General features: G+C 50.1%; 2 protein-coding genes across 18 annotated transcripts; both read left to right on the top strand.

Moving 5' to 3' along the window:
* Positions 1–14,257: 14,257 nt before the first annotated feature.
* Positions 14,258–46,092, top strand: LOC123284071 (ral guanine nucleotide dissociation stimulator-like). Of its 14 annotated transcripts, none has more exons than XM_070520265.1 (14): positions 14,258–14,418; positions 18,538–18,609; positions 18,703–18,938; positions 37,136–37,284; positions 37,588–37,778; positions 38,751–39,038; positions 39,429–39,481; positions 39,590–40,420; positions 41,402–41,641; positions 42,380–42,490; positions 43,348–43,541; positions 44,150–44,257; positions 44,922–45,112; positions 45,255–46,092. In XM_070520265.1, exons 9-14 carry the CDS (start codon positions 41,624–41,626, stop codon positions 45,710–45,712), a joined length of 1,080 nt encoding a protein of 359 aa, XP_070376366.1. In that variant the 5' UTR covers positions 14,258–14,418; positions 18,538–18,609; positions 18,703–18,938; positions 37,136–37,284; positions 37,588–37,778; positions 38,751–39,038; positions 39,429–39,481; positions 39,590–40,420; positions 41,402–41,623; the 3' UTR covers positions 45,713–46,092. The 14 variants fall into 14 exon arrangements, with proteins under 14 accessions (XP_070376366.1, XP_070376373.1, XP_070376374.1 ...); XM_070520267.1 differs by lacking the exon at positions 14,258–14,418 and adding an exon at positions 14,461–17,037; XM_070520266.1 differs by lacking the exon at positions 14,258–14,418 and adding an exon at positions 19,353–19,576 and having other exon boundaries at positions 14,461–18,609.
* LOC139046584 (ral guanine nucleotide dissociation stimulator-like) lies at positions 45,715–50,962 on the top strand. Of its 4 annotated transcripts, XM_070520282.1 has the most exons (11): positions 45,715–45,779; positions 46,318–46,533; positions 46,852–46,955; positions 47,482–47,551; positions 47,929–48,027; positions 48,331–48,405; positions 48,842–48,916; positions 49,502–49,534; positions 49,908–50,029; positions 50,235–50,326; positions 50,661–50,962. In XM_070520282.1, exons 1-11 carry the CDS (start codon positions 45,771–45,773, stop codon positions 50,720–50,722), a joined length of 957 nt encoding a protein of 318 aa, XP_070376383.1. In that variant the 5' UTR covers positions 45,715–45,770; the 3' UTR covers positions 50,723–50,962. The 4 variants fall into 4 exon arrangements, with proteins under 4 accessions (XP_070376383.1, XP_070376382.1, XP_070376385.1 ...); XM_070520281.1 differs by lacking the exon at positions 45,715–45,779 and having other exon boundaries at positions 46,254–46,533; XM_070520284.1 differs by lacking the exons at positions 45,715–45,779; positions 47,929–48,027 and having other exon boundaries at positions 46,254–46,533.
* The last annotated feature ends 19,747 nt before the right edge of the window (positions 50,963–70,709 follow it).

Raw genomic sequence — 70,709 nt, 5'->3', positions numbered from 1 at the left:
TTGGATATTATAAACATATGTGCTTTGCTAAGGATCTGTTGTGCAGATAGTGTCTCCCATTGGCCAGCTGGTGTTCATAGCTCCTTTAGAGCTTGAACCAGTTGTGAAATTGTCATCTGCCCAACTCTGAGTGACTGACTCCTCTGTCCCACATGTTTCCATCAACCCAAAGGATCATGTTCAAAAATAAATAATTCAGAAACATATTAACCCACACAAATCCCTGATGGCCGGATTTTGCTCAAACACTCATACAACAGATACCCATTCCTCAAGATCGGAAGTGATGCCACATCACCGTGTTCTCAGCTTAATTTCTCTTCTCCTATCCTGCCATTCCTGCAATCTGTGGTCTATGATCTCAGTAATTCCCTTGGAGCCGTCCAAAATTTCTTACTGCTCATCATATGTGTCTTGTAAAATTTCAACCCCAGAAGATCCTGATTATCAGCCAGGCCTTAGCTGCTGCCAATCTTATGATCTTATGACAAAACAGGATTTTTTTGGTACCAGTGTAAATGCAAAATCAGCTGCATCAACTGGGAAGCATCCCTGATGCCTGGAAATTCTAATTTCTTTTATGGATTGGCATATTTACTCCTTGATTTTCCACAAAGCCTGTTTTCAATGTTCCCCACATTTCTTTTTCCTTCGTACATATTCAGGGTCCCTTAACTTGCCTGATATTTCACAGAGAAATTGCTGTCTCTTCTCCTTCCCTTTTGACATGAACCAGTAAGAAAAGTCATCTACCTTATGTGTTTCTGTGGCCTCACCTGCAAACACCTCCTCAGAAAACCCCATGCTCCATCTGCCCTCACCATTCTATGGGTTGTTCCCTTGTAAGGCCACACTGACTCCTTTCTTACTAGACCAATAGGGGCTTTTCATCATTCATCTGACATGATTGTTCAGTGGGAAACTTTGATAAGCTTGGAGTCCTTAGATACGTGAATCTTATGTTACCTCTGTGAGCATTATAGTATCTCAACACAGATACTGCAGATGAGAAAATATACAACTGACAAATGAAGACTGTGCTCTGAATGGATTTGTAGATCCCGATTAAAACGAAAAAGAATGTGAACTATTTCATTGTTAATTTTTATATAGATTGCATGGACAAATGGTAATAGCTTGGTTATAATGGGTTTAAATATACTATTAAAATTAGTTTCACCTGTTTATTTTTACTTTTTTAAATGTGGCTACTAAAAAAAATTAAATTCCATAAGACAGATTGAGAAATTCTACTGTTGTACAACACTGTTCAAGCCACGAGAATAAAGCCCAGAGAACGTGGTTAGGGACAATTTTTCCAAGGAAAGGAGTCGATCTGAATGCATGGCAAATGCAGAAAACAGTCTCATACACACATGCACACACAAACACACATACACACACATAGAAAACAAGACCAACATCATCATAGAGTTGCACTACTCTTCTCAAGTGGCAAGAGGTTGCAGTCCTACATTGTCCTAAGTGGACGAACCTCAGGAAAGCAGCCAGGAGTCAAGGGAGTTTACCAATCAGGAAGATCTAAAACCAGAGAGTAAAGGTCAGGATCTTTCGAGAGGTTCCCAGCGGTGGATTCTGTTAGTGATGCAATACATTAGGGAGAACTTTGTAAGAAGCGTTGTTACAGAACTCACCTTTCCTTTCCTATGTAAAAATATACAAGTTGTGTAAAGAATAATAGCTCCTGCCAACCAATGAAAAGATGGTAGAGCACGAATATCGCCCTTGTAAATCACTCCTGGATTAGTGAGCCAGTCAGGGAACAGATGAACGTGTATTGAGCTGGACCTCATTAGGCTGATTCTGACTTGAAGACCATCCTATGGATCGTCTTGTGCCAGGACCTCTGAAACATGCTGCCTCTGCCACTCTTTTGCCACCAAGGTCCACCAACCAGACAAGTCCTTGCTGAAAAATACCCTGGCTGGGCCCCTTCTGAGCACACCTGGAGGACTCTCCCCAAATCCCACTCCTTCATGGCGCTCTTCCACCTGCCACCGGCCAGGGAGACATTCCCTCCAAGGCTCACACTGTGTGTGCCCAGCTCTGGGGATGGCACTTCTCCCTCAAGTGAAGAAAAGGATCAGAGTGCAGAGCCTGTGGGCTGCAGCCATTAGGACAAGGCCTGGGGTTTGCTGCCAGAGAGAAGAGAACCTGTAGTGGGTGTGGGTCCCAGGGTTGAAGAAGCCCCCATGAGTCCTGGATAGAATCCCAGAAGATGATGCAGGACAGAGGAGGGATGCTTGGGTGTGATTGTGCTTGGGAATGTCCGTAGGGAGGCGGATGTGCCATTGGCAATGCCTTCAACAGTGTTGTTCATTCATCGATACGTGCTGTCTCAGGGAGTGCTGTCTACATCCTTCCAGCCCCTAGTCTCCTGTCTGGAGCAAACAGACAGCATCAGAAGAACATTTGCATTTCATTTATAATGGATAGGCACAGTGCTTGTAATGTGCTGGATGTTGCAAGCGTTTTGAATCATTACTCCTTTAATACTCTCCGTATCCTCACAAATTAGGTACGCTTATCATTCTTGCCGACAACAGATGAAGAAAGTGAGGCACCGATGAGGTGAGTAACTTGCCCACTATCAATATCTAGGAAGTGATTGAGCTGGAATTTGAACATAAGTTGTGGCTCCATATTCTCTGCTCTTAAGCATGTTCTTTGCTCCCTATGACTTCACACCATGAAGACGTTGGCTCAGTGTATCCATTTTCTTGTTACACCCAGTAGCCCCACTCTTGGATCTCTGTCTGAAAAAGATGCTATTTGCATCAAAACTCTTGCACATAAACAACCAAAATGACTTCTCCCCATATCCCATGTCCTGGAAAATACATGGAGAACATTTCAAAACATTTCTTGCCCAGGCTGGGAGTGCTTCTGGGAAATCCCACTGTTCCTGTAAGAAGCCAAGGGCAGGCTGGGAGCTGAGTCTCAGGGGAAAGGTGAACTCAGGAGTTCCCATGGGGTTGCAAAATGGATGGGAGGCCTCAGCAGGAACTGACTTCAGGATCTGGTGGTGTTTCAAGCTGGGTGCTAATTTTCTGGCTTTGGGTGTAGGGGCTGGTGCCGCGTTCCAGGGAGATGGGAGTCTCCCTGTGTTCTTGGGGAAACCAGACCCTGGAAAGCGAGGGAATGAGGGTTTCCTTTCACAGTGGACTTGGGAGGGGAAACATTCAGCCCAGAAGAGACAGTCACGTTCCTGAGGAAACTGGAAGAAGCTGCCTCTGCGTCTGCCAAGCAGAAAGCCCTCCTTCATGGACTCCCTTTATCCAGATGAGACCAAGAAGGAGGACATGATGATATGCCCTTGCAGGTGGGAGATCTGTGACGATGGAGCCCGTGCCTGGGAGGCTCTGAAAGGCCTCACAGAGGTGACATTTGCTGTGAGCAGAGTGACAGATGAGAGGCACGCCGGCCTGTGTCTGGGAACAGTTTGAGTGTCAGGGAGAAGGCACCGCTGGTGCAGAGACTCACAGGAAGAAGTGAGTGTGACCAGAGAAGGGCAGAAGGGTGGGGGTGTGGCAAGAAGGAGCCGGAGAAGAGAGCGGAGGGCAGATGGGGGCACGGCAGGGCCAGGTGGTGGGAACTGGTAGGCTGTGCTTTTTGCCATCGCTCTCTGATGACATTGCTCCAAGAGCTTGCACCCAAAAAGTACAAATCCTTAACATCTCACAAATTCTGTGTGCCAGGAAGGGGGCACGGCTCGGCTGGGTGCTTCTGTCTCAAGGTCTCTCTGAAGCAGGGCCTGTGTCTCTATTGGGGAGGGTTTGGTCCCAAGTTCAGTCACATGCGTGTTGATGGGTTTTGTTTGGACTGAAAATCTGAGATCCTGAATGTCTGTTGGCCGATCATTCCCTCCATTCTCTCCTATGGAGCCTCTTCATAGGGCAACTGAAAACATGCACACTTGCTCCCCCAGTTCCAGAGAATTAAGAGGCAGAGAGAGAGACAGAAAGATGGAAACAGGAGGAGGGAAAGAGGGAGGGGGCTGGAGAAAATGAGTAAGAAGGAAGGGCCAGGCTTTTTGTTCTTAACCCTGGGTTGCGTGCCATCCCATCACCTTGGCTGCATTCTGTTCAGAAGCCAGTTCCTGACCACTGTGTGTTCCACAAGGATGTGCACAGCAGAAGACAGTGAGCACCGGGAGCCATGGTGGAGGCTGCCCACTACATAGGCCGACACGAGGCACTTGGGTCTGATTCTAAGTCAAACAGGAGACCATGCAAGGTTTCATGCCAGTGAATGGAAATATCTGAGTTTCCCCTAATTTCCACCTCTTAAAGGTGCAGAGCTGGAACCCAGGCCTGTTTTGAGGGCTACTCCACACTACATCCCACCCCTTCTTGTCATTCATTCATCTCTAAGTGTGTGCATCAGACACATGGTAACCAGACCACAGGTGTTGTCGCTATTGTCTGTTCTACACCTGAGGATGTCCCCAGGGAGATATTTCTGGCATTGTCCCCATCGTGCAGGTTGGGTGATTGAGGAGCCCCTGGGAGGCACGATGGCGTTTCCAGGACACAGAGCTTGTAGGAAAAAAGAGGTCGGAACTCAGCTGCATGTCCTCAAGCTTGAACCCTGCTTTCATCACAAGGTCCTGTGTTGGGATCTGTGCTGGCTATTTGTGTACAGTTCTGGAGGTGACATGGGCAAGGAGGGTGAGCAGCCAAGATCCCAGAGGGGTTTTCGGTGGGTGTGATTGAAGAAGGGGCCAAGGTAAGGGAACCCGGAGGTAATGACCTCACTTCCTTGGAGACAGACACCAACAGAACTTAGCACACTGGTCTCCAGGCACCCACATTCTAGACATAGTGTCCTACGGAGCTCACTTGAGTGGAGACGTTCAAGAGAACAGCATGTTTTCCTGTTGTCTCCCGAGTTGTGGAGGCTGTGGCTTCAGGAAAGCCAAGAAAAAGAGACTTTTCAGTCACTATAGACACTGGCTTGGCCCTCACCTGCACCGCCTCTGTCCATTTGTCAGGAGGAGCCCTCAGGTAACACAGGGCAGGCCAACAGGGTTAGGCCACAGCTGGGTGCCACCCGCACACCCCTTTGAGCCTCCTTGTGTGTCGGGGGGGAATGGAGTGAGGGATGGCGGGGCAGAGCGGGGACCCACCCTGGGCAGGAGCCGTTTGCTCGGTGTTGGAAGCCTGACAGTGCGTCGTGTTCCCAGCCTAGGTGGTGGCTAACATGATGGGAGAGTGGGTGCTGGGGACCAAACTCCTCTACCCATAGGTTAGTCCCGAGCCATCCAGGTGTCATCTCATTCCCTCCTTGGCTGGAGGTCTATGCAGACGCTGCTGGGTACCTGATCTGTGCTGGGGTTTCCTCCCATGGCCAAGCCGAGGCAGGTCCCTGAAACCTCCCGGCCCGGCTCTTGGGCACTGTCTTTGCAGAGCAGCACACAGGGGTGGTCGAAGAGCTGACGGATGGCTTCGGGTACTCCATCTCCCTGGACAGGGACCAGCTGCACCGCACCATCATCAATAACCAGGGATGCTCTGAGGTGAGAGTGGGCATGGAGGGGTCTTCCCACCCAGGCCCCTGAGATGACCAGGGCAGGCCCAGAATCCAACATCAAACTGCCCATCTCCTGGGAGCCTAACAGGGCTGTCCACCCTGAGTGTCCCACAGTCCCAAAGGAATCTGGACTTCTGCTCCTCCCCACCAGCTGCATAGGAGGATAGGAGGGCACTCTTTGCATTTTCCTAGGAAGATTAGAGAAAACGTTGTCACTTCCCACTAGGCCCTGAGTATCTTTGAATTTTGCCTTTTTTGGAACATGCAACCTCGATAACGAGGGTCTCCAAGCTCCCTTTAATGTAAGAGAAATAACCATCAGCGTGTTTTGGAAGTCAAAGGGATTCTCAGAGTGTGTCACTGCCTTGTACACTGTTTCCAGACATGGGAGGGGTGGGGTGGCTGCATAACGTTTCCCTCCAGGTCGGGGCCCACTGAAGCCTCAGGCAGTTAGAGGGGCTGGCCCTCAGCCCTCACTTTGGGTGGTTCTCGGTTCTGACCCACAGGACCTAGAGAAGCCACTTGGCATGCCTAAGCCTCTGCTCTCCTCTGTGGAGAGGGGGTGTCTGTTGAGGATTCACTGGGCTGGTGCTCTTCACAGAGGGAGGTCTGTTGTCCCTCAGGGAGCAAATGGCCTCGAGGGAGCTCAGTCTGGAATCCTTCACACGCCCAAAGTCAGATTGTACTTTGAAAGCCCAGAACCTTGCTGAGTGTGGGAGCTCATGTGTCTCCTGTTGCAGACGTGTGGGAGGGGCTAGGAGTTCCTGGGTCAGCTGCAGACCTTGATAATCCTGGTGGTTTGAAGTGGTGGTCCTGACCCTCTGTCTTCCTCATCCCACACAGAGTGAAGATGAGTCCACTCTGTCTGTAACTGAGGCCTGCAGGATGCGGGCCCTCCAGGCAGGCATGATGCAGAGGCTCTCAGAGTCTGTGCTGCCAGCCTTCCCCAGCAGAGTCCTCTGCAGTGTCATCACCTCCCTCTGCAGCTACTCAGGCTCCAGCACAGCCCACCAGGTGCTGGACCAGCTGTTTCCCAGGTGACTGCCCACCTCCTCCTCAGCACAGTGGTGACTCTGCCCACTGCCAGCTGTGTGTCTTGTCTTGGGAATGTCACCACATCTCTCTGAGCCTGAGTTGGCTCCTCTGAAACGTGGGGTGGGAGAGGATGAACTTGCTAGGCTTCTCCCAGGGATGAATGGGCTCAGCCCTCCAGGTGCTGCCCTGGTGCCCGGCTCTGCAGAGAGGGTGGTGGGCCGTGCTGTGGTTGCTGGTGGTGATTATTTCTCTGTCCCCCATGGAAAGTAGTCTTCCTCTCCCTTCACTGGCTTGTGGCTTTTTGAGTTTGGAAAAGCACCTGGAGAGCACCCTGTCAAGGAGTTTGAGATGCCATCCGGCTGGTCCTGGTGCTTGTCCTTGGTGTAGCCACTTAGGGATCTCTAGGGTCACAGAGGGGCCACAGGCCCACTCAGACACCTGGGGTGGTTCTGGTTGGAGTTCATTTAACAATGTCTATGAAGGACGTACTGTGTGCAGGGCATCTGGACACACTAAGTGTCACTCAATAAATGAAGCAGACAGCCTCCCTGGGCCTCCTCTCTAATCTGAGAGTCAGTCACGCTTGACATCATTCCTTGGTCCCATCTACCCTCCATCCCGGGCGATGCCCTCATCCCCTTTGGGACACATGGAGGCAGCTTGGCCCATTGTGTGCAGGATGCTGGAAGACAGCACCACCTCCCAAAGTGAGTGGTCTTTGGGTGCAGACGGAGGGCCTCCTGTCTCTAGCAAACAGGGTGCGGGGAGAGGATGGAGGCTGTGGCTGTGTCAGGCCTGGGAGAACCCTGCGTCTCACCCATCTTGTGATTCCCATGGGAGGGCTGAGTTCTGGTGGCTTCCACTCCAGCAGGACTGGACTCAAAGAGAGCTATGCATGGGTCCCAGGCCCCCTGAGAACCGGAAGGGAGGCTGGGCTGAGTTGCCTCCTAGAGACCCAATCCCAGCAGAGTCCCAGCTCCTTCTGCCTCCCTTTCTCCACATCCACCCCTTGTGAGCGCCACCACCAGGTCCATAGTAGGAGGTGCGTGAGGAAGCTGCTCACAGATCTGCTGGCGTCTTCATTCCAGTGGTCCATTTGCATGGAGGGCTGGGGTGGGCTGTGTCCAGACCCTTGGGGAGGAGAGTGTCGCTGGGAACAAGAGACTCTCACAGACTCTGTGTTCGGCCTGCTGGATGAGCAGGCCTGCCACTGCCAGGACAGCCAGCGGGGGCTCAGGGCTGGGATGGGGCCCTCCTCTGGAGGGGGAGGGGATGGCACAGGGGCCCAGATGCCAACAAGAGTGCCTTGGGCGGGCAGTGTTTAAGGAAAGGCCGGGCCACTGACTCTCTGGCCCATCTGCCTCCCTGCAGTGCTATCTATTTCCTGCTGGGAACCTGGCTGGGCCAAGGGCAGGATTGCAGGGAGCCCCTACAGTTTCCATGCTGGACCCTGCAGCTGGCCACTCTGCACATCAGCTTTGGTGGCTCCCATGTGGAGGGCCATGCCTACCTTCTGCCAGGCCACCTGGAGCACCTGAAGGCCATTGAGGCCAAACAGAAAGGTGAGGGGACTGGAGTCTGAGAAGACTGTCTGTGTTGAGGTTCATGGTCTAGAGCTCCCTTAAAGGCAGTGGAGTCCTTCCTGTCTTTGGAAAAGCACAGAAACTGTCAGGTGTGTGGGTGAAACTTTCTCCTTATCCTACTGCAGAGCCAGCTCCAAAGCTCCTGCCACATCCAGAGCCAGAGCCAGAGCCAGAACCAGCCCCTGGGCTAGAGCCATCTCCGGCTCCAGCCCCACCACCCGTTGCAGAGCTGGAGCCAGCGTCACCTGCATCGGACCCTACAGGGCTGGAGGAAGGGGCACCATTAGCTTCAGCCCCAGTGCCAGCTCCTGAACTAGAGCCCACTGGACCCTGGGCTGTGACCACTGAAAACCAGCTGCGGGAGGAGAAGCTGAACATCTTGGACTTCCCTCCCCGGCTGGTGGCAGAGCAGCTGACAAGGATGGAGGCGGTGAGCAGCTGGGCTTGCAGGGCAGGGGGGCCCTGCCTTCCTGTGCCATGAGCTGCCCCACACCTGCCATTCCCTGATCCAAAATCTGATGATCTGGGTCCACATTCCTGCTCCCCTGTTACCAACACTGCAACTTGGGCACTTTCTTAACCCCAAGCACTCGCTGTCCCCACGTGCACAGCAGAGCCGGACACTAAGGGCACCTGCTGCACGGGGTGGCTGTGCCGATGAATGAGGTGGAACAGAGAGGAAGTTGGGCAGGGTCTGGCCCTTTGGTGCAGGAGGGAGCTCACGGAAGTGCTGCCAGGTCCTTGGGCCGATCACGCGTGTGCCCAGGCGGCCTTCAAATCCTCAGCACACATCAGGCATGTGATGTGTACTGACTCCATCGGAGACAATCACATAAAGCCGATGCTTCTCCCTGCCTCGGGGGAATGTGCATGGGAATGGGGAGTGGGACCCGAAGGGGACTGCTATGGGTGGAAGATGTCCCTTGGGGTGGGCCGGTGAGGGCTGTTTTCCGGAGCTTGGAGGAAGTGAGATGGGGCTGGGAGCAAATGCCCTCCCTTCTGCACAGCACTGTGTCCCAGTCATCTTGTGCTGACACCTTCAGTGGACACAGACAAAACCCAGGGAATCCCACACACCTCAGAGATCACATCCTCTGCTTCCTGAGCTCCCGCTCTGTCCTCAACCTGCCTGGGACTGTGGGGGACCATGGATGCCGAGCTGGGGTGAGGCAGTGCTGGCAACACTCTGAATCTTCCTCAGGAGCTGTTCAAGAATTTGGTGCCTGCCCACTGCCTGGGCTCCATCTGGTCCCAGCGAGACAGCAGGGACCACAAGTACCTGGCACCCACCATCCATGACACTGTGGCACACACGAACACCTTGGCCAACAGTGTCATCGCTACGTGCCTCGGGGCCCTGGGCATGACAGCGCAGGACAGGGCCAGGGTGGTGGAGCTGTGGATTCATGTGGCCGAGGTAAGTCATGGGAGGCCCATGGAGGCCCTGTCTGGAATCATGGGAATTGCCTCTTGTTTCTCAGCTGTCGATATTGAAGTCTGTGGTCTGAATCCCTGCACTGGTCCTAGACACTCCTGCCAGGGCCACACTGACCTTGACTTGAGGTCCTGGTGGTGGCAAGCTCACTTCCTTCCTGTGCTCCTTCCTTGTGTTCAGCTAAAAATCCTTGTGCCTGGCAGTGTTACTCCTCAGGTCCCAGGTGTGCCCTCCCTGGGTTTCCTGGGCATCTGTCTCATCCAGGACAGGAGAAGTCCATGAGGGGACAGAATCCAGAGCTGGAGAGCTCCAGCCCCCATCACAGCTCAATCTCTTCCCTTCCCCAGGGGTGCCTAGGCCTCAGAAATTACTCATCGTTCCACATGATCCTTTCTGCTCTGCAGAGCCCTGCCATTAAGCGTCTCAAACACACCTGGGGACAAGTATCCATGTGGGTAGGCTGCCCTCCATCCAAGCACCACGAGGGGGAGGTGGACCTGGCAGCCGGCATTGGGCCGCCATGGCCCCCGCAGTCAGCTGAGACCACCTGGGAGACAGTGAATACCTGGGACACGGACTGATCCAGTTCCTGGGTCTCTGAGCCTCTCAGGGCCCTTAGGCCAGTGGTTCTGCCCAGGAACTCATTTCCTTCAATATCAGATCCTGACTTGAGCCCAGTTGGAGATTCTCAAGTGTTTCCTTTGCAGCAACAGAAATCTCCATCCAACTGAAACCAAGAGTGTTCAAAACAGATCTGTGTGGTAGATATGGGAATGGAGGCCCCAGGTGACAACAGGAGAGGCCCCTCCCCAGTCCCATGGGGACCTCGGGGCTCAGAGCAACCCAGTGAAATCCCTCATCCAGGCCCCAGGCTGTTTGGGTCTTCTGGGATCTAAAACAAATGGGATTTGCCCTTCAACCATCCCATAGTCTTTCTTTCTTTCTTTCCCCACTCCCCCAGGGAGAGATCCTACACCTTTAAGAAGTGGTGCAGGGGAGAGCAGCACGTGAGCATGAGACTGCTCCTGAAGGTAACCTGGGGCTGGAGATCTGGGAGGAGGGGTGAGCGAGGGGGCTGGGAACATCCTGAGGGCATCCTAGGAACTGAGGCTATGGTAAGGCCATCCTGGGGTTCAGCGACCCCTGTCGGTGGGGCAGGAAGGAGATGCCGCACAGCCACCACCAACACCCTCTGCCCTCTCCCTCCATGTCTCAGTTTGGCTATTGTTGGGACACACTCTGGGAGTGCAGAGGTCAGGACCGTGGTCAGTGGTGGGGCAGGGCGAGGGGTGAAGGCAGCGGGGACAGGGACTCTGGCTGGGACAGAGAGTGGCCTCTCCTCAGTGGGTCCTTGAGCAAGTCTCTGCCCCTCTGTCGGCCTCGGTCTTCTCCTCTGGGAAATGGAGGGAGATGACGTGGTGCAGGCCTCACGGTGGGGTGATACCGTCCAAGGGATGACAGGAATGGGAGGAGATTTGTGCTGGCTCCTCCTCGAGAGCTGAGGGGAGAGCAGTGATGACAGTCAGATGACAGGAAGTCCTAGGAGAGCTCTGGAGGCAGGTGGAGTTCTCCTCACTCTTTCCTGATGAGGAAAGAGGCTCAGGGAGGCCTGGGCAGGCCCAAGGTCACAGAAGAGTGAGTCCTGGAGCCAGGACTGGTCTAGAATCAGAGCACTGTGGAGGTGGAAACAGCATAGGCAGCAGGGGACTGGAACCTGATGGCCAGGGTCTGAGGTCAGGGGCCTTGGGGGACATGTGGAAGGCAGAAGGACCTCTCTGACCCTGTCCTCAGCACTGACAGGAGGCGACCTCCGTGTTGGCCACTGCACAGAGGGCCCGCCATGGAGCCCAGGAGAGGCGGCGGCAGCAGGTGAGGGTGCCTGTGGTGGAGGTGCCCAGGAGTCAGAGGAGAGGTGGCTCCCCCTCCCAGCTGGAGGCCTGCCTCAGGAGAGGGGCCTTCCTCCTCCAGGGCGTCTCCTATAGCCACAGATCCTGAAGTGCCTGCATTGGCAGTGAGCAGGGGGAGGCCTGGAAGGGCTGGCAGCAGGACAGATTTGGGGTGGGGAGGGGCAGGGGCCACACCCCCTGGCGTTGACCAACAGCCAGCCCTGGGACATGACTGGTGGGGTTTGGTGCTCCTGGAGGGGAGGGCAGGAGGGGATTGTGGATGTTGGGGTGTCCCGAGGATCCTAGGCTGCTGTGTATGGGAGTGTGGGGTGGGCAGGAGGCTCAGGTGAGGGGTTTCAGAGGAGGGTTCATGGGGGTACCTGAGATTGGGAGCTCATCACCATGCCCATCCCGATGGCGGCACAGGGTGTCGTCCCCTCCCTGGTGACATTCTTCAGTTCCCTTGAGCTGCTGGACGCTACGATGGAGGATTATGTGGCGGTGAGTGAGCGCGGAGGTGGGTCCAGGGGTTCAGGCTCCTGAGGGTGGGGAGGAGAGAGTCCTGCCCTGAGCCCTGAGCTCTCTGCATTTGGCAAAGGTCCTCTCAGCAGTGCCTCCAGCCTCCTGTGGCAGCCGAGGCATCAGGCCCAACACAGTGATGAGTGATGCAGGCTCCGCGTAAGTCACCGTCCATGTTCCCTGGGCTGTTGAGGCCCTGAGCTGCAGGAGGTTGTGTCTGAGCTGGACTCAGTCCCTCCCTCTAGCCCTGCTGATGTGGAGAGAGAAGTTGGGCCCCTCTGAGTCAGGAAGCACATCACTTTCTGAGCTTTTCCTTCCTACCTGAGGTCTCCGTCTCCCTGTGTGTCATCAGAGAGGGTTGGGTCACGAGGTCGCTGGCGTTAGCTCCTCTGTGCCCCCCATCACAAAGCCCTGTTTCGTGCACACTTCCTGACTCCCTGGGATGTACCTGTCACCCCACTGCAGAGGTCCCCAACTCTCCAACAGTACCCCCCACAGTTCACCTGTTCCTCACACAGTCCCTGCCCCATAGAGGTGGACACACTCTCCTACCTGCAGAGGATCAAAGCACCCAGTCCATGCAGGCTGACAAGTAGCCTGAGGGCTTGCTCTTGTGTAGGGCAGTTCCCTAGGGCAGGCTGCCTGCCCTGGCTGATCTGGATTATTTCTGTGCTCTAGTTGGTTTGGCCGACCCCCGGGCTGTCGGGCAGGGGAAGAACTTCAATGCTGTCTGCCAGCACCTGTCAGCATGCCTGTACTAGGTCACAACAATGGCCACCACCAATGTCTGTCTCTGGAGACGTCTCGCCTCTCACAGAGACACACCCAGAGCCTACCAGGTGAGTCTCTTTTCACCAAAGGACTGCGCAGCTTTCTTTTTGGTGATTTTAGGTTTCTCTCTGATATGGCTGAATTTGTGCCTGGGCCCTTTAAGACCCGGTGTTTTCCTGCTTTCATCTGATAGCTTTTCTGGGGGTATTGCCCCATTGCAGTTAATAGGCAGCCAAGCCAAATAGTAGGGCACTCATCTCAGTTGTGCTGAGTCTGAAGCATGCTTATGGCAGTAACAGGCCCCTGCTCAGGTCCCCATTTCTCCAGGGAGGGCTGTGTACCTTAGGGTGGCTCCTGCCCTACTGGCTGTGAAGGTCTGTGGTTTGTGAAGGTGGCTTTTTCTCTCCAGAAGGAATTTCTGCCTCTTCCGCCTCAGTCAGGACTGTCCCTTATTGTGGGGGTTCTTTTCATCCAGTTTCCAGTTTTCTCTCCAGGGTAATTTTTCCAAGAACAGTTGTAACCCAGTTCTGTTTGTGGGAGGAGGTGAGTTCAGAGTCTGCCTATGCTGCCATCTTGATGAGATCCCTACTGCCTCATCTTGATTTACAAGCAAAACCTGGAAAACCTCCCCAAACAAGTGTTTTTTGGTTTCTGTAGGAATAATACAGAAAATATTGGGGCCAGCCCAGTGGGGCTGCCAGTGAAGCTCACATGTTCTGCTTCTGCTGTCCAGGGTTTGCCAGTTTCAATCCCGGGTGCAGACCTACGCACTGCTTGTCAAGCCATTCTGTGGCAGGTGTCCCACACATAAAGTAGAGGAAGTTGGGCACAGATGTTAGCTCAGGGCCACTCTTCCTCAGCAAAAAGAGGAAGTTTGGTGGCAGAGGTTAGCTCAGGGCTAATCTTCCTCAAAAAAAAAATATGAAAAAGAAAATATTAATGTTACCTTTGGTGCTGAAACTCAATTTTGTGGAGTAACATTCAACCTCAATGTGAATTTCGCCATGTTTCTTTGGCTTTTATGGCACTGAGAGCTGAAGCATCAGATCAGAAGGTAGGACTTAGAGGCTGTGGACTACGTTTCCCAAAGGGCAGGAGGCAGGGAGACTGGCCTCTTACTTTTCCTGTAAAGAGACTCCATTTCCCATCACGCAGCGGGTGGGAGGAGCATGGCTCCTGATTTTCCTTGGCTGGCAGTTGACCAGTACAGTCTCCACCTCCTGCTGGTTGATCCCGTTTGCCACGCCTCCCAGCTCGCCCTGCCTGCCCACGTGCAGTGCAGTGGCACGTGGCTGCCCCAGCTCCTCTGGCGCCCCAACTCCCTGCTGCCAACGCCTCCACTCTCACCAGCCTCCCCACTCGCCCCGCCCTTCCAATCGCCGCTCCCCTTCAGGTCGCCCCACCACCCGCTCGCCCCACCCTCCCACTCACCCCGCCCTTCCCCTCCAGCTCGCCCCGCACTTCCCTGGCTCCGCCTCCTCACTCACTCGCCCACCCGCTTGCCCCCCAAGTCCTGCTCTTCCTGAGCCAATGGGGAGGCCGCAGACTTCCGGGTCAGGCGGGGCGATGCCGCCTCAGCTTGGAGTAGGCGAATGTGGCGGGAAGTTCCTGCCTGTTGCACAGCGATGCGCCTGAGGCAAGCGGTAGAGAGGGCGCGGCCATCCCCTCCAAAGCGGTCCCCCTGAGCCCAGTGCCCCGCGGGGCTGTCCCGGCCAGGCCTCGTCCCTCCTGGGCGGGGGCGGCCGGTCCAACGCGCGCCGCGTCGGGCGCTCCGCTGGCGGAGGGCGGTTTGTGCCGCCCTGGCCCGCGAGGCCGGGGTCCGGGCGTCGCTTCCGCGGGGAGCCCGGGCGGGAGCGCTTTGATGGGGCTCCGCGGAGACGAGGAGGCCCTCGGAGGACGGCGGGCAGGGCCGCAGCGGGGCGGGAGGGCCGCTCCGAGGGGAGACGCGCCCTGAGCCCGGGCACGGGTCCCGGACAGCCTTCCGGGCGGCGGCGCGGCCCTGGCCCGCCGTGTCCGCTGAGGCCTGCGGGGCTCTGTCCTCGAGGGCTGGGGCGCGTGGCTCGCGGGCTGCACAGGGCTCCTCGGTCCCTCCGTCCCCTCCGTCCCCGCTCCCCAGCGATGGAAGACAGTCCAGGCAGCTGTCTCAGGCTCAGAGAGGCTGCCTGCTGTGCACACCGCGTGTGTCTCCACTCCCCGCTCTCAGGGATGCGGGAGAGGGACAACCGGAGGGAGGGGGAGGGACAGCAGGCCTCGTCCTGGTCCGGAGGGAGGGGGAGGCCACCCTTGGCTCCTGGGAGTCCGCCTGGTTCTCTACCTGCCTCCTCTGGACTCACCTGGTTTTGTCTCGCCTGGTGTGGACACCTCCTGTCTCTCCCCATCTCCCTTTCCTGGAACAACATGGACCTACCGGTTTGCTGTGGGAGTGCACTGGGTTTGGGAACTGTGGAAAAGCCTCCTGAGTTCTTGTTCTTCTTCCCTTTCTTACTGGGATTGCCTGTCTATTGAGTCTGAAATTTGCAAGCATCAAAGAAAGTGCAGGACAGTATGTATTTTTAAGAATTCAAAGCAGGACATAGGCACCTTACTTTTTATGACATGCAGAGCAGGATTCTTTGGGGAAGAATTTGATCTACAATCGTAAAGCAATTTCAGAGGGAAGCAAGAGTGTTTCATAGAATCATTTTGTTCTGCGCCTGTTTATGCTGTCCCAACTGGCGTGTAGTGATTGGCATTAAACTTCTGAGTAGATAAGGTGATGTTCATCTGCTCCCTGTAGAAGGGAAGGTCGCTTAATGGCTTTCTCTGCTGAACGGGCCACAGATGGTGTTCTCTGTGCCTTGGGACAGTGCTGATCAGATTCTGAGTTAACACAGCAACACAACCTCAATAACAGTAAACTGTGTTAAGCGTTGCTGTCATTTTAGCGCTAATATCTATATTAATAATCTACACGAATTTTTATAGTGTAACGACCTCCTGTTGTGTTCAGTGCTGCAAAAGTTGTTAAACCAATGAGATGATGCAGGGATGTGTCAAGCGTAGAACCTAGCAGATAGCAAGTGAGAAAGTGCCCAGGAGATGATCATACAGAAAGCTTGTGCTAAGTTGTCTAGCAAGATGCAGTGTGTATTTTAAAAGTCGCAGTAATGCTTTCAAAGTGTTGGGAGTCCCTAAAATTAAATTCTTAAATAGGGCAGCTTTTTTTGTGTTTGAGAACTACTGTGAAATAATTACAATTATTATTATTATATGAATGTCCCTGATATCTGAAAAAGAAAAAATAAGATTTTTATGTTGACAACTATATATTTTTCCTTAAAGTCGTCTTTAATAAAGTATAATGTACTTTGAATAGAATTTTGACTTGAAAAATAAAGCTTCCTGGAAATGAAGCAAAGCTTTTAAGTGGACCTTCTATACAATGAAGAATGAGTCCTGGATTCCTGCCAAAGTGCCGGCGCTTCTGTCTCGATACCTGAGGCAGCAAACCTAACAAGAATAAATGCTGCCTCTGTGTGTATGTGGAGGAGGCTCTCATGACATTGGTGTTGATGGGTTTTGAGAATGGGTTGGTACCTGTATAGGTCTGGAGAGTAGGTTTCAGACATGCCGGGTGAGGTTATTATTCCGCGTGAGCAGAAGTGGTCCGATTTGTGCCCCAGATGTCGGTGGCCTGCTCAATGTCGGGGACTGTGCTGGGAGCAGAGTCTGTTCTTGCTACTGTAGTGTTTTTTAGAAGCAAGTTGTCATGGTTTTAAACTAATAGACATCATTCTTTTTGACTGCAGTTATCTAGCATCCAGCACACAAGAGGTCAATAAATGTGTAGGGCATGTTTGAAGACAATATGGAATTTTTGGTAAGGATGCAAGAGTAATTAGAAAGCTGATAGAATCCTGGCAAAGCATGTGGCTAGGTGGTGTAACATGATGTGTTTGTGCCCTAGGATGTCTCTGGCCCTTTTGACCACAGTTCCTGGCAGGATGTTCCCACTTGCCATTATAAAGATGCAAAAAGGGCCATGCCCTTGGATTGTTTCCCCTTGGCTCCTGAATGATAGTTAAGGACCTGACATTTGAAGGTTGCTGTTTTGCCCTCATTTTAGGCGCTTTTCCAGTGATTCCTGCTTCATCTCTCCCAACGTTGAGTTAAATCTTTGCACTCCAACTCAAGCACGTTCTCCTTACTGTTGTTGTTCTGGATGACATAAGGACAGCCCTTTGAAAAAGAAAAGCTCTCTAGAGAGCCTAGAGAGGTAGGAGGTGTGTGCTTTCCCCCAATAGGAATTAGATGTTTAATATTCAATAAATACTAACGACAGGAAACTATTCTACTTTTCATTAATCTTCTTCAGTAAATTTGTTAAGAATATTCTTAGCCACAGCATCTTTGTCATCTTGGAAACATCTATTGTGAATCATATTCTTGATTTCGTCTTCATGTAGGTACTTGGGCTTTGATGATTCTTTGCCAGAACTCCTGTCCTTTCCTGGCTCCCTGGCCCATAGCATGGGAACGAGTACGGCAGGGTCTGAAAATTAAGTTAGACATTGTTCGTGCTGGTAGATATTTAGGGTGAATATTAAACATGTACACACAGGAAAATGTTTATCAAAAAAGCCATATACATAAAGTGGGAGGATGTACTATGTGGAATCATGTAATTAAATGACAAGGTTCTTAGTTTGAGACTTCAGAATGTTCTGTTGTATACTTTTTAAGCAAATAGCAGACTTTGTTGGAAAGACACATTTGTCTTATGGAGCTCAGTATCTGGAACAAGATAGTTGGTCCTGCAAGGAGCTAAATGACAACTGGAAAGTCATTAGGATCCAGGGCAGCACCATCCCACACTTTTGGGGGCTTTCTCATACTTTCCTATGCATTTATGTCATTTTCTCTTTGCAAACTGTCTGTCTAGCTGCCGTTGGCTTGTAGGGCAGATATTCTGCTCCGGTCCTAGCACCTTGTTTCAGAACCAAAAGAGACTCCATTCTCTATCTAACTGTGAACTGTATCTGAAATTTTGCATGAAGTCATAAAGTTAGAAGTCTTGTAGCTAAGGTCACTACAGCTTTGTTTCTGGTTAATTGCTGTTTCTCAAGGAACAGCTGAACAATTGCCACCGTTGGGTGATTCTGTATATGAATGTGTTGTGAGCACATTTCACAATACCAAGTGTTAGAAAGTGCCCTTAAACCTTTAGTCTCCATAGGCTACGTCTGGGAGACCCAGAAACAGAAACTTTTATGGTTTCAACAGGCAGTGTTGCTTTTTTTGACTTCTCCTGGCAGTGTACTATGTAATGTGGCCACAGAGCTATCAACGTACAGATTATATCTAGTTATAAAATGTCATAAGAAAAAGGAACAAACTGTTGACATAGGCAATGATTTGAATGGAGCTTAAGGCATTGTACTGAGTGAAAAAAGCCAATCTGCAAAGGCTGTGTGATTGATTCGATGTACACAGCATTCTCAAAATGGCAACATTATAGAAATTGAGAAGAGATCCATTTTTTCCACGGTCACAACTGGGGGTGGAGGGGGTGTGGCTCTAAAGGGGTTGCCTGAGGGAATTTCTCTGGGGTAATAGAACAGTTCTGTGTCCTGATTGTTCTCATGGTTACAAGGATTTTTATGCATGAGAAAACATCATAGAACTCTACACACATCTAGGGAATTTCAGTCCAAACTGAAATTCTACTAAGTAGTTGAATGACTAATGCTTTATCCGTGTCTATTTCCTGGTTTAGATCACTGTGTTGTGCTTGTCCTTTGTATGGCTCTACCACATTTTATTGAACCATTCACCCATTGAAGGGCATGTGAGTTGTTTCTAGTTTTTGACTATTACAAATAAAGCTGCTCTGAACACTCATGTACAGCTTTTGCGTGAATCTATGTTTTCATTTTTTTAGTGTAAATGCCCAGGAGTGCAAGTGTTGTTTTCTACATGGTTTTGGAAGAGTTGGACATCTGTAGGCAAAAGGAAAAGAAAAAAAAGAAAACCAAGGTGTAAACCTCATGTCTTCTGCAAAAATTAATGTTAAATGGATTCATTGGATCATCTTTTTTGTCTTCATTGAAAACCAGTTGGCTTACACTGCAAACAGCATTCCAAAATGAAGATGGGAGGAAACGAGTGAGCATTTAGGTATGAAAATGAATGCAGACTTGGGAAGGTAGGACATGGCTCGAATCTTGAAGAGAGCATGTGTGCATTTGAGAAGAAGGGGAAAACGTTCCAGAGAATAACATGAGACAAGACAGGTGGTAGAGAAGATAGGTCCGAACTGGCTGTTTCAGGGAGTCACGTGTGTGATGAGGAGGAGGGAAGGAAAGGAAGGATAAGTGGTTCATGAGGATAGAAAACTGCTGGCTAGGTTGTAGAATTACTAATGAGTTTCAGTGGAAGTTCTTGAGCAGGAAAAAGCTATTGGAGAAATGGTCTTGAAGGAACGTTGTCTTAGGATCACGTATGGCAGCGATGGGTTGGTAGAAAGAACAAGGTATAACCTTGACCCTTATGTTGATTTAGCACTTTGTGTTACAACTGTCTTCCCAAAAGCTAAAAGAGTGGTGTCCCTTCAGGATCTGAAGTACCTGGGCTTTCCTAGAGGGATAATGGTAGATTTCAGATCTTTATCATGACTTTGGTGATGGACACTGAGGACTCCGCTGGACTTTGAAGCTAGGAACACTGCTTTTAGTAAGTTGTACATGTCAGAAGAAGAGTCCTTTGTTGGCTTATTGCTGATGTGGATGACGTTTCTTCTCTAAACTGTCTAAGAGGTAAGCAACTGAAATGAGAAGAACACACAGAGTTCATGAATTGGCCCAATGAGGAAAAGTTAACAGATCGCTTTTCTTTATTTTGATTTAATCAGCATGTGCTGATACTTGTATGTGAAGAACTATACAGAAAATGGTGAGGAACAGGGTCCTTCCAAATCACTGAGGAGCTGACAGGGACACATGGCTCTAATTGCAGCATTCAGGGTTTTATTCTGAGGGAAGCATTTCCAGTCAGTGAGGACATCGTGTACTTCCTGCCAGTGATCCAGAAGATCTTCAAGGATAGAATAGGAACCTACAATAGTATACGAACACTTCGCTTATAGTCAGCGGGATGTGACAAGTGACAGCCCTCGAGCCCTAACTTCTTAATTTGTGACTAAACGTACTCAGTTCCTCTTTTCTTAGAGCCCACTTCATTTCTTGATTTCTTACTTGGAGAAAATTATGCTTTTTTCCAATTCATCTCTGGGAATCCGATTTGGCTTCTGCTTTTTTTTGTGCATTTAGAAGTTGATCTTAGATATATTTTAGGCTTCTGTCCTTTTTTTAAGACCACTACGAAATATAATTTATTTAATGTCAGACAAACTACTACATATCAAAGCATTTCTGCTTCTTTATTTAGAACATGGAAAAGCATAACATCTTGTTTTTCCAAAAAAAAAAAAAAAATGATGACTTGCTGAGCAAAGGATTTTACTGCCTAAGAGATTCCCATGACGCATGTTAATGAAAGACTGGTGGTCTGGAAACCTCTAGTGCAACCACTTCTTTGTCTTCAAAGTGCATTTTCTGTTTGATTTGACTTCCTTGGGCTAATTCTTCCCTTTCAGTCTAGAAGTATTTTCCACTGAATGTGGAGATTGATCAAGAATACTTCACTTGTGTTTGCTGCCATTCAGTATCATCACAGAATTTGGGGGGTTTTTATGTGCAGAAGAGCAAGCTCTTACAGTGCTATGCAACCTGCTCTGTTCATTTCAACCTATCATCGTTTGGCTACTGTGCCCTAGTGACTGCTTGACCAACGTGTAAGTGGGGCCACGGCATCCTGACCAATGGGCATCAGTGTAAGCAGCCTAGAAAGCATGGGTCAGCACTTACTGTCTTTGTGAAGGGCAGGATTCCCAGTCAGGGATGTCCAAAAGTCTGCCATACTGAACTTTCATGCTAAAGGGATGTCATTATCTGGCTCAGCTTCTGACTGAGATTCCATGAATATATGAATAGATGAATATTTTGTGTGGCTCTTATAGAAGAAGGCACTTGGGGACAATCCAGATACTGTTCTCTCCTTCATCACAGGATGGCTTCAAAGAATCCTTTCCCCTTTCTCCTGGCCAGCTAGGTTTGCAGTGAGAAAAAACCTGTTCAGACTTTGTGCCAACACTTCTGGAATATGTGACACTTCATTTGTTTTCTAGAGCACAGAAGTTTGAAAGTAATTTCCTGTTTGTGCTTTTGACAGTGACATATGTCAGTGGAGTCAGGTAGATCTGAGTTGCAGTATTGACTGCTCTGTGACATTAGGGCAACCTGACTTTACCATCCAATCGAGGTTCAATCATACCTGTTTTATGGTAGGGTTGTCAGAATTGACTCTGAGATGTGTACATGAATCACTTGCTATAATGTGTGGCCCACAGTCCGTGTTCAACAAATGTTTGTCATCCTCACCACTTGAGCATCCCTTAAGGTGTTTTTCTCTGGAGAGTGATCTGAAACAAAAAACATTTTTCAACTCATTTCCCACTGATCTCAAAAGCCAGGTATTAGATGTCGTCACACTGTCTGGTCTGGTCTACCACGCATGCCTCCAGTGACAGGAAACTCAGCAACTCTAGAACAGTGTTTTTCAACCATGGGAGTAATGACATTTGAGATAGGTCATTCATTGTGGTGGAGGGGTGTTCTCTGAATTGAATGATGTTTAGCACCAAACTTGGCTAGGGGGACAAAATCATCCACAATTGAGAACCACTGCTCTAGAGACAGCATATCCTCTTTGTTTCTTTTTTTAAAAATGAGGTCATCATGGGTTATAACATCGTGTAATTTCAAGTGTACATGATTGCTTCTCAGTTTCCCTGGAGACTGCATCGTGCTCGCCCGCAACAGTCTAATTTTTATCCATCACCATATATATGTGCCCCTTTACACCTTTTGCTCACCCCCTAACCCCATTCCCTTCTGGTACCCACTAATCTGTTCACTTTACCCATCTGTTTATCTTCCACATATGGATGAAACCTCGGGATATTTGTCTTTCTCTGTCTGTCTTATTTTCACTTAACGTCACACCCTCACACTCCATCCATATTGTTTAAAATGGGACAATTTTGTCTTTTTTAATGGCCGAGTAGTATTCTGTTTTATATATGTACCATATCTTCTTTAGCCATTCCTCAGTTGAAGCACAGTGGGTTGCTTCCACATATTGACTATTGTGAAGAATGCTGCAATGAACACAGGGGTGTGTAAATCTCTTTGAGTTGTTGTTTTCCATTTCTTTGAATACGTACCCAGTAGTGTATAGTATTTCAGATTTTAATTTTTCGAGAAATCTCCACCTGTTTTCTATTGTGGCTGCACCAGTTTACATTGCCACCGGCAGTCTAGTAGGGTTCCCTTTTCTCCACATCCTCTCCAACATTTGTTATTTTTTGTCTTCATCATTATAGCCACTCTGACAGGTGTCAGGAGATAGCTCATTGTATTTTTGACTTGCATTTCCCTCATAATTAGCAATGTCGTGCATCTTTTCTTGTGCCTGCTGGCCTTCTGTATATCTTCCTTGGAAAAACGTCCTTTCATATCCTCTGCCCATTTTCCAATCTGGTTGTTTCTGTTTTGTCGTTGAGTTCTTTTTATATTTTGGAAATTAACGCCTTGTCAGATATATGATTTTCAGATATTTTCTCCCAGTTGTTGGGCTGTTTTTTTGTGTTGTTCATGGTTTCCTTTGCCTTGCAGAAGATTTTTAGTTTGATGTAGTCCCACGTGTTTATTTGTTCTTTCGTTTCCCATGCCTGTGCTGGCATGGTATTCAAAAAGATGTTTCCCAGACCAATGTCAAACAGTGTACTGGAAATGTTTTCTTCTAGGAGTTTTATGATTTCAGGTCTTACCTTCAAGTGTTTAATCCATTTTGAGTTAATTTTTGTCTACAGTGTAAGGTAATGGTCTATTTTCATTCTTTTGCTTGTGGGTGTCCAGTTTTGCCAACACTGTTTTTTGAAAAGACTTTCCTTTCTCCATTGTATGTTCTTGCCTCCTTTGTCAAAGATTAGCTGTCCACAGATGTGTGGTTTTATGCCTGGGCTTTCAGTTCTGTTCCATGGATTTGGGTGTCTGTTTTTGTGCCAGTACCATGCTGTTCTGATTCCTAGAGCTTTGTAGTATATTTTGAAGTCAGGGATTGTGAAGTCTCCAGCTTCGTTCTTTTTTCTCAGGATTGTTTTGTCTATTTTGGGTCTTTTGCTGCTCCATATATACTTAGGATTCTTTGTTCTATTTCTGTGAAGAATGTCACTGGGATTCTGATTGAGATTCCATTGAATCTGTAGATTGCTTTAGGTAATATGAATATTTTAACTTTTTATTGTTCCAATGCATGCGCATGGAATATCTTTCCATTTCTTTATATCTTCTTCAGTCTCTTTGTGTAATATCTTATAGTTCTCAGTGTATAGGTCTTTCACCTCTTTGGTAAGATTTAGTCCTAGGTATTTAATTCTTTTGTTGCAATTGTAAATGAGATTCTATTCTTGACTTGTCTTTCTGCCAGTTTGTTTTTAGTGTATAGAAATGCAACTGATTTTCGTAAGTTGATTTTTTTACCGTGAAACTTTTCTGTAGTTGTGGATTCTTTCTAATAGTTTTCAGATGAATTCCTTAGGGTTTTCTATATGTAGAATCATGTCATCTGCAAACAGTGAAAGTTTCACTTCTTCCTTTCCAATTTGGATACATTTTACTTCTTTTTCTTGGAAAATTGCTGTAGTCAAAACCTCCACACCTATGTTGAATAGGAGTGGCAAAAGTGGGCATCCATATCTATGTAGAATACGAGTGGCAAGAGTGGGCACCTTATCTTGTTCCTGTTCTTGGAGGGATGGCTTTCAGTTTTTCACCATTAAGTATAATGTTGTCTGTGGGTGTTTTGGGACTTCGTACGATTCCAAGAATTTGCTATTTCTATTAGGTTATCCAATTTGGTGGCTGGCATATAGTTTTTCATAGAATTGTCATATAGTCCTTTGTATGTCTATGATATCCATTGAAATTTCTCCTCTTTCATTTCTAACTTCATTTAAGCCTTCTCTTTCTCTTAGTGTGTCTGGCTAAGGGTTTGTTCAATTTTGTCTCTCTTCTTCAAGAACTTGCACTTAGTTTCATTGATCCTTTCTACTGAGGTTTTAGCCTGTTTTTCATTTATTTCTGCACAAATTTTCATTACTTCTCTCTTTCTGCTGACCTTGGGCTTTGTTTATTCTTCTTTTTCAAGTTCTGGTGGGTGTCATCTTGAGATTTTTCTTGTTTTTCTTGAGTTGGGCCTGTATTGCTATGAATTTCCCTGTTAGAACTACTTTTGCTGCTTTCCGTAAGAGTTGGGATGATGTGTTTTCCTGTGCATATTTATCCAGGTTTTAAAAATCCTTTCCTTTGGTTTATTTAGATCCAATTGTTCTTCACTAGCAAGTTGTTTAGTCTCCACATATTTGTGATTTTCCCAGCTTTTTGTCTTGTAGTTGATTTTTAGTTTCATAGCATTGTAGTCAGAAAAGTGGCTTTTTATTATTTCAGTCTTCTTAAATTTACGGAGGCTTGCCATTTCTCCCAGCATATACTCTATCTTTGAGAACGTTCCATGTGCACTTGAGAAGAATGCGTATTCTGCTGTTTGGGGATGGGATGTTCTAGATATATCTATTAAGTCCATCTGCTCAAGTGGTTCACTTAAATTCACTATTTCCTTGTTGAGTTTCTGTGTGGATGATCTATCTCTTGATGTAAGTGGGGTATTGATGTCCCCTACTATGATTGTGTTGCTGTGAATTTCTCCCTTAAGGTCTGTTCATAGTAGCTTTATGTACATTGGAGCTCTTGCATTAGGTGTGTATGTATTCACTAATAGTATCTCCTCTTGGCAGAAAATCCCTTTTATCATTGTCTCCTGCCCCTCTTTGTCTCTCCTTGTCTTTTTTATCTTGAAGTCTGCTTTGTCTGATATAAATATGGCAACAATTGCTTACTTTATTTGCCGTTGTCTTGGAGTATCGTCTTCCATCCCTTCACACTAAGCATGTGTTTATCTTTCAGCTGAGATGTGTTTCCTGGAGGCAGCATATTGTTGGGTCTTCTTTTTGAATCCACCCAGCTACTCTGTGTCTTTTGATTGGAGAATCCCATCCATTTACATTTAGAGTTATTATTGATATTTTAGGGCATAATACTTCAATTTTATCTGTTGTTTTCCAGTTGTTCTATGTGTTCACTGTTTCCCTTCCCTTGTATGTCTGACTGCTACTTCACTTGGGAAGTTTTCTGTGGTGACTTTGTCAGTTTTCTTTTTATTTATGAATTGTGGCTCTGCTCTGATTTTTTGTTTAGTGGTTACTGTTACATTTGTATAAAACATCTCATAGGTGAGATAGTCCATTTTCTGACAGCCTCTTTTCTCCATTAGCCTAAGCCATTTCCATCCCTTTCCTGCACCCTGTCCTGTTTTTCATACACTTTTGTTTCTTAGTAAGTTCTTTCTTGCATTGAGTGGAAGTGTACTTTCTTATTTCTCCTACCCATCCTGTGTTTTGGAGACACATAGTACAGGCTGAATCCCAGTTCCACAGAATATCCTTAGAAATATGCAAAGATGGTCATCAAGTCTTCTCAGTCTTTTTGAGTTGAAACACCTCCAGTTCGTCAGCCATCCCTTACAAAACATGACTTCATGTCAGGTCACCACATTGGTGGTTTCTTTGTTTTTAATTCATTTTTAAGCTGTAGAATTTGGAAGGAAATGCACTACTCTAGGCATGGCTTGATTAGCAAAAGACTCATGTCTCATATTAGAGCAATTTTCTTCTATTAGTTTAGGTAAGAGTATTCCCTTTCTTCTTGTGCATACTGTATATGATTACAACTCTATCCTTTTGATGGGCACATCATACAGTGATGACCACATCATACACTGAGTTAAAGAAAAAAGAAAAGCACTAGATCTGTCTAACTATACATTCATCCGGTTTTTATGCATTAGTTTTGGGGCTAAGCCTGGGAATTTATGTTTATCCTGTTATATTTCTTTTGATTGGGTTTAAGTACAATCCTGATTTTGGTTGACTCTAAGGTTTCTAGCTTAAAAGAACAAGTAGGTGATTATGCCATCAGCTGAGATTGAAAATACAGGAGAAAGGAGTTTGTGTACATGCATGCATGCGTGCATGCATGAAAGGAGGACTGAGGATGGAAGCCTGAGGAATCCCAATATTAAGAGGCAGCTGGGAGAAGGAGTGATGTCAGCAACATGGTGGAGTGAGCTTGCCCAGGACTCTCTCCCCTCCAACATACAACAAAAGAGAGCAACCACAGTCCAATGAAAAACATCCTGATGGCACAGGAATCCTCAGAGACTGAGGGTAGTCAAATGAGGGAGGTCAGTGGTGTTGTACCCGTCTTCAGAGGAGCTGGAACAGGGTAAGAGAGAACTTTGCTCCCTCCCCTAAAGTCTGGGATCGCTGCCATGGGAGGCTCCATGAGGGAAGGACTGGGGGAGGGGCTGTGCATCAGCAGGATCACTCAGGACTCCCTAGTGCCCTTGCAGCCCAGACAGAAGCCCTCTAACTGGGTGAAAGATTTCTCGTTCGGTGACCTCATTATGCCAATACCCCAGGAGAACAGATAGATCTGATTGGGAAACCTGGGTCTGCATGCAAGATTAGGTGCCCCCCGACCCCCAACTTGTGCTATGACATGCCATCTTGGCTGAAGGTTGAGGGCTCAGAATACATGGCTCTCAACCCCCATCTAGCGGCAACAGGCTGTAACTGCAACCAAATTATATCACAATGGGGAAGACCTGTCCATCTTCCAGCATCTGTCCATCTTCCAGCATCTGTCAGGTCATCAAATCTCCAGACCAGAGGGAAAACAAGCACCCAGAATTATGTCCTGATGACTCAGAAATAAGTAAACTAAATGACAATGAATTCAGAATAGCTATCGTGAAAAAACCCAATGAGGTAAAGGAAAATATAGAGAAGTCAAAGAGTTCTGGAGTTACTTCACAAAAGAGATTGAAACTATAAAGAAGAATCACTCAGAAGTACTAAAGATGAGAAATACAACGGAAGAAATAAAACATAATATGGATTCCCTGAATGCCCGTGTGGACGCCATAGAGGAGCAAATCAGCGTAACTGAAGATAGGTTGAAGGGCTCCAGATAGAGGAAGACAGAGACCTAAGTCTAAAAAGGAATGAAGAAAACCTCCGAGAAATAACCGACTCAATGAGGAAATGCAATATAAGAATTATTGGTATCCCCAAGGGCAAAGAAAAGGAGAATGTAGCAGAAAGCATGCTCAAAGAAATAATAGCAGAGAACTTCCCAAATCTAGGAAATGAGAGAGAAATGTGTGTGGAGGAAGTTTCAGATCTCCTAGATTTGTCAATGTAAAAAGACCTAGTGCAAGGCATATAGTAATAAAACTGGCAAAAGTGAGTGAGAAAGAAAGAATACTCAGTACAGCAAGGCAGAATAAACTAACCTACAAAGGAACTCCTATCAGACTTTCAGCAGATTTCTCTCTCCATTCCAAACTACAACCAAAGAATTGGAAAAACTGAATTTCAACCAATAATCCTAATGACAAACAGAAAACTATAGCAACAATACGACGGAGGATGGAGAGGCTGGCACCACCCTCGGAGGTCCTGGAACAGGGTAGGAGAGAACTTCACTCCCTCCTCTAGAGACTAGGATATCTGCTGTGGGTGAAGGAAGGAGTGGGAGAGGGGCTGCATGACCAGGGGATGAACCAGGACTACCGCCACCAGTTCAGTGGAAACCCGCTGATGGGGGAAAGCTTCCGTGCATGGGGACCCCATGAAGGCAGGGCCCCGGGAGACCAGAGAACGAGAGCAGATGAGAAGCCAGATCGGCACACGAAAGAAAGTGCCCCTCCTCCCCGAACCCGTGCTGGGTGCTGCCATCTTCCCTGAAGGTGGAGAGCTCAGAACGCAGGACTTTCGACCACCGTCTAGTGGTGACAGGCTGTAAGTGCAACCAAATACTACCATCATGAGAAAAAACCACTCCTCTATCATCCAGCAATTTATAAAAGCTCCAGACCAAAAGGAAAACAACAAAAACACAGAATTAAGTCCTGAGGACTTGGGAATACATTGACTAAGTGAAAATGAGTTCAGAGTAGCTATCATCAAAAAACTCAATGAGGTTGAGGGAAAGATAGAGAAACAAGTCAACAAGTTCTGGAGTTACATCACAAAAGAGATTGAAACTATAAAGAAGAATCAATCAGAAATACTAGACATGAAAAATACAATGGACCAGATAAAACAGTATACGGATTCTCTGAATGCCTGTGGAGACACCATAGAGGAGCAAATTAGCATGCTCAAAGATAGACAGGCTGAATGGCTCCAGACAGAGAAAGAACTAAGGATTTAAAAGAAGCAGGAAAATATCAGAGAAATAGCAGATTCAATGAGGATAACGAACTTAAGAATCATTGGAATTCCTGAGAACGTGGAAAAGGAAAATAGAGCAGAAAGTGTGCTTAATGAAATTATGGAATAGAACTTCCCAAATCTAGGGATTGAGGGAGAAATGTGTGTGGAGGAAGCTTTCAGATCTCCTAGATTTGCCAATGTAAAGAGACCTAGTGCACGGCATATAGTAGTAAAAATGGCAAACATGAAAGACAAAGAAAGAATACTCAGGGCACCAAGACAGAAGAAAATAACCTACAAAGGAACTCCTATCAGACTTTCAGCAGATTTCTCTACAGAAACCTTACAAGCTAGGAGAGAATGGAGCGATGTATTCAAAGCTTTAAAAGATAAAAATCTTCAGCAAAGAATACTCTATGCAGCAAGAATATCCTTCAGACATGAGGGAGAAATTAAATCTTTTCTAGACAAACCAAAGTTAAGGGAATTTGTAACCAAAAGTCCTCCACTACAAGAAATCCTCAAGAAGGCTCTCATACCTGAAAAAAGAAAAAGGGAGAAAGGGGTCACAAACCACAGAGTAGGGAGACAGATAGATAGAACCAAAATAGGATAGCAAATATTCAACTATAGCATTAGGATAAAGGTAAGGAAACAACCAAAGCAAAGACAATCTTATCACTCTAACTACAAATTCATAACACGAGTTGGAATAAGAGGTGAAAATAATAATTTAGGAGGGGAAGAGCAAAGGGACTAAATCAGTCTAGGCCAAATAAGTAAGAGACCACCAGAGAATAGACTGTATTATACATGAGCTTCTAAATACAAATTTCAGGGTAGCCACTAAAACAAACAGAACAGAGCCACAAAACGTAAATAAGGAAAAATCTAAGAAACCCAGCATAAGAAATTGCAGAAGTCAATTGGTAGGCTAAAACACACAGGACGAGAAACAAAGGTAATGCAGGGAAGCCAGATAATGAGTGAGAGAATGAGAGCATTAAGCCCGCATGCATCAATAATCACCCTCAATGTAACCGGATTGAACTCTCCAATAAAAAGATACAGAGTGGCAAGATGGATTAAAGAATAACCTCCAACAATTTGTTGCCTCCAGGAAACACACCTCAGCCCCAAAGACAAACACAGGCTCAGAGTGAAGGGGTGGAAGACAATACTTCAAGCTAATAGCAAGCAAAAGAAAGCAGGTGTTGCAATACTTATATCAGGCAAAACGGATTTCAAAATAATGCAGGAAAAGAGAGACGCAGAGGGACAATATATAATGATCAAAGGGACACTTCATCAAGAAGAAATAACGCTTATAAATATCTATGCACCCAACACAGGAGCACCAAAGTTCATAAAGCAACTATTAACAAACCTAAAATAGGATATCAAAAATAACACAATAATAGTAGCGGACCTCAACACCCCACTCACAACCCTGGAAAGATCATCCAGACAGAAAATCAACAAGGAAATGGTGGAATTAAACAAAAAGCTAAAACAGTTGGACTTAATAGACCTATATAGAACACTCCATCCAAAAACAGCAGAATATACATTCTTCTCAAGTGCACACAGAACATTTTGAAGGATAGACTATATGCTGTGAAACAAGGCAAGCCTGTATAAATTTTAAAAAATTGAAATACTAAGAAGCAACTTCCCCAATAATAATGCTATAAGGCTAGAAATTAATTACAAGAAAAAAGCTGAGAAAGGCACAAGAATGTGGAGACTAAACAATACGCTACTGAACAAGCAATGGATCATTGAAGAAATTAAAAAAATACCTGGAAACAAATGAAAATGATAACATGCCATACCAGCTCACATGGGATACACCAAAAGCTGTATTAAGAGGAAAATTCATCACCATACAGGCACATCTTAACAAACAAGAAAAATCCCAAATAAGCAATCTTAAACTACACCTAACCGAATTAGAGAAAGAAGAACCAACAAAGCCCAAAGTCAGCAGGACAGAAATAATAAAAATCAGAGCAGAAATAAATGCTATTGAAATGAAAAAGGCAGTAGAAAGGATCAATGAAACAAAGAGCTTGTTCTTTGAGAAGATAAATAAAATTGGCAAACCCATAGCCAGACTTACAAAGAAAAAAAGGGAGAAAGCTCCAATAAACAAAATTAGAAATGAAAGAGGAGAAATAACAACAGACTCCGCAGAAGTACAATGGATTATAAGAGAATACTACAAAAAAGTATATGCCAACAAAATGGATAACCTAGAGAAAATGGATAAATTCTTGGACTCCTACAATATCCCAAAGCTCAGTCAAGAAGAAGCAGACAATTTGAACACACCAATCACTAGGAAAGAGATTGAAACAGCAATCAAAAACATCCCAAAGAATAAAACCCCAGGACCAGATGGCTTTCCTGGGGAATTCTACCAAACTTTCAGAGAGGATTTAATACTTATCCTTTTCAAGCTATTTCAAAGAGTTAGGGAGGATGGAACACTTCCTTACACATTCTACAAGGCCAACATCACACTGAAACCAAAGCCAGACAAGGACATCACGAAAAAAGAGAACTACAGGCCAATATCGCTGATGAACAAAGATGCAAAAATTCTCAACAAAATTTTGGCAAGCAGAATTTAGCAATTCATCAAAAGGATCATACATCATGAGCAAGTGGGATTCATACCAGGGACACAGGGATGGTTCAACATCTGCAAATCAATCAATGTCATACACCACATCAACAAACTGAGGAATAAAAACCACATGATCATCTCAATAGATGCAGAGAAAGCATTTGACAAGATCCAACAGCCACTTATGATAAAAACTCTGAACAAAATGGGCATAGAAGGGAATTACCTCGACATAATGAAGGCCATCTATGATAAACCTACAGCCAACATCATACTCAATGGGCAAAAACTGAACGCCATCCCCCTAAAATCAGGAATGTGACAAGGATGCCCTCTACCACGACTCTTATTTATCATAGTACTGGAGGTCCTGGCCAGAGCAATCAGGCAAGAAAATGGAATAAAAGGAATCCAAATAGGGAGGGAAGAAGTGAAACTCTCGCTGTTTGCAGACGACATGATCTTATATATAGAAAACCCCAAAGAACCCATTGGAAAACTCTTAGAAGTAATGAACAACTACAGCAAAGTTGCTGCGTATAAAATCAATTTGCATAAATCAATAGCATTTCTATATTCTAATAATCAATTAATAGAAAAGGAACTCAAGAACACAATACCATCCACAATTGCTGCAAAAAGAATAAAATAGCTCAGAGTGAATTTAACCAAGGAAGTGAAAGACCTATACAATGAAAATTACAAGGCCTTTCTGAGAGAATTGGATGACGACATAAGGAGATGGAAAGACATTCCATGTACATGGATTGGAAGAATAAACATAGTTAAAATGTCCATTCTACCTAAAGCAATCTACAGATTCAACGCCATCCCAATCAGAATCTCAATGACATTCTTTACAGAAATAGGATGAAGAATCCTAAAATACACATGAGGCAACAAAAGACCCCAAGTTGCTAAAGCAATCCTGAGAAAAAAGTACAAAACGGGAGGCATCACAATCCCTGACTTCAAAACATGCTACAAAGCTACAGGAATCAAACCGGCATGGTACTGGTAGAAAAACAGGTGCACAGATTAATGGAACAGCATTGAAAGCCCAGAAATAAAACCACACATTTATGGACAGCTAATCTTTGACACAGGATCTGAGGGCATACAATGGAGAAAAGAAAGTCTTTTCAACAAATGGTGTTGGGTAAAATGGCAAGTCACATGTAAAAGAATAAAAGTTGACCATTCTTTTTCATCATTCACAAAAATAAACTCTAAATGGATCAAAGACCCAAAGGTAAGACCTGAAGCCATAGACTTCTAGAACAAAATGTAGGCAGTACACTCTTTGACGTCAGTATTAAAAGGATCTTTTTGGACACCATGTCTTCTCGACAAGGGAAACTATAGAAAGAATAAAGAAATGGGACTTCATCAGACTAAAGAGCTTCTTCAAGGCAAGAGAAAACAGGATTGAAACAAAAAAACAAGCCACTAATTGGGAAAAAAATATTTGCAAGTCATATATCCAACAAATGATTAATCTCCATAATATATAAAGAACTCACACAACTCAACAACATCAAACAACCCAATCAAAAAATGGACTGGAGACATGAACAGACATTTCTCCAAGGAGATATACCGATGGCCAATAGGCACCATGAAAAGATGTTCATCATCACTGATCATCAGGGAAATGCAAATCAAAACTGCACTAAGATATCATGTTACACCCATTAGAATGGCAAAAATAACCAAAACAAAAAGTACCAAATGTTGGAGAGGTTGTGGAGAAAAAGGACCCCTCCTACACTGCTGGAGGGAATGCAAACTGGTGCAGCCACTATGGAAAACAGTATGGAGATTCCTCAAAAAATTAAAAATAGAAATACAATATGACCCAGCCATCCCACTACTGGGTATCTATCCAAAGAGCTTGAAGTCAGCAATTCCAAAAGTCCCATGCACCCCTACGTTCATTGCAGCATTATTTACAATAGCCAAGACGTGGAAGTAACCTAAGTGCCCATCAACTGATGATCGGATAAAGAAGATATGGTGTATATATATGTATGTATACACTCTATGTGTGTGTATATATATATGTGTGTGTGTGTGTGTGTGTGTGTGTGTGTATATATATAGTGGAGTACTACTCAGCCTTAAGAAAGGATAAAGTTGTTCCATTCAAAACAGCGTGGATGGACCTTGAGGGAATTATGTTAAGTGAAATAAGCCAGATAGAGAAGGGCAATCTCTGTATGACTCCACTCATATGAGGAATTTAAACGTGGACAAAGAGAACAGATTAGTGGCTACCAGGGGAAAGGGGGCTTGGGGGTACAAAGGGTAAAGGGGTGCACCTACAACATGACTGACAAACAATAATGTCCAACTGAAATTTCACAAGATTGTAAACTATCATAAACTCAATAAAAACTTAAAAAAAAAAGCAACTGGGAAAAAGGAGGCAATAGAAGACACCAAGAAGGGGTGAGCCATAGTTTATGGTGAAAAGGAGAGGAGTATCCTGGAAGCTGGACTGACTGTGTATTCAGGATTATGGTAGACACCTGAATACATAATGAGCAGGACATGGTCCCTGCCTCTGCTCCTGTTTTAATTTGCTCCATGGTTCAACTCTTCAGTTAATGGCACTACCTAGTCTATCATGCCTGAAAACTTGGAGTCATCTTTTATTTGTCCTTCACACTCTCACATCTATTGGGTGAGCCACGTTTTACTGACAAAATATCGTTTTAAATTGTAGCATACTTAGTGGGAAAAGTACACGAGTCTTGAGTATCTACCTCAATGATTTTTTTTTTAACAATCTAAACACACTATCATAACAACCCCCCAAATCAAGACATTCACTATTCTGGCTCTCCAGAAGCCTCTATCGTGACCCTTTGCAGAATTTGCTCCCACCCAAGGTAACCACTACTCTGACTTCTATCGCTGTAGCTTAGTTTTGCCAGTTTTTGAGCTCAGGTAGATGGAATTATACTCTATGTACTCCTTTCTACCAGGCTCCTTTTATTAAACATCCTGTCTGAGATTCATTCATGTTGTTACAGGTAATTGGTTGGTTTTTGTAAAGCTCTTTAGATCTGATTATTATTGCATAATGCATTAGTTTTGGTTATTGATAGCTGCGTAACATGCCGATTCAAACTTAGTGGAGTGAAACAACAACCATTGTATTAGTCGGATTCTGTGGGTTAGGAATTTGGTAGGGAGAAATTGCCGTGCTCTCTGATGGTTGGGGTCTAGAATCATTTAGAGGCTCTTTCACTCACATGGATGGTACCTTGGCTGGGATGTCTTGAAGACCAAAATCCTCTGGGATCATTCACAAGGGCACCTACATTTCCTGTTTTGAAAAGTGGCAGTTTTATTTTTCCAATGGTACATCTAAAATACAATTTCAATGGAGATGGAAACTTCTACTTGAAAGTTGCTGTACTTCTTTTCCACTTTTGGGACCCAGGTGACCTGTTCAGATAGTGTTCACCTATTGCTGATACAAAGGCTGTACTGGGGCTGGTGATCATATATGACCAGAGGAAACTTAATGTCGGTATCCAGAAGCAGAGATTCCTTTGAGGAAGGGAGGAGGTTTAGGAAATGCTTGGTGAGCACAGACTGTCTGGTATTGGATAAAATCTCAAGAATTTGGGGATGAACTCCTGCCTCCTCATCTTGGCCCCTGGTCTTGAGATACCAAATATAAATGGACATGGTGTGTGTCAGGGCTTGTGTTGGTGGTCTATTTTCTTCAGTGCATATGGTTCATCTTCTGTTTGGGAACGAAGTCTTATCACCTGATCGCCAGCGTAGCAGTTGCTATGAAGGCGGCTGTGCCCTGGTTGCAGATTCTCCATGAGGAGATTCTCCATGAGGCCTTAGCTCTTCACAGCTTGTTGGCTGGCTTCACTGAGCAAGCTTCCTGAGAGTGGCATGTCCTTGGAAGTCACATCACACCACTTCCACAGAGCAAGGCTTCTACTCTGTTGATTGAAGTAGGTTCATGCCTGCCTAGATTCAAGGGGAGGGAACCTGAACCTCACATATTCATGGGATGTGTCTCAAAGAATTTGTGGCCAATTTTTAAAACCACCATGAACTAGATAGCGGAATTGATTTATCCATTCTATTGTAGATGGATATTTGAGTACTTTCTACTTTGGAGGAATAAGGAGAATGATGCTCTAATCATTCTTGTTCCTTCCTCTTGGTTGAAATGTTTAGATTTTAGTTGAGGACACATCTAAGAGTAGAATTGCTGGTCATGTTGTATGTGTGTCTCCAGCTTTAACAGATAGATCCTGCCAAAAAGCTTTCCCAAGTGGCTGCATGAGTTCCTACTCCTACCTGCAGTGTGTGAGCCTTCCAGTTGCTCTGCAGCCTCCCCTCCACTTGCTGCCCTCAGCTCAGCATTTCAAAACTGTTTTTAACCATTCTCTGGTTGTATAGAAGATCTCAGTGTGGTTGAATTGTCATTTCCCTTGTCCCTGCTGATTTTAGCACATTTGCATGTGCTTGTTGGCCGCTGGGACACTCTGTGTTGTGAAGTGCCTGTTGAAGTCTTTTGACCAGTTTTAAGCAATTGGTTTGTTTGGCTCCTTTCTTACTGTGATGCTGAAGATTTTCTGTATTCTGCATGAGAATCCTTTGTTGAACATTCGAATTGGAACAATCTCTTCACATCCTGTGACTTGCCAATTCCCTCTTGTAATATGTCTCATGATGAACTGAAAGTCTAAATTTTAATGAATCCAAGTTTACCGATCTTTTCTTTTATGGAGAGTGTGTGTATGTGTGCATTTGTGTGTCTTCTTTAAGAAGTTTTTGCTACTCTGTCATCTGAAGATATTTTCTTATGTTGTCTTCTAGAAGTTTCATTATTTTACCTTTCTCCTTTAGGGCAAAGTGTCCAGGAATTGAGTTTTGTGTATTGTGAGGGTAGGGCTCAAGGTTTCTTTTACGTCCACATGCTCATCTTTATGAGTAATAACAGGCAGCATTGGGACAGGTGGACACAAGCCTGGGAGTTAGGGGTCCTGTATTCTCAGCCTTAACCTTCCTTTAAAACACCCTGTGAACTTCAGCAGGTGATTTTCCCAGTTCTCCCTCCTCTCGGGCTCCCTCCTTCCTTCCTTTTTTCCTTCTATCCTTCCTTCCACACTCCCTCCCTCCATTCCTTCCTTCCTTCCATCTATCCATCCATGCATCTGTCCAGATATCAATCTGTCCAACTGTCCTCCTGCCTGTTCGCCTGTTTTTCCTTCTTCTCTCCTTCCATCCTCTTTCCTCCCATCTCTCCAACTTCTCTTCCTTGTGTGTATTCTTCCTGCTTTCCTTTTGACCCTCCATTTGTCTGCTCTTCCTCTGTCCATCCAGGTATCCCCTCTGTCTGTGCCTCTACCTCTCTCTTTGTTCCATCTCTCTCTTCAACCACACTCACTCTTTTGGGTTCATCTCCTTCACAAGCTTGCTCTTACCTCTACTCACACAATCCCTCCTTCTGTCACTCACATTTATGGCTCACCTGTGAGTGTTGTCCTGGGGCAGCCACTACTGAGTGCAGATGAGCCTGTGGGGCTTCACCCACTGTATGGGGGCTCTGTCCCACCCTTACAAGAGCCCTTTCCACAGCTCCTGAGCCAGGAAGCAAGTTTCTGCCTCCTTGCTCATCACTTGAGCAACCAGAAGGCACCACAGACCTAGAGGACCCCTCTTCCTTCCCCAGAGTAGCTCTGCAGCCCCACACCTACACTGCCAAATTATCACTTTGGAGCTGGAAAGCCGAGGTGTGCAATTCTGGTTTTTGGGCAATCATGCCTATCACAAAGATTATACCAATAATCGAATCTGATGCAGCTCTCAGAGAGCACCTGGTCTTATGAAATTCACAGAACATTCCAATCGAAGGTGGGATGTTTTGAGGAGAAGCACTGGCATTGTTTGGGTGGGAAGAGCTTTGTGGAGGAAGTTTTGCCCAGGTGGGGTCTTTAAGAAGGAGTAGGCATTATATAGGGAAATAGGGTGTGTTTTGAGGAGCAATCCTCAAGTGCAGTGGGTGTTACTGGCAGGGGAGGAAGGAAGACATGAGTGATATACTGGCTTCAACTTGGATGAGCACAGCTGTGGGTGGTGGTTCCACTGGGAGCAAAGGCAACAGATGATAATGAGTTCAGGACTCTGATCTGGTCTCAGGCCAGCTGTCAGTGATGGCCATCTCTCCCCATCTCTTCTTGCAAGCTATGGTGCACGAGCTGAAGGCCCTCACACTGAAGTTCAGCATCTCCAACCTCCAATATTCAACAGACGTGAGCAAGGGCTCAGCGACATTTAACTCCACTGAGAGAGTCCTGCAACACTGGATGAGACCCTGGTGCCCGCAGCTCCTGGTAGGATGAGTCCCAGCCAGCCGCACCCCACCTGCTGTCTCTCCAGCTCATCCTCCTCCTGCCTCCTCCCCTGCTTGGATCCTTGTTCAAGAAGAGCAGCCTAGGCCCCTTGTCCTTGGGTTGCAGAGTGATCTCCCTCAGGGAAGTCCCTTTTCTGAGCATTGAGAGTCACAAACACTTTCAGAGACCACCCCAGTTTTCACTCTTCCCACTGACTGCCAATTTGCTCCTCCCTCCCTCTGGCCCCCATTATCAGAGGATTCAGGACATCTCTCTAGAGTCCCCACATTCCTCTCTCCCCAGGCCTGCGGACGATGGGGCAGCCACCAGCGTGGAAGCTGTCTGCACCTACCACCCTGACCCCATGGCTCGTGATGGAGAGTATGACAGAGACACCAGGTGACAGCAGCATTCCTGGGAGCTTAACCAGCTGACTCACCGTGTTACCCCAAGGGGCCTCTACTCCCTGCTCAGGGACAGCCTTTTTGTCAGTGGTGAGTGTTCATGCTGAGCTGGATTGACAGTGATCGTTACTTATGCCTGTTCTGCTTTATTTCCTCTCTAACAAGTCAGCCCAGGTTCTGATTTGGGGGACACAGAAACTGAATATGTAGAAAATTTCAATTTTCAAATGAAGACTGTGCTGTAAATGGATTTTTAGATCCCAATCATAAAAAAAATTCAACTATCTCTATCATAATTTTTATATAGATTGCCTGGCCAGATGATAATATCTTGGTTTTAATGGGTTTAAATATACTATTAAAATTAGTTTCACGTGTTTATTTTTACTTTCTGAAATGTGGCTACTAAAAGAGGTTTAAATTCCATAAGATAGAGTGTCGATTCTACTGTTGCACAGCACTGTTCAAGCCATGAAAATAAAGCCCAGAGAAAGTGGTAAGGGACAATTTTTCCAAGGAAAGGAGTCAATCCAACCCACGCGGCAAGATGCAGAAAACAGTCTCATCACACACACACACACACACACACACACACACACACAGTCACAAAACAAAAGCAACATCATCATAGAGTTGCCCCACTACTTCTGAAGTAGCAAGAGATTGCACTCCTACATTGTCCTGAGTGGACGAACCTCAGGAAAGAAGCCAGAAGTCAAGAGAATTTACCAAACAGGAAGATATGAAACCAGAGAGTAAATGTCAGCATCTTATATGAGGTTCCCAGCGGTGGATTCTGTTAGTGATTCAATATGTTAGGGAGAATTTTGCTAGAAGGGTTGTAACAAAACTAACCTTTCCTTTCCTTTTTAGAAATATACAAGTTATGTAAAGAATAATAGCTGTAGCCAACCAATGAAAAGATGATAGAACACGAATATCACTCTTCTAAATCACTCCTGGATTAGTCAGCCAGTCAGGGAACAGATGACAGTGGATTAAGTTGGAGCTCATTAGGCTGATTCTGACTTCATGACCATCCTATGAATTGTCTCCTGCCAGGACCTCTAAAACATGCTGCCCCGCCACTCATTTGCCACCAAGGTCCACCAACCAGACCAGACCTTGCTGACCAATGCCCTGGCTGGGCCCCTTCTGAGCACACCTGGAAGACTCTCCCTAAGTCCCATTCTGTCACGGTGCTCTTCCACCTACAACCGGCCAGGGAGACATTCACTCCAAGGCTCACACTGTGTGTGCCCAGTTCTGGAGATGGCACTTCTCCCTCAAGTGAAGAAAAGGATCAGAGTGCAGAGCCTTTGGGCTGCAGCCATCAGGACAAGGCCTAAGGTTTGCTGCTAGAGGGAAGAGAACCTGTAGTGGGTGTGGGTGCCAGGGTGCAAGAAGCCCCCATGATTTCTGGATAGAATCCCAGAATATGATGCAGGAGAGAGGAGGGATGCTTGGGTGTGATTCTGCTAGAGAATGTCCATAAGGAGGCGGATGTGCCATTGGAAATGCCTTCAACAGTGTTGTTCATTCTTCGATTCATCCTGTCTCAGGGAGTGCTGTCTACATCCATCCAGGCACTAGTCTCCCTTCTGGAGTAAAAAGATAGCATCAGAAGAATGTTTCCATTTCATTTATAATGGATAGGTACAGTGCTTTTAAGGTGCTAGGTGTTGCAAACAGTTTTCAAACATTAACTCCTTTAATACTCTCCATGTCCTTACAAATTAGGTACACTTATCATTCTTGCCGACACCAGATGAGGAAACTGAGGCACTGATGAGGTGAGTAACTTGCCCGCTACCGTATCTAGGAAGTGATTGAGCTGGAATTTGAACATAAGATATTGTCTTCATATTCTCTGCTCTTAAGCATGTTCTTTGCTCTTTAAGACTTCACACCATGAAGACGATGGCTCAGCATATCCATTTTCTTGTTACACCCAGTAGCCCCATTCTTTGATCTCTGTCTGAAAAAGATACTTTTTGCATCAAAACTGTTGCACATACACACCAAAATGACTTCTCCTCATGTCCCATGTCCTGGAAAATACATAGAGAACATTTCAAAGCCTTTCTTGCCCAGGCTGGGAGTGCTTCTGGGAAATCCCACTGTTCCTCTAAGAAGCCAACGGAAGGCTGGGAGCTGAGTCTCAGGGGAAAGGTGACCTCAGCCATTACCATGGAATTACAGAATGGATGGGAGGCCTCAGCAGAAACTGACTTCAGGATTGGTGGTGTTTGAAGCTGGGCGCTAATTTTCTGGCTGTGGGTGTAGGGGCTGGAGCAGCATTCCAGGGAGAAGGGATGGCTCCCTGTGTTCTTAGAAGAAACCAGACCCAGGAAAGAGGTGAAATGACAGTTTCCATTCAGAATGGACTTGTGAGGGGAAACATTCAACCCAGAAGAGACAGTCATGTTCCTGAGGGCACCGGAAGAAGCTGCCTCTGCGTCTGCCAAGCAGAATGCCCTGCTTCATGGACTCACTTTATCCAAAAGAGACCAAGAAGGAGAAAATCATGAGGTGACTGTGCAGATGTGAGATCTGTGACGTTGGAGACTGTGCCTGGGAGGCCCTGAAAGGCCTCAGAGGAGTAACATTTGCTGTGAGCAGAGTGACAGATGTGAGGCATGCCTGCCTGTGTCTGGGAACAGTTTGAGTGTCAGGGAGAAGCCACTGCTGGTGCAGAGACTCACAGGAAGAAAGGAGTCTGAGCAGAGAAGGTCAGAAAGGTGGCGGTGTGGCTGGAAGGATCCTGAGAAGAGAGAGGAGGGGAGATGGGGGTACGGCAGGGACGGGTGGCAGGACTGGCAGACTGCTTTTTCCTGTCACTCTCTGACGACATTGCTCTAAGACCGTGCCCCTAGAAAGTACAAATCCTTAAGCTCTCACAAAGTGTGTGTGCCAGGAATGGGGCACGGCTTAGCTGGGTGCCTCTGCCTCAAGTTCTCTGTGAAGCTTGGGCTGCATCTCTATTGCGGCTCGACTCGGGGACCATGTGCTCCCAAGTTCACTCACATGCATGTTGACAGGGTTTGTTTGGACGGAAAGCCTGAGTTCCTGCCTGTCTGTTGGCCGATCATTTCCTCCATTCTCTCCTATGGAGCCTCTACATAGGGAAATTGAACACATGTGCACTTGCTCCCCCAGTTCCAGAGATATAAGAGGCAGAGAGAGAGAGAGAGATGGAAACAGGAGGAGGGAAAGAAGGAGGGGGCTAAAGACAATGAGTAAGAAGGAAGGGCCAGGTTTTTTGTTCTTAACCCTGGGTTGTGTACCATCCCAACTCCTTGGCTGCATTCTATTCAGAAGTCACTTCCTAATGACTGTGCGGTTCCACAAGGATGTGCACAGCAGGAGACAGTGAGCACCGGGAGCCGTGGTGGAGGCTGCCCTCCACATAGGCCGACATGAGGCACTTGGTTCCGACTCTAAGGGAAACAGGAGACCGTGGAATCTTTCATGCCAGTGACTGGCAATATCTGAATTTCCTCTAATTTCAACCCGTTAAAGGTGCAGATGTGTAAATGAGGCCCAGAGGGGCAGGGAGTTGCTCAAGGCCCAAAAGCTGTGACACAGGCCTGTTTTAAGGGGTACTCCACACGATAGCCCACCCCTTCTTGTCATTCTTTCATCTCTAAGTGTGTGCATCAGACACAAGTGAAACCAGACAACAGGTGTTGTCACTACTGTCTCTTCTGCAGCTGAGGACTTCCTGAGGGAGCTATTTCTGGCCTCGTCCCTATCGTGCAGGTTGAAGGATTGAGGAGGCCTTGCGAGGCACAATGGTGTTTCCAGGACACAGAGCTTCTAGGGAAAGAGAGGCGTGAACTCAGCTGAACTCAGCTTCCTCAAGCTGGAAACCTGGTTCCATCTCAAGGTCCTGTGTGGGGCTCTGTGCTGGCTATTTGTGTACAATTCTGGTGATGACATGGGCAAGGAGGGTGAGCAGCCAAGATCCCAGAGGGGTTTTGGGTGGGTGTGATTGAAGGAAGGGGCCCAGGTAAGGGAACCTTGAGGAAGTGACCTCACTTCCTTGGTGACAGACCCTAACAGAACTTAGCACACTGGTCTCCAGGCGCCCACATTCTAGACATAGCCTCCTATTGAGCTCACTTGAGTAGAGACACTCAAGAGAGCAGGATGCTCTGCTGTTGTCTCCTGACTTGTCGAGGCTGTGGCTTCAGGAAAGCCAAGAAACAGAGCCTTTTCAGTTGCTACACACATTGGCTTGGCCCTCACCTGCACCACCTCTGGCCATTTGGCAAGAGGAGCCCTCAGGTAACACAGGGCAGGCCAACCTCCTTAGGCCACAATGGAATCCCAACCCCACACCCCTCTGAGCCTCCTTGTGTGTCCGGGGGGAGTGGAGTGAGGGACGGCGGGGCTGAGGGGGCACTCATCCTAGGCAGGAGCCCTTTGCTGGGTGTTGGAAGCCTGGCAGTGCATCGTGTTCCCAGCCTAGGTGTTGGCTAGCAGGATGGGAGAGTGGGTGCTGGGGACCAAGCTCCTCTATGCATATGTCAGTCCAGAGCCCTCCAGGGGTCATCTCATTCCCTCCTGGCTGGAGTTCTACACAGACACTGCTGGGTACCTGATCCCTGCTGGGGTTTCCTCCTGTGGCCAAGTCGAGGCAGGTGCCTGAGACATCCCGGCACGGCTCTCGGGCACTGTCTTTGCAGAGCTGCACGCAGGAGGTGGTCAAAGAGCTGGCAGATGGCTTCGGGTACTCCATCTCCCTGGACAGGGGCCAACTGCACCGCACCATCATCAATAACCAGGGCTGCTCTGAGGTGAGAGTGGGCACGGAGGGGTCTTCCCACCCAGGCCCCTGAGATGACCAGGGCAGGCCCAGAATCCAACCTCAAACTGCCCATCTCCTGGGACCCTAACAGGGCTGTCCCCCATGAGTGTCCCACAGTCCCAAAGGAATCTGGACTTCTGCTCCTCCCCACCAGCTGCATAGGAGGATAGGAGGGCACTCTTTGCATTTTCCTAGGAAGATTAGAGAAAACGTTGTCACTTCCCACTAGGCCCTGAGTATCTTTGAATTTTGCCTTTTTTGGAACATGCAACCTCGATAACGAGGGTCTCCAAACTCCCTTTAATGTAAGAGAAATAACCATCAGCGTGTTTTGGAAGTCAAAGGGATTCTCAGAGTGTGTCACTGCCTTGTACACTGTTTCCAGACCGGGGCGGGGTGGGGTGGCCACATAACATTTCCCTCCAGGTTGGGGCCCAATGAAGCCTCAGGCAGTTAGAGGGGCTGGCCCTCAGCCCTCACTTTGGGCAGCTCTCAGTTCTGACCCACATGACCTAGAGAAGCTACCTGGCATACCTAAGCCTCTGTTCTCCTCTCTAGAGAGGGGGTGTCTGTTGAGGACTCCCTGGGCTGGTGCTCTTCACAGAGGGAGGTCTGTTGTCCCTCAGCAAGCAAATGGCCTCGAGGGAGATCAATGTGGAATCCTTCGCAGGACCAAAGTCAGATTGTACTTTGAGAGCCCAGAACCTTGCTGAGTGTGGGAGCTCCTGTGTCTCCTGTCGCACATGTCTGGGAGGGGCTAGGAGGTCCTGGGTCAGCTGCAGACCTCGATAATGCTGGTGGTTCACAGTGTTGGCCCTGACCCTGTGTCCTCCTCATCCCACCCAGCGTGAAGATGAGTCCACTCTGTCTGTAACTGAGGCCTGCAGGATGCGTGCCCTCCAGGCAGGCATGATGCAGAGGCTCTCAGAGTCTGTGCTGCCAGCCTTCCCCAGCAGAGTCCTCTGCAGTGTCATCAACTCCCTCTACAGCTACTCAGGCTCCAGCACTTCCCACCAGGTCCTGGACCAGCCTTTTCCCAGGTGACTGCCTGCCTCCTCCTCAGGACAGTGGTGACTCTGCCCACTGCCAGCTGTGTGTCTTGCCTTGGGAATGTCACTACATCTCTCTGAGCCTGAGTTGGCTCCTCTGAAATGTGGGGTGAGAGAGGATGAACTTGCTAGGCTTCTCCCAGGGATGAATGGCATCAGCCATCCAGGTGCTTCCCTGGTGCCCGGCTCTGCAGAGAGGGTGGTGGGCCATGCTGTGGTTGCTGGTGGTGATTATTTCTCTGTCCCCCATGGAAAGTAGTCTTCACTTCACCTCTCCCTTCACTGGCTTGTGGCTTTTTGAGTTTGGAAAAGCACCTGGAGAGCACCCTGTCAAAGAGTTTGAGATGCCATCCAGCTGGGCCTGGTGCTTGTCCTTGGTGTAGCCACTTAGGGATCTCTAGGGTCACAGAGGGGCCACAGGCCCACTCAGACACCTGGGATGGTTCTGGTTGGAGGTCATTCAACAATGTCTATGAAGGACCTACTCTGAGCAGGACTTCTGGACACACTAAGTGTCACTCAGTGAATGAAGCAGACATCCTCCCTGGGCCTCCCCTCTATTCTGAGAGTCAGACAGTCACACTTGACATCATTCACAGGTCCCATCTACCCTCCATCCCGGGCGATGCCCTCATCCCCTTTGGGACACATGGAGGCAGCTTGGCCCATTGCGTGCGGGATGCTGGAGGACAGGACCACCTCCCAAAGTGAGTGGTCTTTGGGTCGAGAAGAAGGGCCTCCTGTCTCTAGCAAACAGCGTGCGGGGCGAGGATGGAGGCTGTGGCTGGGTCAGGCCTGGGAGAACCCTGCTTCTCACCCATCTTTTGATTCCCATGGGAGGGCTGACTTCTGGTGGCTTCCACTCCAGCAGGACTGGACTCAAAGAGAGCTGAGCATGGGTCCCAGGCCCCTTAAGAATTGGAAGGGAGGCTGGGCTGCGTTGTCCCCTAGAGACCCACTCCCAGCAGAGTCCCAACTCCTCCTGCCTCCCTTTCTCCACATCCACACCTTGTGAGCACCACCGCCAGGTCCATAGTAGGAGGTGTGTGAGCAAGCTGCTCCCAAATCTGCTGGAGTCTTCATTCCAGTGGCCCACATACATGGAGGGCTTGAGTGGGCTGTGTCCAGACCCTTGGGGAGGAGAATGTCAGTGGGAACAAGAGACTCTCACAGACTCTGTGTTCAGCCTGCTGGATGAGCAGGCCTGCCACAGCCAGGTCAGCCAGCCAGGGCTCAGGGCTGGGATGGGGCCCTCCTCTGGAGGGGGAGGGTCTGGCACAGGTGCGCAGATGCTAACAAGAGTGCCTTGGGAGGGCGGTGTTTAAGGAAAGGCCAGGCCACTGACTCTCTGGCCCATCTGCCTCCCTGCAGTGCTATCTATTTCCTGCTGGGAACCTGGCTGGGCCAAGGGCAGGATTGCAGGGAGCCCCTGTGGTTTCCCTGTTGGACCCTGCAGCTGGCCACTCTGCACGTCAGCTTTGGTGGCTCCGACGTGGAGGGCCATGCCTACCTTCTGCCAGGCCACCTGGAGCATCTCAAGGCCATTGAGGCTGAATGGAAAGGTGAGGGGACTGCAGTCTGGGAAGACTGTGTTGAGGTTCACGGGCTAGCATTCCCTTAGAGGCAGTGGAGTCCTTTCTATCTTTGGAAAGGCACAGAAACTGTCAGGTGTGTGCATGAAACTTTCTCTTTATCCTGCTCTAGAGCCAGCTCCAAAGCTCCTGCCACTTCCAGAGCCAGAGCCAGTGCCAGCCCCCGGGCTGGAGCCAGCTGCACCTGCAGTCTCACCACGTGTGGTAGAGCTGGAGCCAGCAGCCCCTGAGTCAGCCACTCCAGGACCAGAGCAAGGGCCACCAGTAAAGGCAGCCCCAGAGCCCAGCTGCCCCTGGGCCGTGACCACCGAGGACCAGCTGCGGGAGGAGAAGCCTAACATCTTGGACTTCCCTCCCCAGCTGGTGGCAGAGCAGCTGACGAGGATGGCTGCAGTGAGCAGAGGAGCTCACTGGGCGGGTGGCCCCTGCCTTCCCGGTGCCATGAGCAGCCCCACACCTGCCATTCCCTGCTCGGATTCCGATGATCTGGGTCCAAATCCCTGCTCCCTCCCTTATCAACACTGTGACCTGGGCAGATTTCTTTCTCCCCAAGCCTTCACTGTCCCCTAGCGAACAGGGGACAGTAGAGACGGACACTCAGCACCTGCTGTACAGGGTGGCTGTGCCGATGAATGAGGTGGGAGAGAGTGGAAGGTGGGCAGTCTGGCCCTTTGGTGGGGGATGGGCACTCACTGAAGTGCTGCCAGGTCCTTGGGTGGATCCCCCATCTGCGCAGGTGGCCGGGACAGCCTCAGCACTTATCAGGAAGGTGATGTGTATTGACTCCAGTGGAGACAGTCAAACAAAGCTGGGGGTTGTCCCTGCCTCAGGGGGAATGTGCATGGGAATGGGGAGTGGGACCCGAGGGGCACTGGGATGGGTCGATGATGGCCCTTCTGGTGGGCATGTGTGGGCTGCCTTCTGGAGCTTGGAGGAAGTGAGACGGGGCTGGGAGCGAATGTCCCCTCCCTTCCCCTCCTTTCCTGAATCCGGGGTCATCCTGGACTGGGTGCATTCAGTGGACACAGACAAAACCCAGGGACTCCCACAAGCCTCAGGCCACATGCTCTGCTTCCTGAGCTCCAGTTCTGATCTCACCCTGCTGGGCCTATGGGGGACTGTGGATGCTGAGCTGGGGTGCGGCAGGACCGGGTGACACTCCGCATCTTCTGCAGGAGCTGTTCAAGACGTTGGTGCCCACCCACTGCCTCGGCTCCATCTGGTCTGAGCGCGACAACAGGGAACGCGAGTCCCTGGCACCCACCGTCCGTGACACTGTGATGCACGACAACACCGTGGCCAATTGCATCCTCGTCACCTGCCTTGGGGACGCGAGCATGACAGCGCAGGACACGGCCAGGGTGGTTGAGCTGTGGATCAGGGTGGCTGAGGTAAGCCTTGGCACGCCCTGTCTGGATGCATGGGAATTGCCTCTTGTTTCTCAGCTCTCAGGATTGAAGTCTGGGGTCTTAGTCCCTGGACTGTTCCTTGACCCTCATGCCAGGGCCACGTTGACCTTGACTTGAGGTCCCAGTGGGGACAAGCTCAATTCCTTGTGAGCAGTGTTACTCATCGGGTGGCAGGTGTGCCCTCCCTGGCTTCCCTGGGCATCTGTCTCCTCCAGGACAGGAGAAGTCCGTGAAGTGACAGAAACCAGAGGCAGCAGAGCTTCAGCTCCCCCTCACGGCTCCATCTCTTCGCTTCCCCAGGAGTGCCGAGCCCTCGGGAACTTCTGTTCCCTCCACACAATCCTTTCTGCCCTGCAGAGCCCTGCCATTGCCCGTCTCCAAGACACCTGGGAACAAGTTTCCAGGTGGGTAGTGGGTGGTCTGCTCTCCAGCCAAGCACCATGAGGGTGAGGTGGCCCAGGCAACCTGATTTGGGCTGGCATGTCCCCCAAAGTCAGCTGAGACCACCTGGGAGGCAGCGAACGCCGGGCACAGGGACTGACCTGGGTGCTGGGTCTCTGAGTCTCTCAGCACCCTTAGGCCAGCAGTTCCATCCCAGGGATTCATTTCCTTCCAGACCAGATCCTGGCTTGAGCCCAGGTGGAGATTCTCAGGTGTTTCCTTTGCAGCAACAGAAGCCTCTATGCAGCTGAAACCAACACTGTTCCAAGGAGATCTGTTTGGGACATCTGGGAATGGAGGCCCCAAGGGACAAGAGGAGAGGCCCCTCCACAGTCCCATGGGGACCCAGAGCTCAGAATACCCAGTGAAATCCCTCATCCAGGCCCCAGGCAGTTTGGATCTGCTGGGTTCTCAAACAAATGGGACTTGCCTTCAAGCATGCCACAGTTTTTCTTGCTTGCTTGCTTGCTTTCTTTCCCCACCCTGCAGGGAGAGTTCTCGAACCTGGAAGAAGTGGGTCAGGAGAGAGAAACGCGTGAGCAGGGAGCTGCTAGTGCAGGTAACCTGGAGGCTGGAGATCTGGAAGGAGGCCAGAAGGAGGGGGGAGGGGAACATCCCGAGGGGATCCTAGGAGGTGAGGCTATGGCAAGGCTCGGCCCAGGCTGGAGGTCAGAGAGCCCTGTGAGGGTGGGGTAGGCCGGGGACACTCGGCCAGGTCCCCCAAGACAACCTGCCCTCCCCCTCCCTGTCTGTTCAGCTGGGGTCTGGACGCAACCCTGGAGTCCAGAGGTCGGGGCCTTGGTCAGATTTGGAGCCAGGGCTGGGGTGAAGGCAGCGGGGACAGGGCCTGTAGCTGGCACGGGGAGCAGCCTCTCCCAGTGGGTCCTTGAGCCAGTCACTGCCCCTCTGGGGGCCTCCGTCTCCTCCTCTGGGAAGTGGAGGGAGATGATCAGCGGCGCAGGCCTCCCAGCGGGGTGCTACCATCCAAGGGAGGACAGGAACGCAAGGAGATTTGTGCCGGCTCCTCCTCGAGAGGTGAGGGGAGAGCAGTGATGACACACAGATGACTCTGAGTCCTCAGGAGACTCCTGGAAGCAGGTGACTTTCTCCTCACACTTTTCAGCTGAGGAAAGAGGGCCAGGGAGGCCTGGGCAGGCCCAAGGTCACATAGGACTGAGTCCTGGAGCTGGGACTGGTCTAGAATCAGAGCACCCTGCAGTTTGGTGCAGCAGAGGCAGCAGGGGACTGGAGCCGATGGCCAGGGTCTGAGATCAGGGGCCTTGGGGGGACATGTGGAGGGGAGTATGGGCACACTGACCCTGTCTTTGGCCCCAACAGGAGGCGACCTCTGTGTTAAAGACTGCAGAGAGGGCCCGCCAGGGAGCCCAGGAGAGGCAGCAGCAGCAGGAGAGGGTGACTGTGGGCGAGGGGTGTAGGAGTCAGAGGAGGGGGGCTCCCCCTCCCAGCTGGAGACCTCCCTCAGAAGAGGGGCCTTCCTCCTCAGGCGAATCTGCTGTGGCTGCCAAGCATGACGGGCCTGCAGTGGCAGTGAGCAGGAGGAGGCCTGGAAGGGCTGGCAGCAGGGCAGATTTGGGGTGGGGAAGGGCAGGGGCCACTGCCCCTGGGAGGGGCCAACAGCCATCCCTGGGACTTGACTGATGGAGTTTGGTGTTCCTGGAGGGGAGCGGGGGAGGGAATTGTGTGTGTTGGGATGTCCTGAGGATCCTAGGCTGCTCTGTGTGGGAGCGTGGGGTGGGCAGGAGGCTGGGCTGAAGGGTTTCAGGGGAAGGTTCATGGGGGCACCTGAGAGCGGGAGCTCATCACCATGCCCATCCTGATGGCGGCACAGGGTGTCGTCCCCTCCCTGGTGACGTTCTTCTGTTCCCTGGAGCTGCTGGATGCTACAATGGAGGATTATGTGGAGGTGAGTGAGCCCGGAGGTGGCTCCAGGGGCTCAGGCTCCTGAGGTTGGGGAGGAGACAGTCCTGTCCTGAGCCCTGAGCTCTCTGCATTTGGCAAAGGTCCTCTCAGCAGGGCCTCCAGCCTCGTGTGGGAGTTGGGGTGTCAGGCCCATCTCCCCAGTGGGTGATTCAGGCTCTGCATAAGCCACTGTCCAGGTTCCCTGGGCTGCTGAGGCTCAGAGCTGCCTGACTGTGTGGCCGCAGGAGGTGGTGTCTGAGCTGGATTCAGCGTCTCCCTCTGGACCTGCCAGTGAGGGAAGAGAAGTCGGGCCCCTCCCAGTCAGGAAGCACATCAGTGGCTGAGCTGTCTCTTCCTGCCTGAGGCCTGAGTCTCCCCACGTGTCATCAGAGAGGGTTGGGTTACAAGGTCTCTTGCCTCAGTTGCTCTGTGCCCCCTGCTCTGGAGCCCAGAGACTGGCCCAGGTCCAAGTCTGGGCTCTGGATGGGCCTGCCCACTGGCAGTAGTGCAGCATTGCAAGAGGTGTGGACGGGGGCTAGTGCTGGCCAAGGGGGCTGTTTCTGATGGACTGCGGCTGTCTGCTTTCCAGGGCAATGTGCTCAACTGTCGGAAATGGAATGAGGTGAGTGGCTGTGGCCTCCCGGTGGGGAGGGTGGGGGTTGGAAATCAGAGACCCCCCAGCAGTGGGCAGCACCCCCTCTGGCCCAATCCCCAGGGTGGAACATTTATTTGCACAGTTCGATATACAGAGCTAGGGATCCTATGGCATTGGTGGGTGGGGGAAGGGCTGGCATCAAAGACTCCTTCCTGGAGGAGGAGCTATTTTGGGCCAAGTGTGAGAGCAGGCAAGTCCTGACTGGAATAGCAAGGAGGGAGGGTTCCCAAGTGGGCAAAGGCCCCAGACTGGCCCCTTGCCCCCTTCCTCAGCCCCTCCACGAGCCCTGCAGGGTCCCCCACTCAGGCCCTGTAAGCATCCTGTGCTTGCTCTGTCCTAGCAATTCAAACTGATGGAGGAGATCGAGCTGCTCCAGGAGGCTGCAAATCTGTACACCATGCAGCCCGACGAGCACTTTGGGGCCTGGTTCCAGGCCGTGGAGCCCCTGAGCGAGGAGGAGAGGTGAGTCGGGTCATGAGTTGGGGGAGGGCAGGGCAGACTCTCTATGCTGACCAGCTCCAGAGCCCATGGCCATGGCTCCATGGTCAGCCTCAGATCTGGTTGCATGGCGACCCCTGGGGTCCTTCGACTCCAGCTGCTGGCAGGCTGCAGGATGCACATGTGATGTGTGGCTCCTGAGAGCTCCCAGCTCCGCTCTGTCCTGTAGCTACAGCCTGTCCTGCCAGCTGGAGCCCCGATACCACTGGGTCAGAAAGATTCGACTCTTCTTCAAACACAAGAAGGACCGCTCAGGGCAGAGTGAGTGTCTAGACCGGCAGTGGCTGAATCCATGGGCTCAGGAAAAATTCAGGCTGAGTGTGGGCCTGGGGAGGCAGACAGCTGGCCCTGGGTTCCAGCTCCACTGCTGAGCAGTCCTGTCCTGGGCAGTTGCACTCACGTTCCTGGGATTGGTTTCCTCCTCTGTGAAGTGGGTGACGCTAAATATCAGCCCCTGTGTCAGGGACAGATGGGGTGCTGTTGGCTGACTGAGCACTGAGCACAGGGCTGGAGCACAGAGCGCAGTGGGGACCGGGATGGGGTGTGCACTGTGTTTCCAGGGCAGGCCGCTCAGGAAATGCCTCTCTTTCTCCAGACACCAGACCCTCCACCAAGGGCCCAGTGGTGGTGGTTGATGACCCTCCTGAGACCAGCTGAGCTACAGCGGGGACACAGCATTGACACTCAGGGTGCACAGGGCCACCTCCCCTGATTCTGATGAGGAGAACTTTGTGATCTGTTTCTTGGGGTCCCATTGGCCACGAGGGAAGGCACCAACCCCTCTTCTCCCTCCCCCCTTTTCCCCAGCACCTATTTCCCTATTTGGCGGGGCCATATTTTGTTGTCAATGGTAAATGCTCCGTTTGAGTATTATATTAAATTGTTGCTTCTTTCTAATCCTGGGAGTGGAGGTGTGAGTCTTTCGCTCGCAGCGCTCATGGAAACCAGATCCAGAAACTCACATTCCTCCTCAAATTTAGAAATCTCCCAGAGTGAGCAGCTCAGTTTATGTGGAGAAGGGAGAAGTGCCAGTCCCCTCCCTGGCTACTGAAGGACATGCCCAAGTCCCCCTCCCGCCAAGGACAGGATCATTGCAGTGTGGTTCAACCTGTCCAGGAGCAGAGATGGCCCCTCCGACCTCTTGGGACTAAGCGGTTGGAGGCGTTTTCTCAGCCAGAGCCACAACCACTAAGCTGGGCGTGTCTGTCAAACTAGCACGTGCCTGTCCCTAGCACACGTCCTGCCCAGGACAGTGGCTGCCTTTCGACACTCTGCCGGAAGAGGGAACATTTTCCCAGTTTCTCTTGCACACAGATTAGGACCTTGTTTTCTGATTCAGTCTCCAGAATGGCTTCAGCTCTAAGTGGGGAAAATACCGTCAAAAGCTCAAAACGTGCACATAGAGAGGACGAGGCCAGAGGAAGGTCCTGTGGACATGGACCATGGGCAGGCAGGACTCTGCCTTCTTGGGCCCACTAGGGGCTCCCTGTTCACCTCTGACCTAGACTGGATCCCCCTGGGCTTCGGGTCCCTGACTCCAAATACCATTTCCTGCTTGTTGTCTATCCAAGGGGAAAGCTGTGGGATGCAGCTTTTAGGGCCTCAGCCAGGTCTCCCTCCAGAAACCTAGTGCTCCCAACAATCTGTTCCAGAAAATATCACCAGAGACAACACTTTCCAACTCATCTTATGAGGCCAGAAGAACCCTAAAAGCAAAACTAGAGTTTAAAAGTAGGAAAAACTTGAGAACAACAAGTCTCAGAAATGAGCAGTTACCGTTTTCTACGAAATATTAGAAAACTGAAGCCAACAATGTAAAACAATCATACACCAGGACAAAGAGGAAATTTTTTCAGGTATGCAAGGTTGTATCAGCATTCCAAAATTAGATCAATGTGATCCACCCTGTCATAGGCTAAAGGAGAAATTTATACCTATATGTCAGTTGGTATGTGGGGGAAGTCATCAGATAGTACATATTAGATATGTCAGGTTCTTTCTCTATCAATTGCACCTCATTAAAGCTCTTACAAAAATGAACCTAGATATAGAATTTACACTTTCACAAACTTTTAGAAAATGGAACAGAGACCTAAATGTAATGCAAAACAATACAACTTCTAAAAAGATTATGCAACAAACTCTAAGTGGACTCGAATCTGGAATTATTAAGATACAAACTGAAAATATAATCTAGGAAAAAAAACTGATGTTAGACTTTATTTATTATTTTGGTAAGGAAGGTTGACCCTGAGCTAACATCTGCGCCGATTTTCCTCTATTTGGCCTGTGGGATGCTGTCACGGCATGGCTTGACAAGCTGTGTAGGTCTACACCCAGGATCCGAACCTGTGAACCCCAGGCTGCCGAAGTGGAGTGCGTGAACTTCACCACTGCGCCAGCGGGCCGGCCCCAAGTTAGACTGTATTAAATTAAAAACTCCTGCTTTGTGGAAGGCAAAATCGATGAGTCAAAAGACAAATTACAGACTGGCAGACGATATTCGCAAAACAGATACATGATAAAGAAAATATGTCCAAGATATATGCAAAGAATTCTTAAAAGTCAACCACAACAAAAAAATAAACAACCTTATTGAAAAATGGGCAAATGACCTGAATATATCCCTCACCAAAGAAGACATACAGATGGCAAACGAGCCTGAGGACAGATGACCACCGCCACAGGTCATTCGGGAATTTCATATAAAACCTCAATGAGATACTTCTACACACCTATTAGAACTGATAAATGCAGGAAACTGGAGCCCGTTTCCGGTGTATCTGACAGTTGGTTCCATGGTGTCTGGCAGGTGGTTCCTGTGTGTCTGGCATATGGTTCTGGTACATTCGAAAGGTGGTTCTGGCATGTCCAGCAGGTTGCAACAGTGTGTCTGGGACCTGATTCCATCCTGTCCGGTTGATGCTTTCAGAGTGTCCTGGCTTTGTTTCCGGCCTGTCTTGCAATTAGTTCCCGCATGTCTGGTGGGTGATTCTGGCGTGTCTGGCAGATTTTCCAGCCTTTTCCAGAAATTGGTACTGGCGTATCCAGGACCTGGTTCCGGTGTATCCGGCAGGTGATTTTGGCGTGTCCGGCAGGTTGTTCTGGCGTGTTAGGATGGTGGTTCCAGCTTGTGTGGCAGGTGTTTGTGGCATATCCGGCACCTGGTTCTGGCATATTTGGGAGGTGGTTTCAGTGTATCTGGTACTTGGTTCTGGGATATCCAACAGGTGGTTCCGAAGTGTGTGGCAGGTGGTTCCTGTGTGTCTGGCATGTGGTTCTGGTAGGTTCGGATGATGGTTCCGGCCTGTCCGTTAGGTGCTTCCAGCATGTCTGGAAGTTGGTTCTGGTGTGTCAGACTCATGTTTCCAGTGTGTCCGGTGGGTGCTTCCGGTGAGTCTGGTGGGTCGTTATGGGATGTCTGTGTGGTGGTGCCAGAGTGTTCGGCGGGTGCTTTTGGCATGCCTATCGGGTTTTTCCAGCATCTAAGGTGCCTGGTTCGAGCATATCCAGCAGGTGAGTTCTTTCTCAGCTTCCTAAAGAGCTGGAAGCAAGACAGTTTGTGGCTTGTCTCCCCTTGAGGGATGGAGGCAGTGCTTTGTGCCATCCACCTCTCGAGCAATATAGGGCATGGTTGAGAGCAAATGGGCCTTTCTGAAATAGGGTCTTTCTGACACTCTCTCCACGAGTGCACAAGGGCGGTTGGTTAAAAGCCTCTTGTCTCTATCCTCCTAAGCTTGTGGAATCACAATCATACGGGCCTTGGCCCCATTGCTTAAGGGGAAGATGTAGCCATTACCCCTGAGCCAGGTTGGCAAGAGGGAAATGTGGCAGAAGCAGAAGTTCTAAAGCAGCGAGTTAAGGGCTGGGAGGAAATGGCGTTCAACTGCCTGTGTGTGAGAGGTTCCCAGTATGCTGTAAGAGCACTGTGGAAAGCGACTTCTTTCTCAGCTTCCTAAAGAGCTGGAAGCAAGATGGTTCGTGTCTTGTCTCCCCTTGAGGGATGGAGGCAGTGCTTTGTGCCTTCCACCTCTAGAGCAATGTAGGGCACGGCTGAGAGCAAAGGGGCTTTTCTTCCATAGGTGCTTTCTGACACTCTCTCCTCCAGTGCACAAGGGCGGTTTGTTAAAAGCCTATTGTCTCTCTCCTCCTAAGCATGTGGACGCACAATCATTCGGGCCTTAGCCTCCTTGCTTAAGGAGAAGATGTAGGCATTTTGTCTGAGCCGGGTTGGCAAGATGGAAATGCCCCAAAAGCAGAAGTTCTAAAGCAATGAGTTAAGGGCTCCAAATAAACAGCATTTCAGGTGCCTTTGTATGAGATGTTCAAGGTACACTATAAGAACAGTGTGGAAAGTGAGTTCTTTCTCAGCTTCCTAAAGAGCTGGAAGCAAGATGGATTATTGCTCATCTCCCCTTGAGGGTTGGAGGCAGTGTTTTGTGCCTTGCAGTTTTAGGGCAATGTAGGACTCTGCTGAGCAAACTTGGCCTTTCTTCCATAGCTGCTTTCTGAACACTCTCTCCACCCATGCACAAAGGCGGCATGAGAGGTTGCCGGTATGCTGTAAGAGCACTGTGGAAAGCGAGTTTTTCTTAACTTCCAAAGAGTGGTTGGTTAAAATCCTATTGTCTCTCTCCTCCTAAGCATGTAGAAGGACAATCATTCATGCCTCAGCCGAATGATTCGGGCGGGTCTTGTGTGACCCACCTGCCTTAAATGCTGGAACCAACTGCTGGACACTTCAGAAGCATCATCTGGAAACGGTGGAACCACCCACCGCAGATGTGAGAATCAGGTCCAAAATGTGCCAGAGCACCTGCAGGACACACCAGAACCATCTGACTCAAATGCCAAAATCACCTGCCGGATACACAAGAACCACTTGATGGACACTCCAGAATCACATGACGGGCATGAAAGAACCATCTCTCAGAGTGCCAGAACCATGTGCTGGAAACGCCAGAACCACATCACTGACAGACATGAACCACCTGCTGGACACGCCTGAACCATCTGCTTCACTCGCCAGAACCACCTTCTGGACAAGCCAAAATCACCTGCTGGATGCACTGGAACCAGGCCCCTTAGAAGCCGGAAAAAGCCAACAGACATGCCAGAAGCACCTGCCGCACACTCTGAAACCACGATACAGACATGCCTGAATGACCCGCCATACACACCAGAAGCACCCACCAGACACGCCAGAACCACCTGGAACCACCCGCCGGACACACTGGAACCATGACACTGACACGCCAGAACCACCTTGCAGACATGCCAGAAGCACCCAAAGGACATGCTGGAACCATCTTCCGAACATACCAGAACCACATGCCAGACACACAGGAACCACCTGCCAGACACTTCGCAACCACCTGTTGGATATGCCGAGACCACGTGCCAGATACACTGAAACCAGCTCCTGAATACACCAGAACCAGGTGCTGGCCATGCCACAAACACCTGCCAGACAAGCCAGAACCACCAGCCTAACACGCCAGCACAACCTGCCGGACATGCCAAAATCACCTGCCAGATAAACTGGAACCAGGTCCTGGATACGCCAGAACTAATTTCCAGAAAAGTCCAGAACAACCTGCCAGGCAGCCTGGAATCCCCTGCCAGGCATGCGGGAACCAACTGTCAAACATGCCGGAACCAACACCTGGACACACTGAACGCACCAACCACACACGAAGGAATCAGCGTCCGGACACACGGTAGCCACCAGCCAGACACACCAGAACCACTTTCAGAACATACTGGAACCATATGCCAGACACACAGGAACTACCTGCCAGACACCACGGAACCAATGGTCAGATACGATGGAACCAGGCACCCAGTACACTGAAGCCACCTGCTGAACACGCCCAAACGCTGTGCTGGACATACCAGATCCATATGATGGATACACCAGAAACAGGTCCAGCACAGGCCAGAACCAGGTTCCAGAAATACCTGAAACAGCTGCCGGACACACCTGAACCACCTGTTAGACCAGTCTGAACCACTAGATGGAGAATCCTGAACCACATGCCAGGCACACCGGAACCAGGTGCCCCACACGCTAGAACCACCTTCTGGACATGTCTGAACCACCTACAAGTCTTGTGAGAACCACCTGCCAGATACAGCGGATACAGGTGTCGCACACACCGAAACCAGGTGATGGACATGACTGACCACCTGCAAGACATGCCAGAACCAGGTGCCAGACACACTGGAACCAGGTGCCAGACACACTGGAACCACCTGCCAGACACCTCAAAATCCCCTGCTGGATACGACGGAACCTTGTGACACAAACGTCGGAATCATCTACCAGACATGCCGGGACCACCTCTTGGACATGCTGGAACCAGGTGCCTGATTCACTGAAAGTACCTGCCAGACACACCAGAACCAGGTGTCAGACATGCCTGGACAACCCACAGGACACGTCAAAATCACCTGCATGATACCCTGGAACCATGTGCTAGACATAACGGAACCACCTGCCAGATACACCAGAAACAGGCGCAGTACATGCCGGAACCAGGTGCCCCACACGACTGATTCACCTGCCGGACAAGACTCAACCATCTGCCGGACATGCCGAAACCACCTTCTGGGTGCTCTGGAACAATCTGTGTGCACGCCTGAACCACCCGCTGCACAAGTGTGACCCATGTGCCTGACATGCTGTAACCAACTGTTGGACATGTTGGAACCATCATCTGGACACTCTGTAACCACTCACCACAGTCGTGAGAATCAGGTCCAGAACGTGCCGGAAGCACCTGCAGGAGACGCCAGAACCACCTGACTCACACGCCGAAATCACCTGCCGAATATGCCAGAACCACTTGACGGACACTCTGGAATCACATGCAGGGCATGCCAGAACCACCTCTCAGATATGCCAGAAACACGTGCCAGACATGATGGAACCACTTTCTGGACAGACCTGAACCACCTGCCGAAAACACCAGAACCACCTGCTTGACTCACCAGAACCACCTGCGAGACATGCCAAAATCACCTGCCAGATACACTAGAACCAGGTCCCTTAGATGCTGGAAAAACCCGACAGCCATGCTGGAACCAGCCTCTGCACACTCTTTAACCACCACACAGACATGCCAGAACGACCCACCAGACACACCGGAAGCACCCACCAGACACACCTGGAAACACCTGCCGGACACACCTGAAACATGACTCTGACACACCAGAACCAACTCCCGCACATGCCAGAAGCACCTAACGGACACATCAGAACCATCTTCCAAACGTACCAGAACCACATGCCAGACACACAGGAACCACCTGCCAGACACTTCGCAAACACCTGTTGGATATGCTGAGACCACGTGCCAGATACACTGAAACCAATGGCGAATACGCCAGAACCAGGTGCCGGACATGCCACAAAAACCTGTCAGACAAGCCAGAACCACCATCCTAACATGCTGGAAAAACCTGCCAGACATAACAAAATCACCTGCCAGATACACCAGAACCAGCTCCTGGATACACCAGAACCAATTTCTGGAAAAGGCTGGAATCCCCCACTGCACATGCGGGAACCGAATGCCAGACATGCCGGAATCAACACCTGGACACTGTGAGCGCACCAACCACACACAACTGAATCAGGTCCTGGACACACAGTAGCCACCTGCCAGACACGCTGGAACCACCTTCAGAACATACCGGAACCACATGCCAGACACACAGGAAACACCTGTCAGACACCATGGAACCAACTGTCAGATACGGAACCAGGCGCCTGGTATGCCGAAGCCACCTGCTGAATACGCCAGAACCATGTGCCACACACGCAGGAACCATGTTATAGATACGCCAGGAACAGGTCCAGCACAGGCCAGATCCAGGTGCCAGACACGCCTGAAACAGCTGCCAGACACCCTTGAATCACCTTCTAGACCAGCCTGAACCACTTGACAGAAAATCCATAACCTGGTTCCGGTGTGCCCAGAACGTGCTTACGGTATCCAGTACCTGATTCTGCCATATGTGAGAGGTGATTCCGGCATGTCTGACAGTTGGTTCCGGGATGTCAGGCTCATGCTTCCGCCGTGTTTCATGGGTGGATCAGTGCTGTCCAGCACGTGGATCAGTTGTGTCTGGTGGTGGGTTGCAGCATATCTAGGGGTCGTTGCAGTGTGTTCAGAAGGTCGTTCCGTCGTGTCCAGCATGTGGTTCTGCCGAGTCAAGCAGGTGGTTCCAGCGTGTACGGCAGGTGGGTCAGGCATGTCTGTCAGCTGGTCGAGGTGCCTCTGCCAGATGGTCCAGGCATGGCTGTCCCCTGGCCCAGGCATTTCTGAAATGTGGTTCTGACGTGTCCGAATGATGTTTGGGCATATCCTGCATGTGATTCTGTCCTCTCCGGGAGGTGCTTTGGGGTTGTCCGGCAGGTGGTCCGGGTGTATCCAGGAAGTGGTTCGGCATAGCAGGTGTGTCCTTTGAGAATGTCTAGCCTGGGGTTCTGGCATATCCCACAGGTGGTTCCAGCGTGTCTTGCATCTGGATGTAGCGTGTTCGGCTTCCAGCATGTCCACCAGATGGTTCCAGCTCATCCTAAAGGTGGTTACGACGAGTTCATCAGGTGGTTCAGGCTTGTTCATCACTTGGTTCAGTCGTGTCCAGGACTTGGTTCCAGGATGTGCAACACCTGTTTCTGGCGTATCCAGTAGGTGGCTCCAGGGTGTCCTGCAGGTGGTTCAGTTTTGTCTGGCACCTTGTTTCGGTGTGTGTGACACCTTTTTCTAGCACATCTGGCAGGTGATTCTGGCATGTCTGGCAGGTGATACTTGCATGTCTGGCAAGTGTTTTGGGCATGTCCAGCAGGTTTTTCTGGCCTTAGGGCACCAGATTCCGCCGTGTCCGGCAACTGGTTCTGGCATATCCAACAGGTGTTTCCGGCATGTCTGGTAGGTGTTTGCGGTGTGTCTGGCAAGTGGTTCTGTTACATTGGTAAGCTGTTTCCAGCATTTCCAGTGGGTGCCTCCAGGGTGTCCAGCAGTTGGTTCAGATGTGTGTGGCTGGTGCTTCTGGTGTGCCTGTGTGGTGGTTCTGAAGTGCCTGGCTGGTGCGTCTGGGGTGTCTGGCAGTTGATTCCCACGTGTCTGGCAGGTGATTCCAGTGTGTCTGGCAGGTGGCTATGGTGTGTCCGGGACCTGATTTCGTCATGTCAGATGGTGGTTTAGCATGTCTGGGTGGTGGTTCTGGCATGTCCATCAGTTGATTTTGACATTGAAGTTGGTTCTGGAGTATTCAGGACCTGGTTATGGCATATCCAGCAGGTGATTTCAGCTTGTCCTGCCTGTTGTCTGGCGTGTCTGGCAGGTGGTTCTGGCATGCCCGGCAGGTGGTTGTGATGTGTTTGGCATCTGCTTCTGGCGTATCCTGCATGTGGTTTTACAGTGTCCGGCACCTGGTTCTGCCATGTTCGACAGGTGGCTCCAGTGTGTCAGGCAGGGGTTTCTGGGATGTCAGGCAGGTGGTTCTGGTGTGTCCGGCTCATGGTTCAGCTATGTTTGGCAGGTGGATCAGTGCTGTCCAGCAGGTGGATCAGTCATGTCCGGTGGTTGGTGGCAGCATCCAGGGGTGGTTCCAGCATGTCAAGAAGGTGGTTCCGTTGTGTCCAGCAGGTGGTTCTGGCATTTCCAGAAAGTGGGTCCACTGTGTCCAATGGGTGATTCTGCCAGTTCCTGCACGTGATTCCAGCGTCTCCAGGACCTGATTCTGGCATCTCCAGTGCATGGTTCCAGACTGTCTGGGTGGTGGTTCCGAGGTGCCCAGCAGTTGGTTCCAGCATGTCAGGCAGGTAGTTCAGGTTTTTCCAGTGGATTGTTTCAGTATGTCCAGCGGGTAGTTCAGGTGTGTCTGGCAGGTTGTTCAAGCATGTCTGTCAGCTGGTCCAGTTGCATCTGGCACTTGGTCCTGGCATGGCCGTCCCATGTTCCAGGCATTTCTGAAACGTGGTTTTGATGTGTCCGAAATGTGGTTTTGGCCTGTCTGGCATCTGATACATTCCTCTTCAGGAAATGCTTTGGGGGTGTCCGGCAGGTGGTCTGGGTGTTTCCAGGAAGTGGTTTGGCATGTCTGGCATGTCCTTCAATTATGTCTTGCCTGTGTTTCTGGCGTGTCCAGCAGGTGGTTACAGTGTCTCTGGTACCTGGCTCCTACGAGCGCAGCAGGGACTTCCAGCATGTCTAGCAGGTGGAGCCACCTGCTGGAAATGCCAGAAACAGGCACAGCCAGACACACCAGAACCACCTTAAGAATGTACCAGAACCACATGCGAGACACACAGGAACTACCTGCCAGACACCATGGAAACAACTGTCAAATATGCTGGAACCAGGGGCCCGGTACGCTGAAGCCACCTGCTGAATACACCAGAACCATGTGCCGGACACGCTGGATCCATGTGATGGGTACACCAGAAACAGGGCCAGCACAGTCCAGAACCAGGTGCCGGACACACCTGAACCACCTTCTAGACCAGCCTGAACCACGTGATGGACAATCTAGAACCCCATGCCGGGCACACCAGAACAAGTTGTCCAACATGCCAGAACCACCTGCTCGACACTCCTGAACCACCACTCAGTCTTGTGAGAACCACCTGCTGGATACACCGGAAACAGGTGTTGCACATGCCAAAACGAGGTGCTGGACATGACTGAACCACCTGAAAGACATGTGAGAACCAGATGGCAGACATGCTGAAACCACCTGCAGGACGCGTCAAAATCCCCTGCCGGATACAGGGAAACCATGTGCCGCACATGCCAGAATCACCTACCAGACATGCCAGGACCACCTGTTAGATATGCCAGAATCAGGTGCCTGATTCGTTGAAACTACCTGCCGGACATGCCAGAACCAGGTGTCAGACATGCCTGGACAACCCACATGACACGTTAAAATCACCTGCATGATACCCCGGAACCATGTGTCAGACATAATGGAACCACCAGCTGGACACACCAGAGCCACCTGCCAGATATGCCAGAAACAGGCACAGCACATGCAGGAACCAGGTGCCCCAGATGACTGATCCACCTGCCAGACAAGACTGAACCATCTGCCGGACATGCTGAAACCACCTTCTGGATGTGCCTGAACCATCTGTGGCACACTCTGGAACCACCCACCGGACATGTGTGATGCACTTGCCTGACAAGCTGGAACCAGCTGTCAGACACATAAGGACCATCATCTGGGCACTCTAGAACCACCCACCACAGACACGAAAATCAAGTCCAGAATGCGCCAGAAGCAACTTCAAGACATGCCAAAATCACCTGCCAGATATGCCAGAACCACTTGACGGACATTCCGGAAGCACATGCCAGGCATGCCTGAACCACCTCTCAGATATGCCAGAGCCATGTGCTGGACATGCCAAACCACCTCCCAGACACACCTGAACCACCTGCTGGACATGCCTGAACCACCTGCCAGATATGCTGGGACCAGACCCCTTAGACGCTGGAAAAGCCTGACAGACATGCTGGAACAACCCACCGGACACACCAGAACCACCTGGAACCACCCACCAGACACACTGGGACCATGACTCTGACATGCCAGAACCAGCTCCCGGACATGCCAGAAGCACCCAACAGACATGCCATAACCATCTTCCAAACCTACCAGAACCACATGCCAGACACACAGGAACCACCTGCCAGACACCAGGGAACCAACTGTCATATATGCCGGAACCAGGCGCCTGGTACCCTAGAGCCACATGCCAAATATGCCAGAACCATGTGCCAGACACGCCGGAACCATGTCATGGATACACCAGAAACAGGTCCAGCACAGGTCAGAACCAGGTGCCGGACATGCCTGGAACAGCTGCTGGACACACAAGAACCACCTGCTAGACCAGCCTGAACCACTTGATGGACAATCCAGAACAACATGCCAGGCACACCAGAACCAGGTGCCCAACATGCCAGAACCACCTGCTGGACATGCCTGAACTACCTGCCTGTCTAGTGAGAATCACCTGCCAGATACACCAGAAACAGGTGTCGCACACTCCAAAACCAGGTGCCGGACATGACTGAACCACCTGCAAGACACGCCAGAACCAGCTGCTGCACACACTGGAACCACCTGCCGGACAATTCGAAATCACCTGCCGGATATGCCAGAACCATGTGCTACACATGCCGGAATCACCTACCAGACACGCCAGGATCACCTTTTTGCTATACCGGAACCAGCCGCCTGATTCGCTGAAAAGTACCTGCCAGACATACCAGAACCAGGTGTCCGATACACCTGGAAAAACCACAGGACGGGTGTAAGTCATCAGCATGATACCCTGTAACCATGTGCCAGACGTAAGGGACCCACCTGCCTGACACGCCAGAGCCACCTGGCAGATACACCAGAAACAGGCGCAGCACACACCAGAACCAGGTGCCCCACACGACTGATCCACCTGCCATACAAGACTGAACCATCTGCCGGACATGCCGAAAGCACCTTCCGGATGCGCCGGAACTGTCTGTAGCACATGCCGGAACCAGCCACCGGACATGTGTGACCCACCTGCCTGACACGCTGGAACCAACTGGCGGACACGTTGTAACCATCATCTGGACACTCTGGACCACCCAACGCAGATGCGAGAATCAGGTCTAGAAAGTGCCAGAAGCACCTGCAGGACACACCAGAACCACCTGACTCACATGCCAAAATCACCTGCTGGATGTGCCAGAGCCAATTGACGGACACTTTGGAATCACATGCCGGACACACCAGAACCACCTCTCAGACATGCCAGAACCACCTGCCGGACAAGCCAGAACCACCTGCCTGACACGCTGGAGCAATCTGCTCGACGTGCCCAAATGACCTGCCGCATATGCCAGAACCAGGTCCTGTAAAAACCTGCCGGACACGCTGGACCCACCAGATGGACACGCTGAAACCACCAACCCAATATTGGCGGTCCCACATCTGGTTCCAGCATGTCTGGCAGGTGCTTGCGGCGTGCCAGGACCTTATTCTACTGTCTCCAGTGGGTGGTTCCAGAGTGTCCTTGTGGTGGTTCTGATGTGTCCGGCAATTGGTTCCAGCATGTCAGGCAGGTGGTTCAGGCGTTTCCAGGAGGTGCTTTGGGGTGTCTGGCAGGTGGTCCGGGTGTGTTTGGCACCTGGCTCCGGCGTGTTCAGCAGGTGGTTGGGTCATGTTCACCAGATGTTTCTGGTGCATCCTGAAGGTGGTTATGGAATATCCAGCAGGTGGTTCAATCATGTCCAGCAGCTGGTTCAGTCTTGCTCAGCAGGCGGTTCAGTCGTGTCCAGCACCTGCTTCTGGCATGTTCAACACCTGTTTCTGGCATATCCAGCAGGTGGGTCTGGCATGTCCGGTAGGTAGTTCAGTCATGTCCAGCAGGTGGTTCAGGCTTGTCCGTCACTTTGTTCAGTCGTGTGCAGCACATGGTTCCGGTGTGTGCGACAACTGTTTCTGGCATATCGCTTAGATGGCTCCAGCATGTCTGGCAGGTGGTTCACTCATGTCCAGCACCTGGTTTCTGCATGTGAGACACATTTTCTAGCCTATCTGGCAGGTGATTCTGGTGTGTCCGGCAGGTGGTTCACACAAGTCTGGCAGGTGGTTCCAGCCTGTCCAGCAGGTGGTCTGGCCTTAGGGCACCAGGTGCCACTGTATCCAGCACCTGGTTCTGGCATATTCGTCAGGTGGTTTCAGTGTATCCGGCACCTGGTTCAAGCTTATCCAACAGGTGGTTCTGGTGTGCCTGGCAGTTGGCTAATGTGTGTCTGGCATGTGATTCTGGTACGTTTGGAAGGTGGTTCCGTCATTTCCAGGGGGTGCTTCTTGCGTGCCCAGCAGTTGTTTCTGGCAAGTGTGATGGGTGGTTCTGGCATGTGTGTGTGGTGATTCCAACATTCCAGATCGACATTCCAGGCATGCTGGAACCAGATGCCTGACACACAAGTACCACCTGCTGGACACACCTGAACCACCTCACATCCTAGTGTGACCACCTGCTGGACATGCTGGAGCCACATGCTGGATATGCCTGAAACAGTTTTTGCACATGCTGAACCCAGGTGCCGGACACGACTGAAGACCTGCCAGAAACGATGGAGCCACCTGCCTTATACACCAGAAACATGTGTCGTGCATGCCAGAACCAGGTGCTGGACGCTACTGAAACACATGCTGGAAAAGCGTGAACCCCCTGACAGCCTTGCATGAACCACCTGCCAGACACGCTGGGACCACCTGCCTGATATGCCAAATACAGGTGTCAGAGATGCCAGAACCAGGTGTTGAGCACGACTGAACCACCTGCCTGACCAGCCTGAACCACCTGGTGGGCACGACAGGACCAACTGCCTGATGTACCATAATCTCATTCATCGTGCACTGGAACCATCAGTTGGACATGCCGGAATCACCTGCACAGCACGCCAGAGCCAGGTACCGGACACTCCAGAACCACCTGCTGGACACACTGGAACCACAGGCCAGACATACTGGAACGACATGCCAGACATGCAGGAACCACATGCCAGACCAACCTGGACCACCTGCCTGACACCCGAATGCCCTGCCCAGAGAGGCCTGAATCACCTGCCAGACATGCCCAACGCACCTTTCGGACACATGAGAACCATGTTTCAGAAATATGTGGACCTCAGAAGGGCCATTCCTTGACCATGTGCTTGATGCACCTGGACCAGCTGACAGACATGCCTGAACAACCTGCCGGACATGCCAGAACTACCCACTGGACACACCGGAACCATCCAACAGAAACACGTGAACTGCCGGGGTCCAGCCCCAGCCGAACAGGGTCTCCTGAGGGATGGACGGTGTCGGCAAGGGAGCAGGCAGTGAGACAAGGAGTTTTGTGTATGTATGATTTATATAGGGCTCAGGGTATGCAAGGATGATTTCATGAAACAGTCCCAGGACATATCTTTGGCTTGCGTAAGCGGGTTTTTGCAAGGTAGACAATAGTCCTAAGAGTAATTGATTGTAAGGTAGACAATAGTCCTAAGAGCAATGGATTGTGTGCAGGCCCGGGGGGAGTCAAGCTTCTGTAATTCTGTACTTCAAGGAGGCTACCCCCAGCGGCCTCCTGACTCAATGGGCCGTGGCAACCACCGTCCTCCCAGAGAGATCTGTGGGGGCCACAGATTTCTTTGTTCCCTCTCCACTCCCATCGCTTCACCTGACCGAAGGACGGGTCAGAATGTTCTTTCCCTAGAAGATGTTTTTCCCCAGAACTTTCCCTAGAATATTGTATTGTATCATTCTCATTCCCAGGGCCGGGCTGAATTCCCCTGAAGTAACACCAGGTGTAGAACAGAGTAAGCAGAAGCAGGAAAGTCAAAAGTACCAGGGAGACTTGTTGTAAGGGCAGCCAGGTAGATTCCCGTGAGGGTCGCTGTGAGTCCCCTCATCTCTCTCCTGGGCCATGTCACAAGGCAGAGGCTTAACTTGTAGGCTGATGGCTCCCGGCAGTGAACCACCTGCCTGACACGCTAGAACCAAATGCCAGACATGTCGGAACCACCACCCAGACACTCTGGAACCAGACATTGGAGACTCCAGAATCAGGTCTTGGACAGGCCGGAAGCACCTTCTGGACACGCTGGAATTACATACAGGAAGTGGAAAATCACCCACCGGACACAACGGAACCATCTTCTGGGCACACCGGAAACAACTGACTGACAGGCTGGAACAACCCCCGGATATGCAGAAACCAACCGCCGGACACGACTGATCCACCTGCTGGATAGCACTGATCCACCCACCAAACACGGCTGAACCAGCGGCTGGACATGCCGGAATCACCTGCCTGACACCCTGGATCCACCTGCCGGAATCTCTGGAACCACCTGTTGGATATGCCAGAAGCAGGTGCCGGACACAGTAGGTCCACCTGCCAGAAAAGCAAGAACCACCTGCCAGACATGCTGCAGCAGCCTGCTGGACACACTGAAATCACCGGCCAGATGTGCCAGGACCAGGTCCCAGATATGCCATAACCAAATTCCAGACAGTCTGGAAATACCTGCCAGAAATGCTGGAACCACCACCTGGACATGCCGAAACTACCAACCCGTCCCGATGCAATCAGGTCTTGGACACGCTGTAGCCACTTGCCGGACATGCCAGAATCACCCACCAGAAATGTAGGAATCCACTGCCAGACACCCCAGAAGCAAACACCAGACACGTTGGAACCACATGTTGGATATGCTAGGCCCAGGTGCCGGAAACACCAGAACCACCTGCTGGACAAGCCTGAACAACCTGCCAGACTTGTGTGAATCACCTGCTGGTCATGCTGGTATCAAGTCTAGAATGCGCCAGAATCATTTTCCAGACAGGCCAGAAAAACCTGCCAGACATGCCAGAACCACCACCTGGAAACATTGATACCACCAACCAGACATGACAGAATCAGCTCCTGGACACGCTGAATCACCCACCAGACATGCAGGAACTAACTGCCAGACACCCCGGAAGCACCCACCGGACGCGTCAGAACCACCTTACAGACATACCGACAACTCATGCCAGACACACAGGAACCCCCTGCTGGACTCACTGGAACCACATGAATGACACATCAGTACCATTGGCCAGACATGCTGGAGCCACCTGCCAGACAAAACTGAACCACCTGCCAGACAAGACAGAACCACCTGCCGGATACGCCTGAAACATTTGACAGACACTCTGGAACTACATGCTTGGGCATGCCAGAACCACCAGTCAGATATGCCAGAACTGGGTGCTGGACACGCCAGAACCACCTTCTGGACAGGCCTGAACCACCTGTCAGAGAAGAATGAAGCACTTGCCCGATATGCCTGAATCACTTGGTGGACAGTCCAGAACCACCTGCCGGGCACGCCAGCACTATCTGCCAGATAAGCCAGAACCAGGTGCTGGACACGACTCAACCACCTGCCGGGCAACCTGAACCACCTGCTGGAGAGACCTGAGCCATCTGCCGGACCCCCTACAACCACCATCCAAACGTGCTGGAACAATGTGGTGGACAAACTACAACCACCTTCCAGACACACAGGAACCAGTTCATGGGCATGCCAGAAACACCTGTTGAACAGGAAGTAAGAAGCCGACAGACAGCCCTGATCCAGTCAACAGACACGCTGGAACCACAGGTCAGACAAGACAGAATCATGCTCCAGACATGACGGAACCATGTGACTAAAATGCCGGAACCACAAGCCGGACACGATGTAACCAAATTCTGGACACTCCGGAACAAATCATCATACATACCAGAACGAAATGCAGGACAACAGGGAATGACATTCCAGACACAGCAGAACCACCTGACAGGCTGGAACCAACTTTTGGACACATCGGAACCATCATCTGGACATTCTGGAACCACCCACCACAGATGCGAGAATCAGGTCCAGAACGCGCCAGAATCACCTGCAGGACATGCCAGAACCACCTGACTTATGCCGAAATCACCTGCCGGATATGCCAGAACCACTTGATGGACACTCTGGAATCACACGCAGGGCATGACGGAACCACCTCTCACATATGCCAGAACCATGTGCCGGACACGCCAGAACCACCTGCTGGACATGCCTGAACCACCTGCCAAACATGCCAAATCCACGTGCTTGACTCGCTGGAACCACCTGCCGGACATGACAAAATTGCCTGCCGGATACGCTGGAACCAGGCCCCTTAGACGCCAGAAAAACCCGACAGACACGTGGGAACCACCCGCCGGACACTCTGGAACCACCACACAGACATGCCTGAATGACACTCCAGACACACATGAAGCACCCACTGGACACGCCAGATCCACCTGGAACCACCCGCCGGACACACTGGAACCATGACTCTGACACACCAGAACCAACTCCTGCACATGCCGGAAGCACCCAATGGACATGCTGGGACCATCTTCCTAACGTACCAGAACCACATGCCAGACACAAGGAACCACCTGCCAGACACTTCGGAACCACCTGTTGGATATGACGCAACCAGGTGCCAGATACACTGAAACCTCCTGCCGAAGATGCCAGAACCAGGTGCCGGACACCCCACAAACACCTGCCACACAAGCCGGAACCACCAGCCTAACATGTCGGAACAATCTGCCGCACACACCAAAATCACCTGCCAGATACACTGGAACCACATCCTGGATATGCCAGAACCAATTTCCATAAAATGCGGGAAACACCTGCCGGACACGCCAGAATCACCCACCGGACATGTGGGAACCAACTGCCAGACACACCGGAACCAACACCCAGACACTCTGAAAGCACCAACCCGACACAATGGCATCGGGTCCTGTACACACAGCAGCGACCTGCCGGACACGCCGGTACCACCTTAAGAATGTACCAGAACCACCTGCCAGACACACAGGAACTACCTGCCATACACCATGGAACCAACTGTCAGATATGCTGGAACCAGGCGCCCGGTACGCTGAAGCCACCTGCCGAATATGCCAGAACCATGTGCGAGACATGACGGAACCATGTGAGGGATACACCAGTAACAGGTCCAGCACAGGCCAGAACCAAGTGCTGGACACGCCTGAAACAGCTGGCAGACACGCATGAACCACCTGCTAAACCAGCCTGAACCACTTTACGGACAATCCAGAACCAGTTGCCCAACACGCCTGAACAACCTGCTGGACACTCTGAAACTACCCGCCGGACATACGCCCAGCGTCCACCAGAAACGCCTGAACCACCTCCCAGACACTCTGGAACCAACCGCTGTAAAAATCGGAACCACTACCTGGACAATCCGCAAACACCTGCCGGAGACACCAAAATCAGGTCCCGGCAGGTGGTCCGGGTGTGTCTGGCACCTGGCTCCGGCGTGTTGGGCAGATGGTTCCGGCATGTCCACCAGATGGTTCTGGCGCATTCTGAAGATGGTTACGGAACATCAGGCAGTTGGTTCACTCATGTCCAGCAGCTGGTTCAGTCTTGTTCGGGAGGTGCTTCAGTCATGTCCAGCACCTGCTTCTGGTATGTGCAACACCTGTTTCTGGCATGTCCAGCAGGTGTTTCCCTCAAGCCTGGCTGGTGGTCCAGGCATGTCCATCAGGTGGTTCCGGTGTGTCGGGTACCTGGTTCCAGCACGTCTGGCATGTGGTTCTGGAATGTCCATAAAGTGGTCCTCGCTGGTCCAGCAGGTTGTCCAGGCTGGTATGGCAGCTGCTTCAGGCTTGTCCAGCACCTGGTTCTGGCCTTCCCTGGACTTGTTTCTGGCGTAACCAGCAGATGGTTCCAGCGCGTCCAAGAGGTGGCTCAGCTGTGTCTGGCAGATGGTTTCGGTGTATTCAGCAGGTGATTTGGACGTGGCCACCAGGTGTTTCCACCATGTCTGGCAACTGGTTCTGGCATATTCGGCAGGTGGTTTCAGGGTATCCGGTACCAGATTCTGCCATATGTGAGAGGTGATTCTGGCATGTCTGGCAGTTGGTTCTGGGGTGTCAGGCTGGTGATTCTGCCGTGTTTCACAGGTGGATCAGTGCTGTCCAGCAGGTGGATCAGTCATGTCGGGTGGTGGGTTGCAGCATATCCCGGGGTGGTTGCAGTGTGTCCAGAAGGTGGTTCTGTCGTGTCGGGCAGGTGGTTCTGGCGAGTCAAGCAGGTGGTTCTGGCATGTACGGCTGGTGGGTCAGGCGTGTCTGTCAGCTGGTCAAGGTGCATCCAGCAGATGGTCCAGGCATGGCCATCCCATGGTCCAGGCATTTCTGAAACGTGGTTCTGACATGTCTGAATGATGGTTTGGGAGTGTCTGGCATGTGATTCAATCCTCTCCGGGAGGTGCTTTGGGGTTGTCCAGCAGGTGGTCCCGGTGTATCCAGGAAGTGGTTTGGCATGGCCGGCATGTCCTTGGAGTATGTCTGGCCTGGGGTTCTGGCGTGTCCAGCAGGCGGTTCCAGTGTGTCTGGCACCTGGCTCTAGTGTGTTTGGCAGATGCTTCCAGCATGTCCACCAGATGGTTCTGGCGCATCCTAAAAGTGGTTACGATGAATTCATCAGGTGGTTCAGGCTTGTCTGTCACTTGGTTCAGTAGTGTCCAAGATCTGGTTCCAGCATGTGTGACACCTGTTTCTGGCGTATCCAGTAGGTGGCTCCATGGTGTCTGGCAGGTGGTTCAGTCGTGTCCAGCACCTGGTTTCGTCATGTGTGACACCTTTTTCTAGCGTATCTGGCAGGTGATTCCGGTCTGTCCGGCTGGTGGTACACGCAAGTCTGGCAAGTGTTTCGGGCGTGTCCAGCAGGTGGTTCTGGCCTTAGGGCACCAGATTCCACCATGTCCGGCAACTGCTTCTGGCATATCCAATAGGTGGTTCCGGTGTGTCTGGCAGCTGTTTGTGGTATGTCTGGCAAGTGGTTCTTTTACATTAGGAAAGTGGTTCTGGCGTTTCCAGAGGGTGCTTCCAGGGTGTCCAGCAGTTGGTTCCAGCGAGTGTGGCTGGTGGTTCTGGCGTTTCTGTGTGGTGGTTCCAATGTGTCTGGTGGTTGCTTACGGGGTTTCCAGCAGTTGTTTCCCACATGTCCGGTGGGTGATTCCA

This window comes from Equus asinus, chromosome 11 (genome assembly GCF_041296235.1).
Source record: "Equus asinus isolate D_3611 breed Donkey chromosome 11, EquAss-T2T_v2, whole genome shotgun sequence".
Taxonomy (NCBI): Eukaryota; Metazoa; Chordata; class Mammalia; order Perissodactyla; family Equidae; genus Equus; species Equus asinus.
The sequence above is the reverse complement of the archived record's forward strand: the minus strand, read 5'-3'. Positions and strand labels throughout refer to the sequence as shown.

Coding starts and splice junctions, on each gene's coding strand:
- LOC139046584 (XM_070520281.1), top strand. CDS start 46,267: ATGCTGAGCTGGGGTGCGGCAGGACCGGGTGACACTCCGCATCTTCTG. Junction 49,535..49,907: donor ACTGTCGGAAATGGAATGAG/GTGAGTGGCTGT, acceptor GCTCTGTCCTAG/CAATTCAAACTGATGGAGGA. Junction 50,030..50,234: donor CCCCTGAGCGAGGAGGAGAG/GTGAGTCGGGTC, acceptor TCTGTCCTGTAG/CTACAGCCTGTCCTGCCAGC.
- LOC123284071 (XM_070520272.1), top strand. Junction 42,491..43,347: donor ATAACCAGGGCTGCTCTGAG/GTGAGAGTGGGC, acceptor CATCCCACCCAG/CGTGAAGATGAGTCCACTCT. Junction 45,113..45,254: donor CATTGAGGCTGAATGGAAAG/GTGAGGGGACTG, acceptor ATCCTGCTCTAG/AGCCAGCTCCAAAGCTCCTG.